This window comes from Capra hircus (assembly GCF_001704415.2).
Source record: "Capra hircus breed San Clemente chromosome X unlocalized genomic scaffold, ASM170441v1, whole genome shotgun sequence".
NCBI lineage: Eukaryota > Metazoa > Chordata > Mammalia > Artiodactyla > Bovidae > Capra > Capra hircus.
Window position 1 is genome coordinate 6,523,519 of NW_017189517.1, and position 72,089 is coordinate 6,595,607.

General features: G+C 40.3%; 1 protein-coding gene and 1 pseudogene across 1 annotated transcript; both read right to left on the reverse strand.

Annotated features, from left to right (window-relative positions):
• Window positions 1–21,569: 21,569 nt before the first annotated feature.
• LOC102184129 (melanoma-associated antigen B16-like) lies at window positions 21,570–26,541 on the reverse strand. The gene is made up of 3 exons (XM_018044064.1): window positions 26,522–26,541; window positions 23,602–23,670; window positions 21,570–22,491 (listed from the first exon to the last, which is right to left on the reverse strand). Exons 1-3 carry the CDS (start codon window positions 26,539–26,541, stop codon window positions 21,570–21,572), a joined length of 1,011 nt encoding a protein of 336 aa, XP_017899553.1.
• Window positions 26,542–50,593: 24,052 nt separating this feature from the next.
• Window positions 50,594–51,434, reverse strand: LOC102180577 (annotated as a pseudogene).
• Between the last annotated feature and the right edge of the window lie 20,655 nt (window positions 51,435–72,089).

Here is a 72,089-nt window from a genome sequence, read left to right on the forward strand (position 1 = left end):
CTTCATCAGTGAAAGCATGGAGTCCTAACCAGTGGACCACCAGGGCATTCCAGAAAGGGTATTCTTGCTTAGAGTAGATTCTATTTTTCTCTATTTCCATGAATTGACTTTTATAGAAACCAGCTTGATCTCTGCCACTTCATGATAAAAATACTATGTATGATTCTTAAATGATTCTGCTCCTTTCAGTTCAGTTCAATTTAGTTGCTCAATCGTGTCTGTTTCTTTGTGACCCCATGAAATATCCAAGTTCTTGTTTATCAATAGTTCATTCTTTTATATTACTTTGTAGTGTTCCATGGGACAGATATACGACAGTTTGTTTAACTAATCTGCTGCTGCTGCTAAGTCACTTCAGTCATGTCTGACTCTGTGCAACCCCATAGACAGCCCAACAGGCTCCCCAGTCCCTGGGATTCTCCAGGCAAGAACACTGGAGTGGGTTGCCATTTCCTTCTCCAATGCATGAAAGTGAAAAGTGAAAGTGAAGTCGCTCAGTCATGTCCGGCCCTCAGCGACCCCATGGACTGCAGCCTACCAGGCTCCTCTGTCCATGGGATTTTCCAGACAAGAATACTGGAGTGGGTTGCCATTGCCTTCTCCGTTAACTTCTAGAATATCTAAATTGTCTCCTGACTTTGAGTCTTTTTTATATCACCTATTTCTTTGCTAAAACTTTATATATCTTTTCTGCAGGTATTTTTTCATTTGTTTTAATCATGTCCATAATTGCTCACTGAAACATTTTTATGATGACTGCTTTGAAGTCTGTTAGATAATTCTAACATTTCTACTACCTAGTTGTTAGCCTCCGTGCATTGCATTTCTCATTCAATTTGAGATCTTTTTAGTTCTTGGTATGATGATTTTCAGTTGAAACTTGGACATTTTGTGTGTTATGAGACCCTGAATCTCGTTTAAAGTTTTGTTTTATCTGACTTTCTCTGACTCTGGCACAGAAAGGAAGAGTGACACCACCTTGTTACTGACAGGTGGAGGTAGAAGTTCAAATTCCCAATTTGGCTTCCATTGACATCTGAGGATTGGAGGTTCCCTCAGATTCTCTACCCTGGATGGGGTAAAATTCCAGGCCCGTAAGTGGTCTCTTGCTGTCCAGTGGTGATGACAGTCCCCAGTTTCCTTTTGCCCTTCTTTGACGTCACCCTGGCAATGGAGTTGGGGCTGCCTTGTTACAGACCTGGGAAGATAGAAGCCTATGGTCCCCATTCAGCCTTGGCTGTTGTGTGCAGCGATGACACCACAGTTACTTGTGCCATGTTTGACTGGAATAGAGCAGTTAATGTCTAAAAGGTTTCTGTCTTACTAAGCTGCCCCTTTCTTTGTCCTTAGGCTAGAGAAAGCAGGATTTTGCCGGAACTTTTCTTTTTGTCTGCATCTATTGGTATTTCCTGATTGCTGGTTTCTTCAGCTCCATGACTGGGACTTAGGAAGCAAGAAAAAAAGAAACTCAGGGAACTCACCTCTTTGTCATTCCTCAGACTCCTAGGCCCTTAGCCAGTCTGGCTGATTCTTTTCACCGTTCAGAGTCCTTTTATATTTGTTTTGAATATAATGTCTAGGATTTTTAGTTGTTCACAGCAGGAATAATAAGAAAATACATATATATTCCATGTTGTCAGAAGTAAAAGTCTTCAGACTAGATTTTGATGATTAGAAAAGGTCAGAGTATTTTCCCTCTACTTTTCAGATCAGTAATTTCTATTGTTCTCTTTTCAAGTTCACTGATTCTATCCTCTGTCATCTCCAGTCTACTGTTGAGCCCATCCAACAAGATTTTTATGTCAGCTACGGTATTTTTCAGTTTTATATTTTGTTTCTTTTTTTATAATTTCTATCTCATTTTTGACAATTTTTTCTTTTTCTTTTCTTTATAGAGAATTTGTAGTTATTTGTTGAACCTGTTTTCTAATGGCTGCTTTAAATTCTTTTTTTTAATTTTATTTTTACTTTATTTTACTTTAAAATACTGTATTGGTTTTGCCATTCATTGACATGAATCCACCATGGGTGTATACAAGCTCCCAATCCTGAATCCCCCTCCCACCTCCCACCCCATATCATCCCTCTGGATCATCCCCATGCACCAGCCCCAAGCATCCTGTATCCTGTATCGAACATAGACTAGCACTTTGTTTCTCACATGACAGTATACATGTTTCAATGCCATTCTCCCAAATCATCCCACCCTCTCCCTCTCCCTCAGTGTCCAAAAGTCCATTCTATACACCTGTGTCTCTTTTGCTGTCTCGCATACAAGGTCATCATTACCATCTTTCTAAATTCTGTATATATGTGTCAGTATACTGTATTGGTGTTTTTCTTTCTGGCTTTCTTCACTCTGTATAATTGGCTCCAGTTTCATCCACCTCATTAGAACTGATTCAAATGTATTCTTTTTAATGGCTGAGTAATACTCCATTGTGTATATGTACCACAGCTTTCTTATCCATTCATCTGCTGATGGACATCTAGGTTGTTTCCATGTCCTGGCTATTATAAACAGTGCTGCAATGAACACTGGGGTACATGTGCCTCTTTCAATTCTGGTTTCCTCGGTGTATATGCCCAGCAGTGGGATTGCTGGGTCATAAGGCAGTTCTATTTGCAATCTTTTAAGGAATCTCCACACTGTTTTCCATAGTGGCTGTACTAGTTTGCATTCCCACCAACAGTGTAAGAGGGTTCCCTTTTCTCCACATCCTCTCCAGCATTTATTGCTTGTAGACTTTTGGATCACAGCCATTCTGACTAGTGTGAAATGGTACCTCATTGTGGTCTTGATTTGCATTTCTCTGATAATGAGTGATGTTGAGCATCTTTTCATGTGTTTGTTAGCCATCTGGATGTCTTCTTTGGAGAAATGTCTATTTAGTTCTTTGGCCCATTCTTTGATTGGGTCGTTTATTTTTCTGGAGTTGAGCTGCATAAGTTGCTTGTACATTTTTGAGATTAGTTGTTTGTCAGTTGCTTCATTTGCTATTGTTTTCTCCCATTCTGAAGGCTGTCTTTTCACCTTGCTTATAGTTTTCTTTGTTGTGCAGAAGCTTTTCATTTTAATTAGATCCCATTTGTTTATTTTTGCTTTTATTTCCAGTATTCTGGGAGGTGGATCATAGAGGATCCTGCTGTGATTTATGTCAGAGAGTGTTTTGCCTATGTTCTCCTCTAGGAGTTTTACAGTTTCTGGTCTTAAGTTTAGATCTTTAGTCCATTTTGAGTTTATTTTTGTGTGTGGTGTTAGAAAGTGATCTAGTTTCATTCTTTTACAAGTGGTTGACCAGTTTTCCCAGCACCACTTGTTAAAGAGATTGTCTTTACTCCATTGTATATTCTTGCCTCCTTTGTCGAAGATAAGGTGTCCATAGGTGTGTGGATTTATCTCTGGGCTTTCTGTTTTGTTCCATTGATCTATATTTCTGTCTTTGTGCCAGTACCATACTGTCTTGATGACTGTGGCTTTGTAGTAGAGCCTGAAGTCAGGCAGGTTGATTCCTCCAGGTCCATTCTTCTTTCTCAAGATTGCTTTGGCTATTTGAGGTTTTTTTGTATTTCCATACAAATCTTGAAATTATTTGTTCTAGTTCTGTGAAAAATACTACTGGTAGCTTGATAGGGATTGCATTGAATCTGTAGATTGCTTTGGGTAGTATAATCATATTGATTCTTCCGATCCATGAACATGGTATATTTCTCCATCTATTAGTGTCCTCTTTGATTTCTTTCACCAGTGTTTTATAGTTTTTAATATATAGGTCTTTAGTTTCTTTAGGTAGGTATATTCCTATTCTTTTCGTTGCAATGGTGAATGGAATTGTTTCCTTAATTTCTTTTTCTACTTTCTCATTATTAGTGTATAGGAATGCAAGGGATTTCTGAGTGTTGATTTTATATCCTGCAACTTTACTATATTCATTGATTAGCTCTAATAATTTTCTGGTGGAGTCTTTAGGATTTTCTATGTAGAGGATCATGTCATCTGCAAACAGTGAGAGTTTTACTTCTTCTTTTCCAATTTGGATTCCTTTTATTTCTTTTTCTGCTCTGATTGCTGTGGCCAAAACTTCCAGAACTATCTTGAATAGTAGTGGTGAAAGTGGACACCCTTGTCTTGTTCCTGACTTTAGGGGAAATGCTTTCAATTTTTCACCATTGAGAATAATGTTTGCTGTGGGTTTGTCATATATAGATTTTATTATGTTGAGGTATGTTCCTTCTATTCCTGCTTTCTGGAGAGTTTTTATCATAAATGGATGTTGAATTTTGTCAAAGGACTTCTCTGCATCTATTGAGATAATCATATGGTTTTTATTTTTCAATTGTTAATGTGGTGAATTACATTGATTGATTTGCGGATATTGAAGAATCCTTGCATCCCTGGGATAAAGCCCACTTGGTCATGGTGTATGATCTTTTTAATGTGTTGTTGGATTCTGATTGCTAGAATTTTGTTGAGGATTTTTGCATCTATGTTCATCAGTGATATTGGCCTGTGGTTTTCTTTTTTTGTGGCATCTTTTTCAGGTTTTGGTATTAGGGTGATGGTGGCCTCATAGAATGAGTTTGGAAGTTTACCTTCCTCTGCAATTTTCTGGAAGAGTTTGAATAGGATAGGTGTTAGCTCTTCTCGAAATTTTTGGTAGAATTCAGCTGTGAAGCCGTCTGGACCTGGGCTTTTGTTTGCTGGAAGATTTCTGATTACAGTTTCAATTTCCGTGCTTGTGATGGGTCTGTTAAGATTTTCTATTTCTTCCTGGTTCAGTTTTGGAAAGTTGTACTTTTCTAAGAATTTGTCCATTTCTTCCACGTTGTCCATTTTATTAGCATATAATTGCTGATAGTAGTCTCTTATGATCCTTTGTATTTCTGTGTTGTCTGTTGTGATCTCTCCATTTTCATTTCTAATTTTATTGATTTGATTTTTCTCTCTTTGCTTCTTGATTCGTCTGGCTAATGGTTTGTCAATTTTATTTATCCTTTCAAAGAACCAGCTTTTTGCTTTGTTGATTTTTGCTATGGTCTCTTTTGTTTCTGTTGCATTTATTTCTTCCCTAATTTTTAAGATTTCTTTCCTTCTGCTAACTCTGGGGTTCTCCATTTCTTCCTTTTCTAGTTGCTTTAGGTGTAGAGTTAGGTTATTTATTTGACTTTTTTCTTGTTTCTTGAGGTATGCCTGTATTGCTATGAACTTTCCTCTTAGCACTGCTTTTATAGTGTCCCACAGGTTTGGGGTTGTTGTGTTTTCATTTTCATTCGTTTCTATGCATATTTTGATTTCATTTTTGATTTCTTCTGTGATTTGTTGGTTATTCAGAAGCATGTTGTTCAGCCTCCATATGTTGTAATTTTTAATAGTTTTTCTCCTGTAATTGAGATCTAATCTTAGTGCATTATGGTCAGAAAAGATGCTTGGAATGATTTCGATTTTTTTGAATTTATCAAGGTTAGAGTTATGGCCCAGGATGTGCTCTATCCTGGAAAAGGTTCCGTGAGCACTTGAGAAAAAGGTGAAATTCATTGTTTTGGGGTGAAATGTCCTATAGATATCAATTAGGTCTAACTGGTCTAATGTATCATTTAAAGTTTGTGTTTCTTTGTTAATTTTCTGTTTAGTTGATCTGTCCATAGGTGTGAGTGGGGTATTAAAGTCTCCCACTATTATTGTGTTATTGTTAATTTCCCCTTTCATACTTGTTAGTATTTGTCTTACATATTGCGGTGCTCTTATGTTGGGTGCATATATATTTATAATTGTTATATCTTCTTCTTGGATTGATCCTTTAATCATTATGTAGTGGCCTTCTTTGTCTCTTTTCACAACCTTTGTTTTAAAGTCTATTTTATCGGAGATGAGTATTGCTACTCCCGCTTTCTTTTGGTCTCTATTTGTGTGGAATATCTTTTTCCAGCCCTTCATTTTCAGTCTGTATGTGTCCCTTGTTTTAAGGTAGATCTCTTGTAGGCAGCATATATAGGGATCTTGTTTTTGTATCCATTCAGCCAGTCTTTGCCTTTTGGTTGGGGCATTCAACCCATTTACGTTTAAGGTACTTATTGATAAGTATGATCCCGTTGACATTTGCTTTATTGTTTTGGGTTCGGGTTTATATGCCCTTTTTGTGTTTCCTGTCTAAAGAATATCCTTTAGCATTTGTTGGAGAGCTGGTTTGGTGGTGCTAAATTCTCTCAGCTTTTGCTTGTCTGTAAAGCTTTTTATTTCTCCTTCATATTTGAATGAGATCCTTGCTGGGTACAGTAATCTGGGTTGTAGGTTATTTTCTTTCATCACTTTAAGTATGTCTTGCCATTCCCTCCTGGCCTAAAGAGTTTCTATTGAAAGATCTGCAGTTATCCTTATGGGAATCCCCTTGTGTGTTATTTGTTGTTCTTCCCTTGCTGCTTTTTTTAATTTGTTCTTTGTATTTGGTCTTTGTTAATTTGATTAATATATGTCTTGGGGTGTTTTGCCTTGGGTTTATCCTGTTTGGAACTCTCTGGGTTTCTTGGACTTGGGTGATTATTTCCTTCCCCATTTTAGGGAAGTTTTCAACTATTATCTCCTCAAGTATTTTCTCATGGTCTTTCTTTTTGTCTTCTTCTTCTGGGACTCCTATAATTCGAATGTTGGAGCGTTTCATATTGTCCTGGAGGTCTCTGAGGTTGTCCTCATTTCTTTTAATTTGTTTTTCTTTTTTCTCGCTGATTCATTTATTTCTACCATTCTATCTTCTACTTCACTAACCCTATCTTCTGCCTCCGTTATTCTACTATTTGTTGCCTCTAGAGTGTTTCTGATCTTATTTATTGCATTATTCATTATATATTGACTCTTTTTTATTTCTTCTAGGTCCTTGTTAAACCTTTCTTGCATCTTCTCAATCCTTGTCTCCAGGCCATTTATCTGTGATTCCATTTTGATTTCAAGATTTTGGATCATTTTCACTATCATTATTTGTAATTCTTTCTCAGGTAGATTCCCTATCTCTTCCTCTTTTGTTTGGTTTGGTGGGCATTTCTCCTGTTCCTTTACCTGCTGGGTATTCCTCTATCTCTTCATCTTGGTTATATTGCTGCATTTGGGGTGGCCTTTGTATATTCTGGGAATTGGTGGAGTTCTCTTTATTATGGAGTTTCCTCACTGTGGATGGGGTTGTATCAGTGGCTTGTCAAGGTTTCTTGATTAGGGAGGCTTGTGTTGGAGTTCTGGTGGGTGGAGCTGGATTTCTTCTCTCTGGGGTGCTATGAAGTGTCCAGTGATGGGTTATGAGACATCAGTGGTTTTGGAGTAGTTTTGAGCTGCCTGTATATTGAAGCTCAGGGGTGTGTTCCTGTGTTGCTGGAGAATTTATGTGGTATGTCTTGTTCTGGAACTTGTTGGCCCGTGGGTGGTGCTTGGTTTCAGCGTAGGTATGGAGGAGTTTGATGAGCTCCTATCAAATAATGTTCCCTGGATTCAAGATTTCTCTGATGTTCTCAGGTTTTGGACTTAAGCCTCCTGTTTCTGGTTTTCAGTTTTATTTTTATAATAGCCTCAGGACTTCTCCATCTATACAGCACTGATGATAAAACATCTAGGTTAAAGATGAAAGGTTTCTCCACATTGAGGGTCACCCATAGAGGTTCACTGAGTTACACAGAGAAGAGAAGAGGGAGGGGGTAGTTAGAGGTGACTGGAATGAGATGAGGTGGGATCAAAAGAGGAGAGAGCAAGCTAGCCAGTAATCACTTCCTTATGTGCCCTCCACAGTCTGGACCGCTCAGAGGGATTCACGGAGTTATACAGGGAAGAGGAGAGGGAGGAAGTAGACAGAGGTGGCCAGGAGGATAAAAGAGGAAAATGAAAAGGAGAGAGAGAGATCCGGCCAGTAACCAGTTCCCTGAGTGTTCTCCACCGTCTGGAACACACAGAGATTCACAGGGTTGGGTAGAGAAGAGAAGGGTTAGGGAGGAGATAGAGGCCACCTGGTGGAGAAAAAGGAGAGTCCAAAGGAGGAGAGAGTGGTCAAGCCAGTAATCTCACTCTCAGGTAAAATTGGGTACTGAAGATTGGGTTTTTAAATGTACAAAATTGACAACAAATACCAAAAGCAAAGATTAAAAATCTGGAGTAGAGATTGGATTTTCAAAAATACAATATTAAAGAAAAGAAGAAGAAGAAGAAAAAAAAGCCACAAGAATTAAAAAAAAACAGCAACCACAAAAAGACTATATACAGCGTTTGTTTTAAAAATAGGGTCTTTTTTTTTTTTGAAAAGTAATAATAGGTTATAAAAATAATAATTAGAGAAATAGAGTACTTAAAATTTAAGAAAGTTAAAAAAAGAAAAAACAATCACGCAACCACATCAACTCAAAAAAAAAAAAAAAGAATGATTGTAAAAGTAGTAAAGGTAGATCTGGCCCTTTCTCTGGTGTTGTGGGCTGTGTGGGGTCACTTCCAAGGCGGTTCCCTCTGTTTAACTTCCTCTGTTTGCTGGTCTCGTCAGTGTCTGATTTCCGTCTTGACACAGGGAGGGCGGTGTTGGACACTTTTTTTTTTTCTAGCTCACTGTTCAGTCGCACTGTGGGGAGGGAGGGATACTGCAGACAAATATTACTGGCGTGTGTTTGTAGTGTCTCATCCACGCTGGGCTTGCGCCTGCTTGCGGCGCACACCACTCAGGCTCTATGTAGCTCCACCAGGGAACTGTCTGAGGCCGGCCCTAGGCTTCATGCACCTCCCTGGTCTAAGCCGCTCAGCTTCGGTGCTCAGGAAGCCCTCAGAGGTGCAGATTTGGTTGGGCCTGCGTTTTGTGCCCTTCCCAGGTCCGAGTAGCTCAGGAGTTTGGCGAGCGCGGTCGCTGCGACTATGGCCTTTCCCTGCTGCTCAGTTTTCTGGGTGTACCGCTGGCGTTCCTTCTCAGGCGGATGATGACTGTCCAGAACCCCCAGAAGTCTTAGTTAACAGAGAAGCCTGCTTGCATTTTGGTAGGTGATGTCTCTCTTGGGCTGTGATTGCCCCCTTCCAGCCCTTAAGGCTCTGGCTCCCTGTCACCGGAGGGGGATGGTCTGCAGCCGGCTATTTCTGTTCTGTCCTTTGTTCTGTGCTCGGTCCTGGTGGTGTCTTATGTTCGAGCGTTTCGCCTGGTAGCTATCCCACAGTCTGGTTTGCTAGCCCAAGTTAGTTTGCTCTGGCCATGCACGGGGCGTTCAGGCCCGATTCTCAAAAAAGCACTGCCGCCTGCACCTCCCGCTCTTCCCTGCCCAGCCCCCACTTGCTAGTGGCAGATGCAGGCGTCTGCGCTGCTTTTCCGCTGGGGGAGTTACTGTTGGGCTCGTAATCTGTTGGTTTTAATTATTTATTTATTTTTCCTTCCTGTTATGTTGCCCTCTGTGCTTCCAAAGCTCGCCACAGACTCGGCTGCGAGAATGTTTCCTGGTGTTTGGAAACCTCTCTTTTTGAGTCTCTTCCCGGGAACGGATTCTCTTCCTGGGACGGAGCTCCCTCCCTACCTCCTTTGTCTCTTTTTTTGTCTTTTATATTTTTTCCTACCTGTTTTTGAAGCCAATGATCTGCTTTGCTGGGTGCCTGATGTCCTCTGCCAGCATTCAGAAGTTTTGTGGAATTTACTCAGCATTGAAATGTTCTTTTGATGAATTTGTGAGGGAGAAAGTGGTCTCCCCGTCCTATTCCTCCACCATCTTAGGACGGCCCCCCTAAATTCTTGTTAGATAATTCCAACATTTTATTCACCTTAGTTTTGACATCTGCTGATTGTCTTTGCTCTCTCACATTGTGCTTTACTTGGTTCTGGGTATGAAAGCTGTTTTTCAATTGTATCCTGCACATTTTGGACATTATATTATGAATTCTAGATCCTATTCCTTTTTTTTTTTTTCTTTTTAGCAGACAGTTCCCCTGTTGAGATACTTGACAGGTCCATGTTCAACTTTCCTCTGGTCCCCACCAACATCTTCTCAGCAAAGGCAAGGTGCTGACTCACATAGCATTATTATAGACAGAGTGGAAGCTCAGCTCCCTCTTTGACTGAACTGACACTGTCCTGGCAAACATAAAGAACTAACTCATACTTCCTGGGTACCTCCCAGCCACAATGTAAACTTGTCTTTCTGCCAAGTAACATGGTTACTCACCAGTATGTGTGGGAAAGAGGGATGACTCAGACTGCTTCTATTATCTTCTTGTTAGCCTCTGTGCATTGCCTTTCTCATCTGTTTGAGATCTTTTTAGTTCTTGGTACCTAACCTATAGGGCAGGGTAGATTGTTAGCTCACCACTGGCACGGTGTCACTGTGATACTAGGAAAGTGGAGAGGAGGTATGCCAAATAGCTCTGCTTCAGAACTATGTCATAGCTCTGTGTGGCCCAATGTTATGAGGGGAAAGAGGCTGTATCCTGATCACATTATCTTTGAGGGGTAGTCAGAGCACCTCCTACTGTGCCATCTGGAAGACTTGGAAGACCAGCTCTCTGCTCTGCCCCCAACACACACACACCACCTTGGAGGGGAATAAGGATGTTGTGTGTTTCTGCCAGGCAGGGAATATGAAGGCCAATACCTTGTTAAGCCTTGCCAGCATTACCCTGCTGGGGGAATTCTGGCACTACCACCTTCAGCCTTAGAAATGTAAGATCAGTTCCCTACTCCTTCCTAATAACCTTTTAGTGTGCCGATGGTGTGTGGATGTTGTAGTTTGTCTGTTAGTGTTTGGCTAGCATGAGGCAAGTATTGCTACAAGATTTTCTCTTGTTAGGCCAAACTTTTCCTGGTCTTTTGGCTAGGAAAGAACTTGCATTTTCTTTATTAAATGGCAAAGGTAAGTGGAAGGTTAATATATACATAATTACCAAGTATGTTAAAAGAAAAATGATATATATTTTAATACATGTATTTATGGAAAAGCCTAGAATAACCTTTAAAATAATACACAGCAGATTTTTAATTGTAGTTACCTCTGAGGATGATGCTGTTATAGTGCTGCACTCAATAGGTCAGCAAATTTAGAAAACCCAGCAGTGGCCACAGGACTGGAAAAGGTCAATCCTCATCCCAGTTCCCAAGAAGGGCAGTACTAAAGAATGTTCCAACCACCGGACAATTGCACTCATCTCCCATGCTAGTAAGGTTATGCTTAAAATCCTCCAGGCTAGGCTTCAGAATTACATGACCTTGCAGATGTTCAAGCTGGGCTTAGAAAAGGCAGAGGAACCAGAGACCAAATTGCAAAATTTCATTGGATCATAGAGAAAGCAAGAGAATTCCAGAAAAACATCTAACTCTGTTTCATTGACTATGCTCAAGCCTTGGACTGTGTGGATCATAACAAACTGTGGAAAACTCTTAAAGAGATGGGAATACCAGACCATCTTGCCTGTCTCCTGAGAAACCTCTATGCGGGTCAAGAAGCAACAGTTAGAACTCTGTCTGGAGCAACTGACTGGTTCAGGATTGAAAAAGGAGTGCAACAAGGTTGTTTATTGTCACCCTGTTTGTTTAACTTATACACAAAGCACATCATGCAAAATGCTGGGCTGGATGAGCTACAAGCTGGAATCAAGACTGCAGGGAGAAATAGCAGAAACCTTAGATATGCAGATGATACCATTCTAATGGCAGAAAGTGAAGAGGAACTAAAGAGCATCTTGATGAAGGTGAAGGAAGAAAGTGAAAAAAAATGGTTTAAATCTCAATATTAAAAAACTAAGATCATGGCATTCAATCCTATCACTTCATGGCAAATAGAAAGGGAAAATGTGGAAGCAGTGACAGATTTCCTCTTCTTGGGCTCTAAAAGCACTGCAGATGGTGACTGAAGCCATGAAATTAGAAGATGATTGCTTCTTGGCAGAAAAACTATGAAAAACCTAGACAGTGTGTTAAAAAAAAACAAAGATATCACTTAGCCAACAAAAGTTCATATAGTCAAAGCTATGGTTTTTCCAGTAGTCATGTATGGATGTGAGAGTTGGACCATAAAGAAGGCTGAGCACTAAAGAAATGATGCTTTTGAACTGTGGTTCTGGAGAAGACTCTTGAGAGTCCTTTGGACATCAAGGAGATCAAACCAGTCAGTCCTACAGGAAATCAGTCCTGATTATTCTTTGGAAGGACTGATGCTGAAGCTGAAGCTCCGATATTTTGGCCACCTGATGCAATCAGCTGATTCATTGGAAAAGACCCTGATGCTGGGAAAGATTGAAGGCACAAGGAGAAGAGGGCAACAGAGGATGAGATGGTTGGATGGCATCACCAATTCAATGGACATGAACTTGGGCAAACTCCAGGAGATGGTGAGGGACAGGGAAGCCTGGTGTGCTGCAGTCCATGGGGTCGCCAAGAGTCAGACACAACTTGGTGACTGAACAACAACTGAGAAGGGGTATGGATTTTGAAGGAACTTTGTAAAGGGGAAAATTGTGATGGATTTTTATTTTTCGAATTTTTTTACAAGATATATGAACTACTAGCTTCCTAAGTAAAATATTTAAGTAGGCCTAAAACCAGAAATAGGTGCTGTGTGTTAATCAGTAAATTAACTGCTTACTGATGCAGTAGACAAAACCTGACATATGAGTGACTTAACACAATTGTTATTGTTGTTCACATAAACTCTGATTTGGGTTGGCAGGAACTTTCTGCTTTCAGGTGACTCAAGGATATAGGCTGCTTCCATCTTGTAGCACCACTATTCCAACATGGGGGTCTCCTTGTTTGCTGCTAAATGGCAGAGGAAGCATGGAAAGGGCATACTGGCTCCTACCTAACTGCCAGTGGACAACCCAGAAGGTGAGGAAGACAAAATGTGGACGAGTTCTTGTAGTCTATTCCATAAGCCTTCACATACTCTCTCTCCCATGAGCTGTCACCTAGTAGGTGCTCAATAAAAAGCAGCGACTGTAATTGTTATGACAATTCTCTTCATTTATTGAAGGGAGTTTCTGAGAAAACCCAATTTACCTTGAGATTCACCAACTTTTCAGGAAACTACTATCTGTTAGGTGCTTTCTAATATAAGATAACACCTAGTTGTCAAAGGATTCTATAATCTCGGCAGGGAGAACTCACCCTTCTTCACCCAATAACACTTTATTTCACTACTCTTTACAATAATGTTTCTAATTTCAGCAGACTGAGAATTTTCTCCTTGCTTGTGATACATGGCCAGAATCTTTTATGAGCCTCTGCTATGTTCTACATGACTGAACATCCTGTACAGGTAGGTGTCTTTTGGCATGCTGCAAACCAGGACTTTCCTGTACAACAGGTACACAGACAAGGGGCAGTAGAAGGATGGTTGTTTTAGTCAGCTCAGGCTGTTTTAACAAGATACATCAGCTTTTATACATCAACTTTGTGGTTTAAACAACAGAAATTTATATGTCTTCTGGGGGTCCGTGAAGTCCAAGATCAGGCTGCTAATGGACTTGGTGTCTGGAGAGGACCTTCTTCTTGGCTTGAAGACAGTTATCTTCTCATTCTATTGTAACATGGCCAAGAGAAATCTCTAGCCTATTTTTCTCTTCTTATAAAGGCACTACTCTCATCATAGAGGTTCCACCATCATGACCTCATCAAAACCTAATTACCTGCCAAATGCTCCACTTCCTAATACTACCAAAATGGGGGGTATGTTTTCAACATATGAATTTGTGGGGGACATAAACATACAGTTCACAACAAAGTTTTTTTTTGTTGTTTTTAAACAGAGCTAGCCATGGATGGAGGAGCCTGGTAGGCTGCGGTCCATGGGGTCGCTAAGAGTCAGACACAACTGAGCAACTTCACTTTCACTTTTCACTTTCATGCATTGGAGAAGGAAATGGCAACCCACTCCAGTGTTCTTGCCTGGAGAGTCCCAGGGATGGGGGAGCCTGGTGGGCTGCCGTCTATGGGGTCGCAGAGTCAGATACGACTGAAGCGACTTAGCAGCAGCAGCAGCAACAGCAGCAGCATGTCTGCTAAAGAACCATTTTCATCTCCCAGAAAGACTACAGAGATTTTAAGAATTTAGCCTCTGTAGACATTTGATTACACAGAGATTTCTATGGTCTTTCCTTATCTATTATTTATGATGAAGGTTTTGGTTTTTAACCAGATAGATAAGCACATCCATCTATGTATGTGTTCAGTGGTCAATTTCAAAAAGACATCCCATTAAAGTCCTACTGCAAATATTATGGTGGTTTCAAAAATAGTGTATCTAACTTCAGAGTTACGTTCCAATAGCCAGTAGATTATATGCCAAATCACACTCTACTAACAAGCACATTTGGAAAACACTTTGATATTCTGTTAAATATACCTGGGGAAATGAACATGTATTAGCTTCCCAGGGCTATCTGTAAATCTTAATGAGAATTCCATCTCGTGGTCCTCTTCTGCCTTCTGGTTATCACCAGCAATCCTTGGTATTCCTTGCATTATAAATGCATCACTCCAATCTCTGCCTCCATCCTTCGTATCACCTTCTTCTCTGTGATTCTGTATGTCATATCTCCCTTTCTTTGTTCTTATTTGTACACCATTCATTGTATTTATGGCCTACCCTAAATCCAAGATAATCTCAAGATTCCTAACATAATTACATCTGCAAAGACTATTTCCAAATAAGGTCACATACACAGATACTGGAAATTAGGACTTGGATATATCTATATCTATATCTGTATATATCTTAAATACATATCTTTTGGGGGGTCACCATTTAACTCACTACAGATCAGTATAATCTACACTGTCTATTTGAACTTTCCAAACTGAACTTCAAAGTTGAAGGGGCTGTTGCTATCAGGGCTCCAGAGTGAAGATGAAACAGTAAGGGTACTTTTGCAGGGAGTAGGAATGTTCTCTGTTAGGGGGAAGGCAGTGGTGGTGCTGGGTCATCCACTGGGAACAGGGTACAGCTTTCAGATGAGGAGACAGTGAGGCGCTGTCCAGCAGACCAGGTTCCAGAACTGGACAAGAGGGCACACTGGGGAAGATAAGGGAAAGTGTGCTGTAATTCAGGATATTGCTAGAACTGGACACAAATGCCAGCATCTGGGTAGAGTTAAGTATGAAGGTATCCCAGGTCTCTAAGCAAGAGGATCCTAGAAAACAAAGTTCAGACAATCCCCAAATTATGTCTTATTCTCATTTTCTCTTCATTTTTGTTTAGTACCTTGTCACGTGGTCCTTCTTTTTGTCACCCGAGAGGTTACACAGTACTCATAAGAGAATGGACTAAAAGATAGACCTGCCGTAAGCTAGGAGGTTATGGGCCCTAGATGAATTCAGACCATAGTCTAGTCTCAGCCCTATCACTTACTAGAAATATAATCTTGGGGAAATTACCAACACTATAAGCCTTGGATGCATCCTCTATAAAATGGGTTTGATAAGCCCTCTTATAGGACTGCTGGAATGTATGGAAAATAAGAAAAGCATCTAGCACAGTGGCATTTATTAGGTCTTTAATGAATGGCAATTATTTCTAGTATTATTTTGTCCCCAGACCTTACTACCCTCTCTTCTGGGATTTTGTTTTTATCCAGGATGTCCCAAATAATATACAGATAATCAAATCAGGAAAAAATGCAGTTTCACAAAATTCACTGAATTTTTCCTCTTAGAGGATTATTAATTTGGGATATGAGTAAATTTCCCCAGCTAATATAACTCAAAGCTCCTAGAATTGAAGTCAAATTCTTTCTTTCTCTCCCAGCTACTCATCCATCCAAAATACTATTTTCATTCATTTGACTGCCACCAAAGTCTAGACCTTGCTAAGATTTGGCCTAATTACACTCAAGATGGGATGGACTTACCTCCTGGCTCAGACATTAAAGAATCTGCCTGCAATGTGGGAAACCTGGGTTTGATCCCTGGGTCTGGAAGATCCCCTGGAGAAGGAATGGTTACCCACTACAATATTCTTGTCTGGTGAATTTCATGGGCTGAGGAGCCTAACAGGCTATAGTCCATGGGGCCACAGAGAGTTGAACATGACTGAGGGACTAACACTTTCACACTCAAGCTTCCCAGGTGGGGCTAGTGGGAAAGAACCTACCTGCCAATGGAGGAGACGTAAGAGACGTGGGTGGAATCTGCTTGCAATGTGGGAGATCTGGGTTTGATCGCTGGGTCACAAAGATCTCCTAGAGGAGGGCATGGCAACCCACTCCAGTATTCTTGCCTGGAGAATCCCATGGACAGAGGGGCCTGGCGGGCTGCAGTCCATAGGGTCAGAAAGGGTCAGACACGATTGAAGTGACTTAGTACACATGCACACTCAAGATAATCTATCTTTAATGGGATCTTAACAGAGTTGGCTCTGACTCTCTTAGGCCAGGGACAGGAATGCCAGCTTAGTGGCTTCTGGGTATCACCTCAAGAGAGTATCACCCTATTCTCAAGAAATCACTGCAGAGCCTTCAAGCACTGTATTCACTGCACTGGAACAAGAGTTTGGGGTACCTCTCATACCTGCCCCAGGTAGGGATTTCCCTCTGGTTTATCTCTGATCCAAAAGAAACTACTAAGCAATTTTCCATTCCATGCTCTTCTCTCACCTCTAAAACACACAGTCTAAGAGTCTGGCCTCTGCCATCACCCATAGCTTACTAATAATTAGCTTTCATAGAAAAAATGCAGTTTCCCAAAGAACCAAACTGCCCTAGCTCAGGGCATTTCCACTTGACTGCTCCCATCTGGAGTCCTACCTCCTTACTCTTTTTTTCAACTGTTGTTTAGGTAATGGAGGATATCTTACTTTCTTCCTGATATTATTGCTTCTCCTAACCTCTTCCTTTCTCTGGGCAGGAGTAGGTCTTGCTTATCCTCAGATTTCCACTGTTATCACAGTGCTTTCTAAAGAAAATATATCCAGTTAATGTTTGATGAATAAATGAGTCAGTGAGTAGATTTTTATTTACTAAGATTAAGATCACTCTTTCTTTTCTGAATAAGCCAAGCAAATTCAAGTATATATCTTTTAATTTTACTGAACAAAATCAAATCAAATCCCTTATGATTATACAGTAGAAGTGAGAAATATATTTAAGGGACTAGATCTGATAGACAGAGTGCCTAATGAACTATGGACGGAGGTTCATGACATTGTACAAGAGACAAGGATCAAGACCATCCCCATGGAAAAGAAATAGAAAAAAGCAAAATGGCTGTCTGAGGAGGCCTTACAAATAGCTGTGAAAAGAAGAAAAGTGAAAAACAAAGGAGAAAAGGAGAGAAAAAAGGATCTGAATGCAGAGTTACAAAGAATAGCAAGGAGAGATAAGAAAGCCTTCCTCAGTAATCAATGCAAAGAAATAGAGAAAAACAACAGAGTGGGAAAGACTAGAGATCTCTTCAAGAAAATTAGTGATACCAAGGGAACATTTCATGCAAAGATGGGCTCAATAAAGGACAGAAATGTTATGGACCTAACAGAAGCAGAAGATATTAAGAAGAGGTGGCAAGAATACACAGAAGAACTGTACAAAAAAGAGCTTCACGATCCAAATAATCATGATGGTGTGATCACTCACCTAGAGCCAGACATCCTGGACTGTGAAATCAAGTGGGCCTTAGAAAGCATCACTATAAACAAAGATAGTGGAGGTGATGGTATTCCAGTTGAGCTATCTCAACTCCTGAAAGATGATGCTGTGAAAGTGCTGCACTCAATATGCCAGCAAAATTTGGAAAACTCAGCAGTGGCCACAGGACTGGAAAAGGTCAGTTTTCATTCCAATCCCAAAGAAAGACAATGCCAAAGAATGCTCAAACTACCGCACAATTGCACTCATCTCACATGCTAGTAAAGTAATGCTCAAAATTCTCCAAGCCAGGCTTCAGCAGTACGTGAACTGTGAACTTCCAGATGTTCAAGCTGGTTTTAGAAAAGGCAGAGGAACCAGAGATCAAATTGCCAACATCTGCTGGATCATCGAAAAAGCAAGAGAGTTCCAGAAACACATCTGTTTTGTTGACTATGCCAAAGCCTTTGACTGTGTGGACCACAATAAACTGTGGAAAATTCTGAAAGAGATGGGAATACCAGATCACCTGATCTGCCTCTTGAGAAACTTATATGCAGGTCAGGAAGCAACAGTTAAAACTGGCCATGGAACAACAGACTGGTTCCAAATAGGAAAAGGAGTACGTCAAGGCTGTATATTGTCACCCTGCTTGTTTAACTTATATGCAGAGTACATCATGAGAAATGCTGGGCTGGAAGAAGCACAAGCTGGAATCAAAATTGCAAGGAGAAATATCAATAACCTCAGATATTCAGATGACACCACCCTTATGGCAGAAAGTGAAGAGGAACTAAAAAGCCTCTTGATATATCTACCTAAAGAAACAAAAGACCCATATATAGAAAACTATAAACACTGGTGAAAGAAATCAAAGAGGACACAAATAGATGGAGAAATATACCATGTTTGTGGATCGGAAGAATCAATATAGTGAAAATGAGTATACTACCCAAAGCAATCTACAGATTCAATGCAATCCCTATCAAGCTACCAGTAGTATTTTTCACAGAACTAGAGCAAATAATTTCAAGATTTGTATGGAAATACAAAAAACCTCAAATAGCCAAAGCAATCTTGAGAAAGAAGAGTGGACCTGGAGGAATCAACCTGCCTGACTTCAGGCTCTACTACAAAGCCACAGTCATCAAGACAGTATGGTACTGGCACAAAGACAGAAATATAGATCAATGGAACAAAACAGAAAGCCCAGAGATAAATCCACACACCTATGGACACCTTATCTTCGACAAAGGAGGCAAGAATATACAATGGAGTAAAGACAATCTCTTTAACAAGTGGTGCTGGGAAAACTGGTCAACCACTTGTAAAAGAATGAAACTAGATCACTTTCTAACACCACACACAAAAATAAACTCAAAATGGATTAAAGATCTAAATATAAGACCAGAAACTTTTATAGTTATAAAACTCCTAGAGGAGAACATAGGCAAAACACTCTCTGACATAAATCACAGCAGGATCCTCTATGACCCACCTCCCAGAATACTGGAAATAAAAGCAAAAATAAACAAATGGGATCTAATTAAAATGAAAAGCTTCTGCACAACAAAGGAAACTATAAGCAAGGTGAAAAGACAGCCTTCAGAATGGGAGAAAATAATAGCAAATGAAGCAACTGACAAACAACTAATCTCAAAAATATACAAGCAACTCCTGCAGCTCAATTCCAGAAAAATAAAGGACCCAGTTAAAAAATGGGCCAAAGAACTAAATAGACATTGCTCCAAAGAAGACATCCAGATGGCTAACAAACACATGAAAAGATGCTCAACATCACTCATTATCAGAGAAATGCAAATCAAGACCACAATGAGGTACCATTTCACACCAGTCAGAACGGCTGTGATCCAAAAGTCTACAAGCAATAAATGCTGGAGAGGATGTGGAGAAAAGGGAACCCTCTTACACTGTTGGTGGGAATGCAAACTAGTACAGCCACTATGGAGAACAGTGTGGAGATTCATTAAAAAACTGGAAATAGAACTGCCTTATGACCCAGCAATCCCACTGCTGGGCATACACACCGAGGAAACCAGAATTGAAAGAGGCACGTGTACCCCAGTGTTCATTGCAGCACTGTTTATAATAGCCAGGACATGGAAACAACCTAGATGTCCATCAGCAGATGAATGGATAAGAAAGCTGTGGTACATATACACAGTGGAGTATTACTCAGCCATTAAAAAGAATACATTTGAATCAGTTCTAATGAGGTAGATGAAACTGGAGCCAATTATGCAGAGTGAATTAAGCCTGAAAGAAAAACACCTATACAGTATACTAACACATATATATGGAATTTAGAAAGATGATAACGATAACCTTGTATGTGAGACAGCAAAAGAGACACAGATGTATAGAACAGTCTTTTGGACTCTGTGGGAGAGGGTGAGGGTGGGATGATTTGGGAGAATGGCATTCAAACATGTATAATCTCATGTAAGAAACGAATTGCCACTCTAGGTTCAAAGCAGGATACAGGATGCTTGGGACTGGTGCACTGGGATTTCCCAGAGAGATGGTATGAGGAGGGAGGTGGGAGGGGGGTTCAGGATTGGGAACACATGTACACCCATGGTGGATTCATGTTGATGTATGACAAAACCAATACAGTATTGTAAAGTAAAATAAATTTTTGAAAAAAGAGAGAAAAATAAAAAGCCTCTTGATGAAAGTGAAAGAGGAGAGTGCAAAAGTTAGCTTAAAGCTCAACATTCAGAAAACGAAGATCATGGCAACTGGTCCCATAACTTCATGGCAGATAGATGGGGAAACAGTGGAAACAGGGTCAGACTTTTTATTGGTGGGGGGGAGGGGTCTCCAAAATCACTGCAGATGGTGATTGCAGCCAGGAAATTAAAAGATGCTTACTCCTTGGAAGGAAAGTTATGACCAACCTAGATAGCATATTGAAAAGCAGAGGTATTACTTTGCCAACAAAGGTCCGTCTAGTCAAGGCTATGATTTTTCCAGTGGTCATGTATGGATGTGAGGTTTGGATTGTGAAGAAGGCTGAGCACTGAAGAGTTGATGCCTTTGAACTGTGATGTTGGAGAAGACTCTTGAGAGTCCCTTGGACTGCAAGGAGATCCAACCAGTCCATCCTAAAGGAGATCAGACCTGGGTGTTCATTGGAAGGACTGACGTTAAAGCTGAAACTCCAGTACTTTGGCCACCTCATGCAAAGAGTTGACTCATTGGAAAAGACCTTGATGCTGGGAGGGATTAGGGGCAGGAGGAGAAGGGGACTACAGAGGATGAGAAGGCTAGATGGCATCACCAACTCAATGGACATGAGTTTGAGTGAACTCCGGTGCTGGTGATGGACAGGGAGGCCTGGCGTGCTGTGATTCATGGAGTCACAAAGAGTCGGACACGACTGAGCAACTGAACTAAACTGATTGAGACTAAAATAGCTAAAGGGAATCCAAAAATTAAGATTTGTTAAGATTATGCCTATTTTCTTGAATAAGCCATGCAAGTACAGGTATATATTTTAATATTACAGAATAATACACTAAAGTGGTTAAGATAATCCAAAAAGTAGGGTTTGTCTAGATTACTCTTTCTTTCTTGAATAAGCCATACAAGTCCAGGTATACATATCTTAAATTTTACAGAACAGTAGACTAAAGTGGTATGGGAATCCAAAAATGAGCCATGTTTTACATTTTTTCTCTATTGCCTGCTGAGTTTTTCCACATTTCCAAGAAAATCCCAGTATCACGTTATCTTGTTTCAGGTCACAAAATACAATGGAAGGTTCCCCAACTTGTTTTGCAAAATATCAAAACTCTTATTCTTGAATCTGATAAATGTTTAGCAATAAATGTGATCAACATCATTCATAAACAGATTCTAAAGTCAATAAGCCTATTCAAAGGAAGAGTATTTGAAAAAAAAGTATTAAAAGGGAAGAAAAAATGATAAACTTTTAAGTCAGCAATACAGAACAGGAAAACAAAGTTGTTGCACAGAGTGTTCTCCCCAGCCTGACCCCGACTCTCCTCTACTTAGAAACCTGACTGCCCTCTTCAAACACAGTTTCTTCAGTTGGGTCAGGAATTACTAGCAAATGCTGCACAATAAACATGGCAGTATTACTATCCATAGAGTTATTTCTGGCCCCAGCTCTCTCTTCCTCATCTCTTAAAGCCTCCTCGTAGCAGTCTGAGAAGGAAATGAGGTCAATCCATTTGATCTTGGCCAAAAATTCCAAAACTTTCAGCTTGCTGGTTTCAGCATAGGACCTTGGACCCCACCGGAATTCGTACCATGAAGGATCACTATTAGACACCATCCGGTACTCTAGAGAATTCTCCTGCACCCAGTTTCTGGTGATGAGCTTCCTAGGCTCCCCATAAATGAAATGCTTCCTCCCAGCTTTGATGCCTATCATATTCAAGAAATTCCAGATGTTTTCCTCAGGGACACAGTTCCCCTCTATGAATATCACACCCAGAATGATTATCAGAAGGCCACTTGTAGGCATGTTCTGATCATCACTAACTATCTTATCATGTGTGAGGCCTAATGAGTTGAAAAGGATGTAGCAGTGGGTTTTAGGGTCCACTTCCTTCACATCAATGCCAGAGATCACCTCTAGGCACTTAGAAGCTTTCTCAAAGGTCACAAGGAATTGTTTGTTATCCCTTTTGATGACAACCTTTAGCATTTCTGCCTTTGTTATGGGCTCCTTCTGTTGATATTTGAGAATCATTAAATGAACCAAATTAGCCACCTTCTCATTTAGCAGGTCTCTGGGCAAGGATTTGGTGTCTTCTGAGGCCTGGTGAAAGCCTGTGCCCTCCTCTTCTTGGCTGCTGGAGTCTTCATCTGATGTGCTGCATGATGTGGAAGAGAAGAAGCTCCCGGGACTCTCCGGAGGCTCCTGCTCCTCCTCCTCCTCCTGCTGCTTCTCCTCCTCGTGCACCTTCTCCTCCTCCTGCTCCATCTCCTCCTCCTCCTGCTGCTCCGTCTCCACCTCCTGCTGCTTCTCCTCCTGCTCCTCCTCCTCCTTCTCCTCCTGCTCCTCTTTCTCCTCCTTCTGCTCCTTCCCCTCCTGCTGCTTCTCCTCCTCCTGCTCCATCTCTTCCTCCTCCTCCTCCTTCTGCTCCTTCTCCTCCTCCTGCTCCTTCTCCTCCTGCTGATCCTCTTTCTCCTCCTCCTGCTCCTCCTCCTTCTCCCTCTGCTCCTTCTCTTCCTCCTGCTCTTTCTCCTCCTCCTGCTGCTGCTGCTCCTCCTCCTTTTCCTCCTGCTCCTCTCCTGCTTTTTCTCCTCCTCCTGCTTCTCCTCTGGTGTGCCCAATATCAGTGGAGAGGAAGGGATGGGGGCAAGGAGATGGGTAGGAGAAGGTGAAAGAGCAAGAAGAAATGGAGAAGGTCTCCTCCTCCTCAGGTATGGAATCCTGAACCATCAGCAGGCCTTGTATCTCACTTAGGGTATGAAAGCCTGGCTCAAAAGTGAGGCGTGGACGCTTTGGAGAATAAGGCATGATAACTCTTGTTGGAGGGAGCAGGTGGAAGTGTTAGCAGGATGGTGGGAGATGGGATCCCACGGGCCTGAAGGAGAAAGAGGGTCAGCAGCCTCATCAGAGAAATGTACTCTTGGCAGCTCTGACAAAGGCTGACTTACAGATCTCCTCTTTAGGGAGTTCTCTAGGGCCTCACAGGGCTCCTGTCTCCCTGGACAGTTTGTTCCCTGGGAACCTGTAAGAGGATGTTAGAAAGCTCCTCAGAGTGCAGCCAACCAGCACAGCCCAAGGCTTCCAGGGATGACTATGGCAGGTGGGGTCAGGCACTGTGACATCCCTTCGGTTCTGGAATAGGTGGGGTCCTTGGTAGACATTCAGAATATGCACCTCAACTTGACTTCTCAGCACTGCCTGGGCTTCCTCTGCTCTGCTGACCTGAGGACATGTGCCTCACACCAAGGCCCTTACCTCATAGTTCCTGGAGCCCCTGACAGGTGAGGAGGGGTTGAGTTCTGTGAGGTCATTGCTGTTCTGGAGTGGATGATCCCCTCCATGCTAAGGTTCTTACCTTTGCTCTAACAAGGCTTGTGCCCCCTCTTTCCCTGCCTCCGCTAGCTTAAGACAAAAGCTTACATTCCTGAGACAGATGAGAAGTGAAGGGGTAACACTTTCGGCCACACCTGCCCAGGGCCTTTCAGGGTGATAGCAGGTGCTGAATGAAGTTTGTGGGTTCCCCCTCTCTCCTAGCTGAGGGTTACCCTCATTCCTCACACTGCTGGTTGGTTCTGGGACTCCCTCTGCTGTCGTGAGTCTGGCCCCTTCAGAACAAGCCCTCACCTGCCTGAGAAGACCAAGAAGGAAGTAAGTGTACACCATCTGACCACTGTGCCCAGGGCTCCCCAGGGCTGACCACAGGGGCGGGGCAGAGCTGGGTATGCCTTGGGTCCTCAGGTGAGAGTGTGCCCTCAGTCCTCATTCAGAGTCCCTACCTTAAACTCTGGCAGAGTCCAGGACTCTTCCCTCTGCTGAGCTGATGTAGCTTCCCCACAGATGGCCACTTCCTCAGAATGAGAACTTCACCTCCCTGAAAAATCCATGGGCAAAAATGAAGCACTACATCTTACCACCCTTGCTAGGTCCTTCCAGTGCTAAAAGCAAGTGCTGGGCCCCATGTGTCCTCTGGTAGGGCTATCTTCAGTCTTCCCTCATCGTATCCATTTTTACCTTGACAGGGCGTAGACCACCCCCTGCTGACTGGACATTACTGCCTCAGACCATGACCTCACCTTTCTGAGACAACTTTCTCACCCTTGGATAAAGTGGAGGCATATCATATACAACCAACCCTGCCTGAATCCTTCCAGACCTAAGGACAAGAGATAGCTAGACTCCATGGGGTCTCTTCTTTCTGGGATTGAAAGTGCCTTTGGTCCTCACCAAGTGTCCTTACCTTGACTCTGGTAGAGTCTGGGACTTTTCCCTCTTCTGATCTGACGTGACTCCTTCAGCTGACCTGTCTTCTCACTCACACCAAGGCCTTCACCTCAAGACCTAAACACACTCAAGACAAAAGTAAAGAGACATTACATCCAACCACCCCTGGTTGGGGGTCTCCCATGGCTGGCAGCAGGGGCTGGGCTTCCTCTTCTAAGATAGGTAATTCCCTCTGTCTTCCCTCAATGTATTCTTTACTCCTGGAGGGCCTTGCCCACTTTAGGTGGTGACCTGAAATCATCCTTCTCAGACCAAGGTTTTATCTCCCAGGGACACTTCCACATACCCCTTGCAGGGAGTGAGGGTACACCACATCTGAGCATTACTGCCTAGATCCTTCCAGGGTGGATAGTGGGGACAGAGTGGAGTTTCTGTGAGACCCCTTCTGTCTGTGTTAGGGAGTAACCTTAGGCCCCTTCTTCAAGGCCTTTACCTTACCTTGACTCCTCAGATTCTGGAACTGCCCCCTTGGCTGATGTCATCAGCTCAGACCAAAGTGTTCATCTCCCTGGGACACCTCATACAAAGTAAAAAGACACAATGTCCAGCCACCCCTGCCTGGGGTCTGTCCTGGCATAGGGAATGTACTCAATCCTTGCTCAAAGTATTCATCTGTACCCCTGGCAAGGCTTGTCCTACCCTCCGCTGACCTAAAGTTTTCTGCTCCAACCCAGACCTCACCTCCCTGAGACACTCTATCCCCTGAACTCCTGGTAGACCTTTTGGCAGAAGTGAGAGTTCATCCCCTCTGTTCATCCCTACTTGGATCCTCGCAGGGCTGAGATTCTGTGGCATCCTTCTTTTCAGGGAAGGGGGGGTCTTCAGGCCTCTCAGTGGCCCTTACCTTGATTCCTGACAGAGCCTGAAACTCCTCCCTGTTCTCAACTGATGTGTCCCCCCTTCAAAGGGATGCCCTCACCTCTCTGAGATGCCCATTCCCCAGGAAAAGTTAGGAAATGCCACATCTGTCCAACCCTGCCTGTGGTCTCCTGGGGCTGACAAGAGGAGCAGAGCTGGGCTGGGGCCCCTTCTCTTTAAGACAGATATTTTCAGGGCAGGCAAGGCCAAATCTACTTGGGGAGGGAGGTTCTCTCAATCCTCCCTCATAGTCCTCTCTCTTATCCAGAGGTCTACCCCTCAGAAAAAGTCTCACCTCCCTGAGACTCCCAGAGTGGAAGTCAATAAAGCCACATTTGGCATCCCTGCTACATGGCCTCGCAGGGCTGACAGCAGGGGCAGGTTTCTGGGAGACCCCTCTTCATAGGGTGGGAGGTCCTGTAGATCTTCCCTCAGAGTACTTACTTTGATGCCTGACAGCATGTGGCTCTCCTCCCTCTACTGATCTTAGGCACACCCACCAGACCCAGGTCTTCCATCCTGGGAAGCCCCCAGGAAAAAAAGTAGTCAGGGTCCAAATCCAGTAAGCATCCTTGGCTCTCCTGTGTTGGTGGCAAGGGCAGAGAACTGTTGGGTCCCATGTGTTCTTGTGTAGGGGGTGCCCCCAGTCCTTTATCTGACCTTGGGGAAGGCCTGCAATTTCTCCCTCTACCAAACTGTCCCTGCTCCTTCAGACTTGGTCCTCACTCCCCTGAGAACAACCAGAGAAACGTAAAGAGAGGCCACACCCTCCCTCCCCGACCTCCCACCATTTCCCATTCCACTCCCCTCCCCACCCCTCTGCCCAGCACCTCTGAAGGCTGAGAGTAGGGGCTGACCAGCATGTCTTCTGCAGCAGGGAGCTCTGGCCTGCTTAGGGTATTCCCACCACCCCACAGGCAAAGGCCTCTCTCCCCCGAGACCAGCCCCACCACGTCCTGAGGGAGCGAGGGCCACTGCTTCCAAGCCCCACGGCCGAATCCTCCAGGTGACTGGAGTGGCAGAGCAGGATTGGTGGGGCTCCTCGGCTGCAGAAGGTCCCCCCAACCCTGAGTTTCACATTCACACCCCACGGGCCCGCCTCCCCTCCTTCTCTTGACCTGAGGCCGTTCCCTCACCCTGCAACAACCATCGCCATGAGGCGCCAGACGGAAGTCAGAAGACAAAGAGGGGCGCAGCGCCCCCTAGGTCGCCTCAGGGCTGAGAGCAGGCGGGGAGGGCATCATGGGCCCCTGGGTCCCCAGGGGGACCCCTAAGTCTCACAGAGTGGAGAGGGAGCCTTCCTTTGCATCCTCACCTCCACGTCTCCCACCGAGTCCTCCACCGACGCCTCAGTGTCCCAGGCCTCTGGGCGCAAGTCAGGACACAACACACTCGGGACCCCTGCCTGAGACCTCCTGGGAAAGATGGCCGAGGCACAGCATGCCAGAGGGTCCCGTCCACGGGGGCCAAGGAGGCTGCTCTCCCCTGCTCTGGGTCCTCGCCTCAAAGGCCGGCAGGGCCTGGGCTCATTCCTTGGTGCCCCAAGTTCATCCTCCTCTAACAAGCCTCACCGCATGTCCAGGAAACCTACTGTGGGTTCTCAAAGCTGAAAGCAAGCACACGGTGGGGCTCCCTCCACCTGACCAGCAGTGGGCTTCTCCCACTTCTGGGTCCTCACCTGATAGACAACAGCTGGACTCCTTCTTCCCCAGCCTCTCAGAGCAGTCTCGTGTCCCTCAGACTCCAGGAGAAATGGGCCCGACACACCACCTCTGGAAGTCCTACGTACGGTCTCCCAGGGATGACTGCAGGGCTAAGGCGGGGCCAGGTTTCCCTGCCCCATCCACAAGGCGGATTTTCGGCTCTACCTATCAGACACAGCCAGCGTTCCCACTCATTCTGTGGGGCAGGGCTGGATTTCCAGCTCTACCTTACTAGACGCAACCAGGGTTCATTTCATGGCTGTCTGTGCGGCAGGGCAGGGTTTCCAGCTCTACTATGAAAAGTGGCCAGGTTTCTCCACCCCATCTGTAAGGCGAAGCCAGGGTTCCCACTCCTTCTGAGAGGCAGGGCCGAATTTGAAGCTCTACCTTAGGAGACACAGCCAGGTTTCTCTGTCGCATCTGTGAGGCAAAACCAGGGTTCCCACTCTTTCAGAGAGGCAGGGTTTCCAGCTCCACCTATGAGACACAGCCAGGGTTCCCGCTCTTTCTGCAGGGCAGAGTCCAGTTTCATGGCTCTGCCTGTGCAGCAGGGCAGGGTTTCCAGCTCTACTATGAGACATAGCCAGGTTTCCTTGCCCCATCTATGAGGCAGAGCCAGAGTTCCTGCTCTTTCTGCAGGGCACTGACAGGATTCCAGCTCTGGTGTGGAAAAGCCATGCAGTCCTAGCTCAGAGTCCTCATCTTGACTCTGGGCTCAGCCTGGGCTGCTTCCCTCCTGATCTCCAGAACAAGCCCCTACTCCTAGAGAATATCAAGGCATATGTGCCAGGGCTATGAAAGGTTGACAGCAGAGGCAGGGCAAGCTACTGGCCCGCCCTGAGATTGCAGGCATACCCTCAGATTTGTCCAAAATAGTATTTATATTTACTCCTGACAAGGCTTGTATGCCCTCCTTTTTGCTGACCTGATGATGCATCCTTTGGTCCAAAGTCACCATTTCTCTAAGCACCTCTCCAAAGAGGGCATGGGGGAGGGGCACTCTATCTGACTGGACTACCCAGGACATCCCATGCTGACTGTATGAGCAGCTTTTTGTGGGTCCCCCACTGTTTGGGAAGGGGCTCACCACAGTCCTTCCTCAAGATCCTCCTCTGGATGCCTGGCAAGGCCTGAGTCCCCTTCCCTCTCCTGACATGAAACAGGGCTCCTCAGAGCAAGGTCCTCAACTCTTTCTGATACCTTAGTGTATCAGAACCCCACACCCAGCCATCATGCTTTAGGACCTCCTAGAGTTGAAAGCAAATAAAGGGCTGGATTCTATAGTACCTTCTCTGTCTGGGGCAGGCTTCTAATTGCTCGTCCCTCAGGGTCTTCATCTTGATGTCTGTTGGTAATTGGATGATGACAGTGTTACTTGTCCCTACCTTCTGACCGCATCCAGTGACCACACCCTGAGGTTTCACAGGGCTGACCACAGAAAGAGGGCAGGAGTAGGGCCCAGTTCTTCAGACCCTCCAATCCTCTTTTAAGTCCTCACCTTGACAACTAGCAAGATCTAGACTCCTCCCCACTGCTAGCCTATGTCTGCCACCTTCAGACCAAGGCCTCTACCCTCCTGAGACCCCCCAAGCTGGAAATGAAGGGGGCTGCTCAGCCTGAGATCTATGCTTGAAGTCTCCCAGGACTGATATCAGCAGTGAAGCAGGGTTCTGTGGGGTACTCTCTGTTCTGGTATGGGTGCACCCCTCAGTCCTCTCTGAGAGTCCTCATCTTGTACCCTGGGTTCAACTAAATACAAAATGGGAAATTATCCCTTCCTGCCATCTCTGGCCATTTGCTCAAGTGCATCTCCTATAGAGAATGGTTTTAGATTCCAGGCTAGATGCTGTGTAAGAGAGTAGCAGCATCCATGAGAGAGATGAAGCCCAACTTCCTAATGGGTCTCTTCACTAGCCAGACTTAGATTTTAGAAACTTTTGTTCTAAAAAATGTATTTTCTACAAGGAAGAAGCTGAACAGTTGTGATTATGGAATATCCTGCCTCTTTTGAGCTTATCTAACTCTGCATTGTCCAATGATGTAATTTTCTTTTTTATAACCCTCATTCTTAGAAATATATTGTACATTGCACATCTCTACCAAATATATATGTAGAATATATGTGTGTGTGTTTGTGTGTATTTCATGAATATCTACCCTTACTGTGGGTGATTCATTGTGATACTCACTATTCCACTTTTAGTACATTTTTTATAGTCTGCTAAAATAGTACATTAAAAAAAAATCAGTCTTTACCCACTAAATGTCATACTGGATAAATCAATCCATTTTTCCTGCTGTCCTGTTGTCCTCAAGGATACTGGCATCTGGGGTCTGAGGTGCAGCCTCAGGTTACTATATTGAAGTAGGAGCAGAAGCTTTTAAACTTTACTCCTCCCTATACTGTCATCTTCCTTCTATTATAATCTATAAATTCTCTCCAACCTCTCTTAGGCCCAGGACTTCCTCATCCCAACACAAGTTCAACACAGTCCTCAGTCTTCCCCAGAGGTTTCTCATGTTTTGTTGCTTAGATTTTATTATGTACAGTTGTGAGATTTCTTTTTATTCTACCTTCTATGGTTTTCCAGGCTTGATTTTCGGAGAAGACAACGGGCCAAGTTTGATTGTCATCTTTGCAGCTACAAGTAAGGCATGAAATCTGTAAATGAGAATTGACATCTTTACAATGATGTATATCCCATCAGTAAGTATGAAATACTGCCCCATTTATCTGAGACTTACTTTACCTGAATTTATCAGTAAACTTTTATAGTTGCCTCCATAAAGATCTAAAATGTTTTTGTGATGATTCTTTTAAGGTACTTTTTGGATTTTATTGCTGTTGTGAATGGGATATTTTCGATTACATGTTCTAATCAGTTACTGCTTTTATGTGACAAGCCTCTGTCTTTTGCTATAGTGAATTTATACTTTCTGAGGTTTCTTGTTCATTTGAATATTCCACATGCTTATTCTTTAGAATTTTCTACACAGGTAATATCACCAAATAGTATAACTTTCTTTTCAATATTCATACCTCTTATTTATTTTGATATCCACAGTTCTGACTTTGTATTCCAGTATCATTTTAAATGATAAAGATGATAGCATGTATCTATTTATTTTCCCTGACTTTAATGGAAATGCTTCTACTATTTCACATTAAAGCATATTTGTTGTAGATCTAGGGGGATGGAAGGTCCCTTGTAACCTTAGTTTGCTAAAAGAATTCCCATGAACTTGCATTGAAATTTTCTATTATTTTTTAAAAATATACCCATTGAAGTAATGAAATGGTTTTCTTTTGTTATGGGCTGAATTGTGTACCCCCAGAATTCATATGTTGAAGTCCTAAACCTCAGCAATTCAGAATGTGACTGAATTTGGAGATAGGGCCTTTAAAGGGAAAACTGAGGTAAAATGAGGTCATAAGGATGGGGCCTAATCCAATATGACTGGAGTTCTTATAAGAAGAAGGGATGAGGAAACAGATGCACATAAAGAGAGACAGAAAGAGAAGACAGTCATCTACAAGCTGAAGAAAGTGATCTCAGGAGAAACCAATCCTGCCAACATATGGATAGTAGACTTGTAGCCTGCAGAATTATAAGGAAATAAATTTCTATTGTTTAAGCCACCTGGTCTCTGGTATTTTTGTATTGCAGTCCTAGCAAAGTAACACACTCCTTTAATTAGTTAATGTAGGGAATTATAACTGAAAGTATTTCCTAATGTTAAATCATGTTTTTATTTCTCAGACACTATCTCTTTGTTCATTTCATTCACTGCTGTGCTGAATATGCTATTAATCTATTTAAGGTATTTTCTGCCGTGTGAGTGAGTTTGGCTCAAATGTTATTTTCGTGGGGAGTCCTCATCTCGTTTTTGAATTAAGGAGAGCTAGCCTGGGGAAAATAGTTGAAAAACTGCCCACCATTTTATATGCTTTAGAAGAGGTTAATGACATGGTGATTTGGCTCTCTCTGACCATTTGATAAAATCGGCCTTCAAACTGCTTGTTTTGGAGCATATAAGGATGGTTTAAACTTTGAAAATAGTTTCAGTTTTTATTGTTCAGTTGGAAGTTTCTATTTCTTTATGAGGCGATTTGATCTTTATTTTCCTAAAAAGTCATTGCTTTCACTTAGGATTTCATATTTAATGACTTGATATTTATAATAAAAATTTTTATTACAGAAATCCTAAAACATACACAACAGTAAAGAGAATAGTATAATGAACCCAATATACCTGATACTCAGCATCAACAATCATTAATGCATGGCCAACATGGTTTTAATTATATATACCTCCATCTACTACCACCACCAATCTTTGCTTCTTGAATAATGTAAAACAAATTTAAGATATTATGCTGTTTCATCTCTAAATATTTCAGTATGCATTTTAAAGGATAAAATATGAACTCAACACAATTATAAACCCTAAAAATTTTTATTTATATATATATTTCTTAATTGCTTTCCTTCAAATTGGTGCCCAAATATGATCTATACATTGGTATTGCTTATTATGTCCCCAAGTTATTTTTAATCTACAGGTTTCCCCACACACATAACATTTTTCCATTACAATTAATTTTTGTTATTTAATGAAACACATACATATATCTTGTGTTCTGTCCTATTTCCCATAATCTGGATTTTGTGGATTGCAACACTTTAGTGTCTTTTAACATGTTCTTCAGCCTTCTGTACTTCTTTTCATTCCCAGTTAGAGGAGAGACTTGATCAGACTTTTTTGTGTGTGTGTATTTTCTTTTGTTTTCCAAGACTACTCCATAGGTGATGCTGTGTACTTCCAATGGTGGTTTAGTCACCAAGTCATGTCTGACTCTTTGTGACCCCATGGACTGTAGCCTGCCAGGCTCCTCTGTCCATGGGATTTTCCAGACAAGAATACTAGAGTGGGTTGCCATTTCCTTCCCAGGGGATCTTCCCCACCCAGGGATCAAACCTGGGTCTCCTGCATTGCAGGTGAATTCTTTGCCAACTTAGCTACCAGGAAAGCCCAAGTACTTCCAGTAGGAGGGTACATAATGTCTGGTTATCTCTCTTTGTGCTGATGCTGGCAGTCACTGATGACAATTATCCATTAATCCCTTAGGTCTTGAAGAATGATAATTTCTTATTCGCTCATTTCATTTTAATTTATTTGCTGAAATACCCCTATACTTATGTAGAAATTATTCTTTGTCCATCATCTGTTTATCCTGAGGGAAAGGTGTAATATTTGCTGTGTTCTCTTACTACATTTAAATCTCTTCTGCATCAATATTTTGTATAATTTTATCTAAGTTATATTGTTTATTTCTGATTTTATATTCAGTTCAGTTCAGTCACTCAGTCATGTCTGACTCTGCGACGCCATAAACCAACCACAGCACGCCAGGCCTCCCTGTCCATCACCAACTCCTGGAGTCCACCCAAACCCATGTCCACTGTGTCGGTGATGCCATCCAACCATCTCATCCTTCTCCTCCTGCCCTCAATCTTTCCCAGCATCAGGGTCTTTTCCAATGAGTCAGCTCTCCACATTAGGTGGCCAAAATGTTGGAATTTCAGCCTCAACATCAGTCCTACCAATGAACACCCAGGACTGATCTCCTTTAGGATGGACTGGTTGGATCTCCTTGCAGTCCAAGGGACTCTCAAGAGTCTTCTCCAACACCACAGTTCAAAAGCATCAATTCTTCTGTGCTCAGCTATATTCAGTAATCATATTTTAAAATTTTGTCTGTTTTATAAGATTTTCAAAGAATGGGCTTTTGTTATTTGACTCTACTGTTTTCCATTTCCTTATTTCTGCATTTACTTTCTTTATTTCCTACTTTATACTTCCTTAGGTTTAACATGCTATTTATTCCTTAGCTTCTTGAATGGCTTGGATGTTTCATACATTTCTTATTTTTTAAATACATCTATTTAAGGCTATATATTCCCCTCCGAATAGCACCTGGGTTACATCATACAGTTAAAGTTAAATATATCATCTGATTACTTACATTAATAGAATTTTTCAAAATATGTATAAAAACTAGAAGTGCAAAAAATATATTTGATTAAAAGATGGAGAATATGAGAGATATATAGTGTTATACAGAGAAGGCTTCAGGATCCAGGGGTATTTATGTTTTTTCTTTTCTTAATTATAAAAGTGGGTAGCCTTTCCCTTATCCAGGGGATCTTCCCAACACAGGGATCAAACCCAGGTCCCCACATTGTGGGCAGATTCTTTACCAGCTGAGCCGCAAGGGAAGCCCAAGAATACTAAAGTGGGTAGCTTATCCCTTCTCCAGGGGATCTTCCCAACCCAGGAATTGAACTGGGATCTCCTGCATTGCAGGCACATTCTTTACCAACTGAGCTATCAGGGAAGCCCTTATTAACTACAGAAGAAACTTAAACCTGTTTAATTGCTGGTGACAGAATTGGGTTTATCCCAGGAATGTGATGAAGTTTAATACTAGAAAATCTGTCACTATTATTGGCCGCACATGTAATCGTCAGAGATTGTCCAAGAAAACAGAAGCCATGATAAATATTTAAAGCAGAAAATTGGTGGCAAAAATGACAGAGAAGCTAAACATGGGACAGTTGGGGAATCCAATAATTAGCGACATAAAGAAGTGTTAGTTTCAATAGGATCTGAAGCCATGTGGATCAATCTGATAGGGCTGGAACCATGGGAAATATGTAGCTATTAAAGGGAAACGACTTGATGCAGAGTAAGGAGAAAAACTGGCTGTTTCTTTCTCCTGGGTTTAATATCCTGCTGGTTTGCCTGTTGGCAGAACTCAGATGGAAGCAAAATGTTAGCCAGCCTAAGAATTGCAGACTGTAGGATTCAGCCCATATATATTACAAGGCAGAGAGGAGGACAAATGAGGGGTGAATCTGAGGGCAGTTAAGCCCAGGAAAAGCATACAGTGTTGACAGATTAAATGAGAAAGATAATATCTAAATTGATACAGAATCAATAATGTATTTTGTCCTCATTCCACACCTTTCCAAGTCCAGGCTAGATTAAATGTTCTTCTCTGTGTTCCCATACCCCTTTTATGCTCCTCGTCTCATCATGAAATTAATTTCCAAGATGTGATTAACAGTTTGTCTATCTCCATAGACTATGCCATATCCCCCACTGAATCCACAGTGTCTGTATATTGCTTCAGTCAGAGTGTGCACTATAAATATTTGTTCTTGAATCATTTGATTTGCCATTGCATTTGAATTTTTAAATAAAATACATAATTATTTTAACTTTATAATTTTTCCTAGGTTGAATATCACACAAAAGACATGATTGCACAAATGTAAACACAGAAATTAAGGTAACAGCTTCCATCTAGTCAGATTACACTCTTACCTGAAGTAATTAGCATCAACCATTATCTAACCTAGGAACTGCATCGTTCTCAACGTTTACCTGTCAATATTTTAAAGATATAATCTTAGAAACCTATAAAAGCTGGAAAATGAAGGAATTATGAAACTTATATGTTGAGAACCTCAAGAAAAAGGTCTTGAAAAGTTAGTTTTCTTTTTTCCACAAATTACTTTAGTAACAGACTTTTCTCAAAAATATTGAGTAGAAAATAGAAAAATTAATCTCAGAGATTGACAGAATATGCTTCACCCAGGATTTAATCAAAAAATAGACAAGGCCACCTCGCCTGGGTGTCTTAAATGACCTTTGTATTACATGGCTATTTAGCTGGAAAGAAATTCTCTCTATAGTATACCACTACCAACATTTAAATCATACAATCACAGATTCACAGTACAGAAAAAGGACCTTGAAGGACATTTAGTCTAGTCACCCACTGAAGTTTTAGACATACTACTTGTTACAAAGTTCCTTACGTAAAGTCCGTAATTGGTCCCTGTGTAACTGGTTATTCATTAGTTCTGATTCTGCTTTGTGGAATCACAATAAACATTTCTAAACAACCACATGGCAATCCTTCAGATGTTTGAAATTAGCCAACGTGTTCTGTTCAAGTCTTATACATGCTAAGTCACTTCAGTTATGTCTGACTCTGTGTGACCCTATGAACTGTAGCCCATCAGGCTCCTCTGTCCATGGGGTTCTCCAGGCAAAAATACTGGAGTGGTTTGCCATGCCCTCCTCCAGGGAATCTTCCCAACTTAGGGATCAAACCCAGTCTCTATGTCTCCTGCATTGGCAGGCAGGTTCTTTACCATTAGTGCCACCTGGGAAGTTGAAGTCTTATTAGTCCAAAATAACATACTTATTTCTTTCAGGTGATTCCCATATATCACAGTGTCTACTAAACACTAAACTTCACTGTCTACTAAACAGTTGTAGTTAGAGGTAAATTAACTAAAATTAAATATTTGCATCTTTAGTCATAATAGCCATGCTTCAGATGTTCAGGGTGGCAGAGGATGAGATGGTTGGATGGCATCACCAGCTCAAAGACATGAGTTTGAGCAAACCCCAGGAGATGGTGAAGGACAGAGAAGACTAGTGTGCTATGGTCCATGCTATCGCAAAGAGTTGGACATGATTTAACAACTGAACAACAACATGTAGCTGGTAGCTATTGAATTGGAAAGCACTGATAGAGAGCATTTCCATCATCCTTATCACAAAAGTACTGTTATTGTTCAGTGCTGGTGTATACCTCTCTTTTTTGTAGATTAAAAAAGATTTATAAATGGTGAATTATAAGTTAGGCTTTTTTTTAATCTTTCATTATCTGGTATCTTCCTTCTAGAAGCACTACACTTCTCATAGAACATAATATTACTCACATTCAATTAGAAAAGCAAAAACACTAAGATCCAAGACTTCATCTGAAAATAATCTTCTTTTCTGTGAAATGTAGTGATCTATAACTTTGACTTTTCTTTCTAAGCCTATGGATATTTGCTTTGCAATGCTGCAGCAGTTTTCAAAATCAGAAATTCTAAACTCCTTGAAGAATTCTAATAACTCCCTGAAACGGTTAGTGCAATGTCCAAGAATATGTTTTTATTTTTATAATAATTTACTAATCAATTTACTGCTTGAGCATAGGCTGCACTTGTCCTGGCATTCAGGCCAAAGAGTTAATGTTTGTACAAACACTACAGGGACAGGTTCTAGGGACAGATGAGAAAGACAAGGTCCCACCTTGGGTCCCAGCACTTACTCCATGTGAAGTATGACCTCTCCCCCTGATCCACAGATGATGCCATCACTATTACTGCTTTAGCTGTCACCATCACTGCCCCCAATTTGGGCCAAGATTCCAGCATCACCTTCCTGTTAGGGACCTGTGGTACCTGGGACCTGCAATAAAATGAAATATAATTAAATATTCACTTCCTCCATGAGCAAAGGGAGGCTTGCCAGGAAGCTATTTTAACAGTTGATGTAAGAGGTCATAAGAATATTAACTAGAGTAGTTGTGGTAGGAATGGAAAAGAGTGAACAGATAAAGAGTGTTTTCTTTGAGAACAACTCTATTACTTCCCTTAAGTAATAGAAACAACTCTAATCTTATATAAAAACTGAATGTTAATGTTTCACATAACCAAACCAAAGGGTCAGTCTGTCCTCAAAACAGTTGGAACTGAGACCTCAACTACCACCTGGCTGCCCACTTTGCTGTTTCCATTCTCTACAGTATGCCTATCTTTGTAACCAAGGACACCTAGATACTCTACTAGAACAACTTCGTTTGATTGAGAGGAAAAAGCAATTTCCTTCCAAGAAGATAGAGATGCTCCCAAGGGAAGAGACACTAAGACAATAAACCAGATAATGTAAACCTCAGAGACATAGTCTCCAAAAAAAAAAAAATGACAGATTTTCCTAACATTTTATAAATGTAAATGGAGGCTACAGAGGGCAGTACCTTATTTCTCCTAAGTGGAAGAAGGCGAATTTTTATCTTGGCTTTTCCTATCCTTGGGTCATTCTTCTGATATGAGGAAGGGTTGTGTCAAGAAAGATACTTGAACTCAGAATAACAGAGGTATGTAATTATCTGTCTCTTTGGGTTGTCCGACCTTTGTTCACCTCCATTAGATCTAATAATAAAGAGCTAATTACAGATGCCAAAAAAATATCCAAATACAAGCAAAAAAGCTGTAGAAACTCCATACTCAGAAAACCCACATATCATATTACACTTTCAATAATTCTTTATACCTTCTTAATATATTTATACATAAGGAAGGTAAAGGCTGGAACAAGAAACTTTGATATTCCTAATTGTTTTTTAACATGACATGGTTGTATTTTTCTTCTTGTATCCATAGGAAGATGCAGATAACTGAAAATCTGAAGAATGTCCTAATGTAAGCCTCTTATCAAAGATTGGATGCTAAATAGAAAAGAGTTAAGTGTTATAACGTTCCCACTCCTTTGGAGAGTAAGCCAATGGAGGTATATTAGGATGCAGGGAGTGATAGGGTTGGAGGGTTAACAGGAAAAGGTGATTTCTCCAGTTGAAACCTTTCCCCAGTGCACCCTACTGTTAAGAGCAGAGCACTCTTTTTAAAGTGCTTCTTATCAGTTCTAGTCTTAATTCAAAAATCAATCTTCTTAGTCTGATGTGATAAGCCTCAGGAAGACATAGGTTCAGTTAAGTCACCCAGTTGTGTCCGACTCTTTGTGACCCCATGAACCCCAACACGCCAGGCCTCCTTGTCCATCACCAACTCCCGGAGTCCACCAAAACCCATGTCCATTGAGTTGGTGATGCCATCGAACCATCTTATCCTCTGTCATCCCTTTCTCCTCCTGCCCTCAATCTTTCCCAGCATCAAGGTCTTTTCAAATGAGTCAGCTCTTCGCATCAGGTGGCCAAAGTATTAGAGTTTCAGCTTCAACATCTGTCCTTCCAATGAACACCCAGGTCTGATCTCCTTTAGGATGGACTGGTTGGATCTCCTGGCAGTCCAAGGGAATCTCAAGAGTCTTCTCCAACACCACAGTTCAAAAACATCAATTCTTTGACACTCAGCTTTCTTTACAGCCCAAATCTCACATCCATACATGACCACCCTAAAAGCCATAGCCTTGACTAGATGGACCTTTGTTGAAAAAGTAATGTCTCTGTTTTTTAATATGCTCTCTAGGTTGGTCATAACTTTCCTTCCAAGGAGCAAGCGTCTTTTAATTTCATGGCTGCAATCACCATCAGCAGTAATTTTAGAGCCCCCCAAAATAAAGTCAGCCACCGTTTCCACTGTTTCCCCTGTTTCCCCATCTATTTGCCATGAAGTGATGGGACCGGATGCCATCACCTCAGTTTTCTGAATGTTGAGCTTTAAGCCAACTTTTTCACTCTCCTCTTTCACTTTCATCAAGAGGCTCTTTAGTTCTTCTTCACTTTTTGCCATAAGGGTGGTGTCATCTGCATATCTGAGGTTATTGATATTTCTCCCGGCAATCTTGATTCCAGCTTGTGCTTCTTCCAGTCCAGCGTTTCTCATGATGTACTCTGCATAGAAGTTAAATAAGCAGGGTGACAATATACAGCCTTGACATACTCCTTTTCCTATTAGGAACCAGTCTGTTGTTCCATGTCCAGTTCTAACTGTTGCCTCCTGACCTGCATATAGGTTTCTCAAGAGGCAGGTCAGGTGGTCTGGTATTCTCATCTTGTTCAGAATTTCCACAGTTTATTGTGATCCACACAGTCAAAGGCTTTGGCATAGTCAATAAAGCAGAAAAAGATGGTTTTTTGGAACTCTCTTGCTTTTTTGATGATCCAGCAGATGTTGGTAATTTGATCTCTGGTTCCTCTGCCTTTTCTAAAACCAGCTTGAACATTAGGAAGTTCACGGTTCACGTATTGCTGAAGCCTGGCTTGCAGAATTTTGAGCATTACTTTACTAGTGTGTGAGATGAGTGCAATTGTGTGGTAGTTTGAGCATTCTTTGGCATTGCCTTTCTTTGGGATTGGAATGAAAACTGACCTTTTCCAGTCCTGTGGCCACTGCTGAGTTTTCCAAATTTGTTGGCATATTGAGTGCAGCACTTTCACAGCATCATCTTTCAGGATTTGAAATAGCTCAACTGGAACTCCATCACTTCCACTAGCTTTGTTCGTAGTGATGCTTTCTAAGGCCCACTTGACTTCACATTCCAGGATGTCTGGCTCTAGGTGAGTGATCATACCATCGTGATTATCTGGGTCATGAAGATTTTTTTTTTTTGTACAGCTCTTCTGTGTATTCTTGCCACCTCTTCTTAATATCTTCTGCTTCTGTGAGGTCCATAACATTTCTGTCCTTTATTGAGCCCATCTTTGCATGAACTGTTCCCTTGGTATCTCTAATTTTCTTGAAGAGATCTCTAATCTTTCCCAATCTGTTGTTTTCCTGTTTCTTTGCGCTGATTGCTGAAGAAGGCTTTCTTATCGCTCCTCGCTATTCTTTGGAACTCTGCATTCAGATGAGTATATCTTTCCTTTTCTCCTTTGCTTTTCGCTTCCCTTCTTTTCACAGCTATTTGTAAGGCCTCCCCATACAGCCATTTTGCTTTTTTGCATTTCTTTTCCATGAGGATGGTCTTGATCCCTGTCTCCTGTACAATGTCACGAACCTCATTCCATAGTTCATCAGGCACTCAGTCTATCTGATCTAATCACTTGAATCTATTTCTCACTTCCACTGTATAGTCATAAGGGATTTGATTTAGGTCATACCTGAATGGTCTAGTGGTTTTCTCCACTTTCTTCAATTTCAGTCTGAATTTGGCAATTAGGACATCATGATCTGAGCCACAGTTTGCTCCTGGTCTCATTTTTGCTGTCTTTATAGAGCTTCTCCATCTTTGGCTGCAAAGAATGTAGGTGAGGTGAAGATGAGGTGAAGTCGCTCAGTCGTGTCCAACCTTTTGCGACCCCATGGACTGTAACCTACTAGGCTTCTCCGTCCATGAGATTCTCCAGGCAAGAATACTGGAGTGGATTGCCAAGCAAAGAATGTAATCATTCTGATTTTGGTGTCGACCATCTGGTGATCTCCATGTGTAGAGTCTTCTCCTGTGGTGTTGGAAGAGGGTGTTCGTTATGACCAGTATGTTCTCCTGGCAGAACTTTATTAGGCTTTGCCCTGCTTCATTCTGTACTCCAAGGCCAAAGTTGCCTGTTACTCCAGGTGTTTCTTGACTTCCTACTTTTGCATTCTGAATGCCAAATCGAGCTTCCCACTAGACCCTGAGTGCACATAGTCCTGCAAGTATCAGCTGAGAAGCCACTACCTTCCTCTCCATTCGCCAAACTGTTTTCCCTCTTTACCCACACATACTGGCAGTACTTTGCCTTTCTACTGACAACTACCATTTGCCTGGGCTTGACAAGTTTTATGCAGAAGAGTCTTCCCTTCTAGACTGTACATTCCAGAATTAAGTGCACATATTGACACATGGTAAGTACTCAGGAGTAGAAATAAACTGATACGGGGGCACCAAAGATTGCCTTCAGCATAAGAATACCCAGCCCCTCCTACCCATTGTAATCATAATACTAGAAGCCTGGACCACACAATGGTAGCCAAAGGTGACTGACTACAGCAGGCCAACTGAGAACAAGACAACTTGAGGATGACCATATACTGGCTCTGTCACTGACTGGTATTTTATTAGAAACAAGTTGGTTCTTGAAAGTTGTATCCACTGGTTGTTTCAGCTTTTGAACACTTCATTCTTAAATTTCTCTCTCTACTAAAGTATGGCATTTTCTTTTCCCCTTGGAGCATCTTGTGAAAAACTATGCTCTTTTCTCTCTCAAGTTCAGTTTCTGTAGTACATATACACAATTATATTCAATATATTTCACTTGAGTGTACTCCTCTCTCCTCTAATTTATTTCTGATATTTTGTGGAAAATTACTTAAGTGATGAGACACTTTATTTCCAAGTATATCTTCAGGCAAAAGAGGAAGGAGTGAATTTACAGACAGTGCATAAACCCAACATTATGAATATCTCCCAACAAACTGATATTTACAACAAACAGGCAATTTTTGCCATACTTCCAAGAAGACATAAAATTTTCTAGAATCCATAACACATCATGTGGGCAACAGAAAGGAACTTCAGGCACTTAACTGTTCATGGCAAAAGGACAAAGCAACCAACAAAAAACATGCTGCAATATCAAAGTAGTCACACCAGGATAGGATATTAATTTCAAATATAGTTTTTAAATGTCACAACTGTCAGAATACTAGAAGGGTTCTTGAGGTAAATACTAAAGAATTACCCTGCAGTCCAGGCTATTTTTACTCTTCCACATTATCTTTGATATTTTAAAGATAACCTTTAAATTGTAAACATTTATTATAAAAGAATATGAAAAATGAAAAAAAAATGTAAAGAAAAATTTTAAAAATCCATCTGTGATATACCACCCAGGGATGAGGGATTTTAAAATATTGACATACAGTTGATATTATACATGTTTCAATGCCATTCTCCCAAATCATCCCACCCTCTCCCTCTCCCACAGAGTCCAAAACACTGTTCTATACATCTGTGTCTCTTTTGCTGTCTCATACACCAGTGGTTAAAGCTCAACATTCAGAAAACGAAGATCATGGCATCTGATCCCATTGCTTCATGGGAAATAGATGGGGAAACAGTGGAAACAGTGTCAGACTTTATTTTGGGGGGCTCCAAAATCACTGCCGATGGTGATTGCAGCCATGAAATTAAAAGACACTTACTCCTTGGAAGAAAAGTTATGACCAACCTAGATAGCATATTCAAAAGCAGAGACATTACTTTGCTGACTAAGGTCCGTCTAGTCAAGGCTATGGTTTTTCCTGTGGTCATGTATGGATGTGAGAGTTGGACTGTGAAGAAGGCTGAGCACTGAAGAATTGATGCTTTTGAACTGTGGTGTTGGAGAAGACTCTTGAGAGTCCCTTGGACTGCAAGGAGATCCAACCAGTCCATTGTGAAGGAGATCAGCCCTGGGATTTCTTTGGAAGGAATGATGCTAAAGTTGAAACTCCAGTACTTTGGCCACCTCATGCGAAGAGTTGACTCATTGGAAAAGACTCTGATGCTGGGAGGGATTGGGGGCAGGAGGAGAAGGGGACGACAGAGGATGAGATGGCTAGATGGCATCACTGACTCGATGGACGTGAGTCTGAGTGAACTCCGGGAGTTGGTGATGGACAGGGAGGCCTGGCGTGCTGCGATTCATGGGGTCACAAAGAGTCGGACATAACTGAGCGACTAAACTGAACTCACATGGTGTATTCATGTTGAAGTATGGCAAAACCAATACAATATTGTAAAGTAAAAAATAAATATATAAATAAATAATTTTAAAAAATAAAATAAAATATTGACATATAATTGAAACCTTGAAAATGAGTTGAACTTCATGGGTAATTTATATGTGGATTTTTTTTTCAACAAATGTATATAGAACAAATAATCCACAGTTGGTTGAATCTGCAGATGTGCATATATGTGTATGGAGCGTGAACTATACAGTTAAAAGCAGAATTTCAACTGTGTGTGGGGTCAGTCCCACTAATACCCATGTTGTTCAAGGGGCATCTGTATTTATTCTCTCTTTTGTAATGCAAATATAGAAGACCTCTTATTTATTGCAAGCAGTCTAAAAAGTCAGTTGAAATAAGAATAAAAATTATGCTAAATATTTTTAATAGATTACTTTTTAGAGCATACAGAGTTTTTTCAGATTGGCTTCTCTCACTTAGTAATATGTACTTCCAGTAAGATTCCACCATGCCTTTTCATGGCTGGACAGGTCATTTCTTTTTAGCTCTGAATAATATTCTACCATCTGAAAGTACCACAGTTTGTTTATTCAGTCACTTACTGAAGGACATCATTTGACTGCAGGTTTAGACAATTATGAATTGAACCACTATACATACCCAGGTACAGGTATTTGCATGGACATCATTTTACAATTCTTTTGGAAAATACTAAGGAGTATGATTCCTGGATAATATTAAAGAATGTTTAGTTTCGTAAGGAACTGCCAGTCTTATAAAGTAGCTGTACCATGTAGATTTCCCACCAGCAATGAATGACAGTTCCTATTACTCCTCATCCTCATCAGCATTTGGCATTCTCAGGGCTCTGAATTTTGGCTATTCTAATACTTGTGTTCCCTTCATGGATCACAGCCTTGTCATGGCAAAGGGGCTTGCATAACTCAATGAAGCCATGAGCTATTCCATGCAGGGCCACCTAAGATGGACAGGACATAGTGAACAGTTCTGACAAAATGTGGTCCACTGGAGGAGGAAATGGCAAACCACTCCATGGTTTGCCTCAAGAATCCCAGGAACAGTACAAAAAGGCAAAAAGATATGACACTGGAAGATGAGCCCCCCAGGTCAGTAGGTGTTCAATATGTTACTGCAGAAGAGCAGAGAGCAGTTACAAATAGCTCCAGAGAGAATGAAGCAGCTGGGACAAAGCAGAAATGATGCTCACTTGTGGATGTGTCTGGTGGTGAAGATAAATTCCGACACTGTAAAGAACCATACTGCATAGGATCCTGAAATATTAGGTCCATGAATCAAGGTAAATTGGATGTGGTCAAGAAGGATATAGCATGATTTAACATCAACATCTTAGGAATATATAGGAATCGGTGAATTTAATTCAGATGACTACTATATCTACTACTGTGGGCAAGAATTCCTTAGAAGAAATGGAATAGTCCTCAGAGTCAGCAAAAGAGTCTGAAATGCAGTACTTTGGTGCAATCTCAAAAATGACAGAATGATCTCAACTTGTTTTCAAGGAAAATCATTCAACATCATAGTAATCCAAGTCTATGCCCCAACCATTGATGCCAAAAAGCTGAAGTTGACCAGTTCCATGAAGACCTACAACACCTTCTAGAAGTAACACCCAAAAAGGTGTCCTCATCATTATAGGAAAAAGTGAAAGTGACAGTTGCTCAGTCATGTCCGACTCTTTGTGACCCCAAGGACTATACAGTCCATGGAATTCTCCAGGCCATAGTATTGGAGTGGGTAGCCGTTCCCTTCTCCAGGGGATCTTCACAACCCAGGGATCGATCCCAGGTCTCCCACATTGATAAGTGGTGCTGGAAAAACTGGATAGCTACATGTAAAAGAATGAAATTAAAACACTTCCTAACACCATAAACAAAGATAAACTCAAAATGGATTAAAGACCTAGATGAGGTGAGGTGAAGTCGCTTAGTCGTGTCCGACTCTTTGTGACCCCATGGACTGTAACCTACTAGGCTTCTCCGTCCATGGGATTCTCCAGGCAAGAATACTGGAGTGGATTGCCATTTCCTTCTCCAGGGGATCTTCCCGACCCAGGGATCGAACCCGGGTCTCCTGCATTGGAAGCAGATGCTTTAACCTCTGAGCCACCAGGGAAGATCGTCCCAAAGACCTAGATGTAAGACCAGAAACTATAAAACTCTTCAAGGAAAACATAGACAGAACACTTGATACCATAAATCAAAGCAAGATCCTCTATGAACCACCTCCTAGAGTAATGGAAATAAAAACAAAGGTTGTAATCCAGAGGAACAGAGAGATAAAAATTTTTTTATCTTTGTCTTTTGGCCATAAAGTGGGGAAGTTTTTTATATATTGCATAGCATTACACATTTATGCCTATTTTAACATTAACTTCTGAAGAAGTTTTTTCTAAGAAAATTTGTTTTAAATTGATTTTTTTTGATGCTGCCGAAGACAAATGACAGGATTATGTGTATACAGTGTATATCTTTTCCTTCATGCAGAGTTTTGCAAAGGTGATTTTCAGTTTGTATATGGTGTGTATTTACACGATTATGGTTCCTTATTTTATGAGTTAGCCTTCTCACTGCTTGATGATTTTTAAAAGCTGTCAGGTCTAACTCAGTAAAATAACCATACCTTAAAGCGTTTCTCATTATTTGAATCCTGCAGCTGTAGCAAATAATTTGTTAAATTGCTATATTCAGAACAAACATGGATATAAATCTAAGTACTACATCTGTACATCTTATAATTTACTATAGCTTAATGCTTAACTAATTTAAAATAAGGAATCAAATATATTTGACACAGTAGACGATACAGGTTGCATGTGGACACTCAGCCACATTAACAACTTGGAGAAAAAAAATTAAAAAATGGCAATGTTATAATGAATTCTCAGGTGAACTTTTTTTCAGTTATGAAACATCTATTTTGAATTTGTAAATATTTTAACTGTTTTATTAAAGCGTGTAATAAACTATTCTTTGAAACCTGTTGGGCAGAATGAAAATTTAAAGCCATAATGGCAAAAGATGGCGTACCGATTGTAAAATAAACAAATAATAACAGCTATTGATTTTTTTGTATCTTTCATAATATAATTTTCTAACAATGCAATAAAACCACTAAATTTATATATCCAAAAAAAAAAAAAAGTAAAAAAGTGGGACCTAATTAAACTTAAAATCTTGTGCACAGCAAAGAAAACTATAAGCGAGGTGAAAAGACAACCTTCAGAATAGGAGAAAATAATAGCAAATGAAACAACTGAGAAAATATTAATCTACAAAATATATAAGCAGCTCATACAACTCAATACCAGAAAAACAAACAACCCAATCAAAGAGTGGGGAAAAGACCTAAACAAACATTTCTTCAAAGAATACATACAGGTGGCTAACAAACACATGAGAAGATTCTCAATATCGCTCATTATTCAGTTCAGTTCAGTCGCTCAGTCATGTCTGACTCTGCGACCCCATGAATCACAGCACACCAGGCCTCCCTGTCCATCATCAACTCCCGGAGTCTACTCAAACTCACGTCCATTGAGTCGGTGATGCCATCTAGCCATCTCATCCTCTGTAGTCCCCTTCTCCTCCTGTCCCCAATCCCTCCCAGCATCAGGGTCTTTTCCAATGAGTCAACTCTTCGCATGAGGTGGCCAAAGTACTGGAGTTTCAGCTTTAGCATCAGTCCTTCCAAGGAACACCCAGGTCTGATCTCCTTTAGGTTGGACTGGTTGGATCTCCTTGCAGTCCAAGGGACTCTCAAGAGTCTTCTCCAACACCACAGTTCAAAAGCATCAATTCTTCGGCACTCAGCTTTCTTCACAGTCCAACTCTCACATCCATACATGACCACTGGAAAAACCATAGCCTTGACTAGATGGATCTTTGTTAGCAAAGTAATGTCTCTGCTTTTTATTTTTTATTTTTTTTAGTGGGCAGCCTTTCCCTTCTCCAGGGGATCTTCCCAACCCAGGGATCGAACCCAGGTCCCCACATTGCAGGCAGATTCTTTACCAGCTGAGCCACAAGGGAAGCCCTGTCTCTGCTTTTTAATATGCTATCTAAGTTGGTCATAACTTTCCTTCCAAGGAGTAAGCGTCTTTTAATTTCATGGCTGCAGTCGCTCATTATTAGGGAAATGCAAATCAAAACTACAGTGAGATATCACCTCACACCAGTCAGAATGGCCATCATGAAAAATTCTACAAACAATAAATGCTGAAAAGGGTGTGGGGTAAAGGGAACCCTCTTGTACTGTTGGTGGGAATGTAAACTGATACAGCCACTATGCAAGAAGGTCTGGAGATTCTTTAAAATCTAAGAATAAAATCACCATATGACCCAGCAATCCCACTCCTAGGCATATACCCAGAAGAAACCAAAATGAAAAAAGACACATGTACCCTGGTGTTCATTGCAGCAGTATTTACAGTAGCTAGAACATGGAAGCAACCTAGATGTCCATCAACAGATGCATGGATAAAGAAGCTGTGGTACATATACACAATGGGATATTACTAAGCCATAAAAGGGAATACATTTGGGTCAGTTCTAATGAGGTGGATGAAGCTAGAGCCTATTACAGAGTGAAGTAAATCCAAAAGAGAAAGATAAATATCATATACTAATGCATATATCTGGAATCAAGAAATATGGTACCAAAGAATTTATTTGCAGGGCAACAGTGGAGAAATAGACACAGAGAACAGACTTATGGACATGGGGAGAGGGGAGAAGAGGGTGAGATGTATGGAAAGAGTAACATGGAAACTTACATTATCATAAGTAAAATAGATAGCAAATGGGAATTTGCTGTATGGCTCAGGAAACTCAAACAGGGGCTCTGTATCAACCTAGAGGGGTGGGATGGAGAGGAAGATGGGAGGGAGGTTCAAGAGGGAGGGGATATATACATACCTATGGCTGATTCATATTGAGATTTTGACAGAACACAACAAAATTCTGTAAAGCAATTATGCTTCAATTAAAAAATAAATAATTTTTTTAAAAAGATACCATAAGAAATAGGCAAATTTGACCTTGAAATACAAAATGAAGTGGGGCAAAGGCTAACAGAGTTTTGTCAAAATAACATGCTGGCTATAGCAAACACCATTTTCCAACAACACAAAAGATGACTCTACACATGGACATCACCAGATGGTCAACACCAAAACATAATCAGATTGATTATGTTCTTTGCAGCCAAAGAAGGAGAAGCTCTAAACAGTCAGCAAAAACAAGACCTGAGCTGACTGTGGCTCAGATCATCAGCTCCTTAATGCAAAATTCAGACTAAAATTGAAGAAAGTAGGGAAACCACTAGACCACTCAAGTATGACCTAAATCAAATCCTTTGTAATTATACAGTGAAGGTGACAAATAGACTCAAGGGATTCGACCTGGTAGACAGAGTGCCTGGAGAACTATGGATGGAGGTTCATAACACTGTATAGGAGGCAGTGACCAAAACCATCCCAAAGAAAGAAATGCAAGAAGGCAAAGGGGTTGTCTGGGGAGGCTTTACAAATAGCTGAGGAAAGAAGAGAAGCAAAAGGCAAGGGAGAAAGGGAAAGATATGCCCAACTGAACACAGAGTTCCAGAGACTAGCAAGGAGATAAGAGATCCTTCTTAAGGGAACAGAGCAAAGGAATTGAGGAAAACAATAGAATGGGAAAGACTATAGATCTCTTCAAGAAAATTAGAGATATCAAAGGAACATTTCATGTAAGGTTGGGCACAATAAAGGACAGAAATGGTAAGGACCTAACAGAAGCAGAAGAGATTAAGAAGAGGTGGCAAGAAAACACAGGAGAACTATACAAAAAAGGTCTTAATGACCCAGATAACCATGATGGTGTGGTCACTCACCTAGAGCCAGACATCCTGGAGTGTGAAATCAAGTGGGCCTTAGGAAGCATAACTATGAACAAAGCTAGTGGAGGTGATGGAACTCCAGCTGAGTTATATAAAATCCTAAAAGATGATGCTGTTAAAGTGTTGTACTCAATGTGCCAGCCAACTTGGAAAACTCAGCAGTGGCCATAGGACTGGAAAAGGTCACTTTTCATTTAAATCCCAAAGAAGGGCAATACCAAAGAATGTTCAAACTACCAGACAATTGTACTCATTTCACACGCCAACAAGGTAATGCTCAAAATCCTTCAAGCTAGGCTTCAAGAGTACGTGAACCTAGAACTTCCAGATGTACAAGCTGGGTTTAGAAAAAGCAGAGGAGCCAGAGATCAAATTGCCAATACCTGTTGGATCATGGAGAAAGCAAGGGAATTCCATAAAAACATCTACTTTTGCTTGATTTAATACATTTAAACCTGGATTGTGTGAATAACAACAAACTGGAAAATTCTTAAAGAGATGGGAATTCCAGACCACCCTACCTGTCTGTCCCCTAAGACCTGTATGCAAGTCAAGAAGCAAGTTAGAACTGGAAATGGAACAACAGACTGGTTCAAAATTGGGAAAAGAGTATAACAAGGCTGTATACTGTCACCTTGCTCATTTAACTTATATGCAGAGTGTATCATGCAAAATGCCAGGCTGGATGAAGCACAAGCTAGAATCAAGATTGCCAGGAGAAATACCAACAACCTCAGATACGCAGATGACACCACTCTAATGGCAGAAAGTGAAGCAGATCTAGAGCTTCCTGATGAGGGTGAAAGAGAAGAGTGAAAAGCTGGCTTGAAACTCAACATTCAAAAAACCAAGATCATGGCATTTGTCTCTATCACTTTATGGCAAATAGAAAGAGGAAATGTGGAAGCAGTGACAGATTTTATTTTCTTGAGATCCAAAATCACTGCAGATGGTGCCTGCAGCCATGAAATTAAAAGACACTTGCTCCTTGGAAGAAAAGGTATGACCAACCTATACAGCATATTGAAAAGCAGATACATTACTTTGCCAACAAAGGTCCATATAGCCAAAGCTATGGTTTTTCCAGTAGTCATGTATGGATGTGAAAGTTGGACAATAAAATAGGCTGAGCACTGAAGAACTGTTACCTTCAAACTCAGGAGCTGGAGAAGACTCTTAAGAGTCCCTTGGACTGCAAGGAGATGAAACCAGTCAATTTGAAAGGAAATCAACCCTGAATATTCGTTAGAAGGACTGATGCTGAAGCTGAAGCTCCAATACTTTGGCCACCTGATGCAAACAGCTGACTCATTGGAAAAGACCCTGATACTTGGAACAATTGAAGGCAAAAGGAGAAGGGGGCAGCAGAGGATGAGATGGTTAAACAGCATCACTGACTCAACAGACATGAATTTGAGCAAACTCTGGGAGATAGTAGAGGACAGAGAGCCTGGTGTGCTGCAGTCCACAGGGTGGCAAAAATTTGGACATGACTTAGCAACTGAACAACAACAATACTTGTGTAGCAATATCTCATTGTGGTTTTAATTTGCAATTCCCTAATGATATATGTTGTTGAGCATCTTTTCATATGTTCATTCATCATGTATATATCTTCTTTCATGAGGTGTCTCTTCGGTTCTCTTGTCCATTTTTTAATTGGGTTGTTTTCTTACTGTTAAGTTTTAAGAGCTCTTTATATATTTTGAGCTACAGTCCTTTGTCAGATGTCTTTTGCAAATATCTTCTGCCAGTCTGTGCTTTGTCTTCTCATTCTCTTGACAGTATCTTTTGCAGAACAGAAGTTTATAATTTTAATGAAGTTTAAGTTATCAATTATTTCTGTCATGGATCATGCCTTTGGAATAGTATCTAAAAAGTCACTGTTATACCTAAGGTCATCTACATTTTCTATGTTATATTCTATTAATTATGTAATCCTGCATGTTATGCTTAGGTAGGTGATCTATTTTGAGTTAATTTTTGAGAACAATCTATGTCTAGATTCTTTTTTTTTGGGGGGGGGGATGTCAATGTCCAGTCATTTTATCACTTTTCATTGAAAGGACTATTTTCTCTCCATTGTATTGTCTTTGTTCCTTTGTTAAGTGAGTCTATTTCTGGGCTCTCTATTCTATTCCATTGATAATTTTTCTATTCTTTCATTAAAACCACACTGTCTTAATTACCGTGGCTTTATTGTAAGTCTTGAAGTTGGGTAGTGTCAACCCAACTTTGTCTTCTCCTTCAGTATTGTGTTATTTTAGCTATCTATGGTTATTGCTTTTACTTAGAAGCTGTAGAATCTGTTTGTCAATGTCCACAAAATAATTTCCTGGGATTTTTTTTTTTTTTACCACAAATAAGATCTTTTATTTGTCACCATTAAAAGTCTGCATTTTAAACAGATTCTTGGACTGGTGGCTCATATTCATCAGCTCATTCAACTTTAGCACCTGTCTCATCCCCAATAGCTTTTCCAGAACTACTGGCTTCACCATGTAGTTCCATGAGTTTTCCCAATTCAAATTTGGGCTTCTTCAGCATTTTTACTTTTCTAACGAAGACATCATGGAGCAGATAAATAGACTGGCAAGCCTTTTCTATGTCTTTTCCAATGCTATCTGGAATCAATTTATTGACTACCTCTTTCAAGTCATTTGTCTGCACCTCTTGGGTCATGATTTCCATCATCTTCTTGTGGATCTGGTACACCTGCTGGTGCTGGGCATAAGAGGTCTTCTGAATCTGATTGTTGCATTTTTTTAATTAAAACTCACAGAGTAACCATTGGTAGTCTTGATATCAACGTGAGTTTCAATCATGATCTGCCATTTTTTGACCATGGAGCACATTTTGTCACGGCTAAGATCCATACCATGAAAATTAGTCAGACAGTTTTTGCCCTGAACATCCTCAGTAATTAGCTTGAATTTTCTAAATGCTACTTCATCATTCTGTAGATCATCAAGACTCACTTCAAAAACACGACCTTTGAGGCCATCAGATGTGATTTTGGTTTCTTGAGTTCTCATGACCAATGTTTTCCCAATATTCCTTATATTGAACATAACTGATGCTTTCACATCATACCGATCTCTTTTAGGAAATGGGACAACCACTTTCTTCTTGGCTCCCTTTTTGCCTCCTCTCATAAGGTGCTTGTTCTTGCCGACCGCCATGGTGCTGCTCAGAGCCAAAAGGGCTTTCCTGAGATTTTAATTGGGACTAAATTGAATATATAAAATAAATTGGAAAGAAGTAACATCTTGACAATACTGATTCTTCCTATCCATGCATATGGAACATCTCCATTTACTTAGAGTTTTTATTTCTTTCATTAGAGTTTTGTAGTTCTTTTCCATATTTTTAACATAAAACATGAAAGTGTATATTCCTTAACTAGTCCTGTAAGGTGAAGCCAAGGTCTTCTCTTAAAATGTATCCAGAGTTCTGTTCCTCATCCTTATGAGGAACAGTGAATACTAGTTACATTTTATTTCTAGTTACATTTCTATGTTATTGTTATTTCCAGTTACATTTTATTTGCATTGGAGCAATAACTTAAAAAGCAACAAACAATCTGAGAGAGGTCTTCTAATTTTTATAATATTTTTGCAAATTTTTAATTTTCTTGCTCACTCCAGATTAATAAGGATTTATTTTAGAGCTCACCTTTATTGAGTTTTCCCAAGGCTTTTATCTGAGCATTCTTGCACAAAAAAAAAAAAGCTTTATTTTTATAGTTATATCACATTGGTTTCTTTGACATTTAATTGAACTGTTATTATATCAAGCTTAATTAGCATATAAAAACATTTGCAAATATACAAATAATTCTTGATAAGCATACTCCTCAATCAGTAGAGAAAGGACCACATAAGCACACAAGGAGATGCCTACCAGCCATGAGCTTCACACGTGCTACAACTATTACATGTATCATAGAGGACCCAGAAACCATTCAGAGGTCAGCTAACATAACTTCTATTGTTTATTGTTTATTTATTTTGCTTTATTTTTATGTAACAAAATCACAAAGGGAAAAGGAACAAAAAGCAACTTTAATCACCATTCTATATTTAGAAACTGTCAATAGAATAAGTTTAAAGAATAGAATTTTAAAGGTTTTTGAGAGGGTGGGTATTGTGTGTGATGTTTGTTTCTGGTGTGCTTTGACAGAAATTTTGCAGTTTGTTCTTTAATTATGAAATATTTTATATAGACTTCTTGATGATGGCTATTTTGACAAGAATGAGGTAATAACCTCATTGTAGTTTTGATATTTATTTTTCTAATAATTAGCAATGTTGGGCATCTTTTCATGTGCCTGTTGGCCATCTGCATGTCTTCTTTGGATAAATGTCTATTTAGATCCTCTGCCCAGTTTTTGATTGGGTTGTCTGCTTATTTTTTATATTGAGCTGTTTGCATAATTTTGAAATTAATTCCTTGTCGCTTGCACCATTTGCAAATATTTTCTTCCATTCTGTAGGTTATCTTTTCATTTTGTTTATAGTTTCCTTTGCTGTGCAAAAGCTTTTGAGTTTAATTAGGCCCCATTTGTTTATTTTTGTTTTTATTTCCATTACTCTAGGAGACAGTTCCAAAAAATATTGCCGCAATTTATGTCAAAGGGAATTCTATGTTTTTCTCTAGGAGTTTTATAGTATTCAGTCTTACATTTAGGTCTTTAACCCAAAAGCATGGAGATTATTATAATGAACACCTATGTGCCAACAACTCAGCATATCAAATAAACATAAGAGATATAAATAAAACCTCTTGTTCATGTATCCATCTGGGTCCCAACAAGAAACATAGTGACACACTCAATATGAGATCATTCCAAGAGATTTTGATAGAAAAATTGACTGTTTACCAAGGTGTGGTTATGAGAGAGCTACAAAAAACAGTGCAGAAATTTGGGATTAGTAGCAACAAAGCTGTTACCATCTTTAGGCCCAAAGGGATACGAAAAGTAGATATGCCTGGAATCCAAAGAATATCATGTAGAATTGGCCTCTTTAAGTATAGCAGAGACCTGTGGTCAAACATAGGCAGTCTGAGGTGACCTCACAGAGAAGGAGCGAGAAGAATACTCTCCACCCTCTTTCTGAATTTCTACTGGCTTCCCCATTGTCCAAATCCTTCCTGAAGCCACAGAACATGAAGAACCCGTTTATGCAGTTGATACAGGTCAGCCTCCCCTGGCAGAGAGCAGAGTGGAGAAGAGAGTTAACTGAAGAGGCAGATATCAGTTATTCAGCTTTCTCATCCCATCCCACTCTCTTCTTCCTCTCATCCACAGTAGTATCACTAATCTGAATTTAGTGTTCAGTATTTCCATTCAGAACTGTGTGCTTTTACCATACTTGCATATGTCCATCTGCACTAGAGTACTGTTTAGTATGGTAGTTACTAGGGTTATCCACCAAACACAATCCTACGGGAAATCAACACTGAATATTCTCTGGAAGAACTGATGCTGAAGCTGAAACTCCAATACTTTGGCCACCTGATACAAACAGCCGACTCATTAGAAAAGACCCTGATACCGGGAAAGATTGAGGGCAGGAAGAGAAGGGGCGACAGAGGATGAGATGGATGGAGGGCATCACCAACTCAATGGACATGAATTTAGCAAACTCTGGGAGATAGTGAAGGACAGGGAAGCCTGGTGTGCTGCAGTTCATGGGGTTGTAAACAGACATGACTTAATGACTAAACAACAACAACCAAATACTTGAGGTGATTTTACACTCACATAGTAAGATTATACTTCCTAGTCCTTCAAAGTTCCGTGTGACTATGTAACTTTCTTTGGAAAATGAAATATAAGTGAAAAGGAAATGTGCCTCTTCCAAGGAGAAGCTTTAAGAACTACCATGCAAGTCACTTTATCTGCTTCCTACTGGTAAAGTGATCAGTGAAGCATGTGATAAAATGAAGTTTATATCAGCCTGGGACTCTGAATTACTCATGAACAGAGGCCCCAGATAATCAGTGCTGGACGTATCATGGATCTAAGTCACTGAGATTTCAGAGTGTTTGTTAAAGTAGTATAACTTAGCTTGTCTAAACAGAAATGTTTTACATAGTTTTAAACTTTGTATAAATTATATTCTGCCATATTTATCATACAGCAGTTTTTTCCTTGACAATTTTTTTAATTTTATTTTTTAACACCAAAAACATTTTACACTGGGGTATTTTGAAATTCACTCATGCTAATGTAGGTAGCATATAAAAATCTATAATATTTAACTGTTCTCCCATTGACAGAACAGTTAAGATATAATTTTTGCTATGACTCATAACAAGTATTCTGGTACATGTCTTCTGTGCAGATGTGCAAGAATTTCGCTAGGGGATATACTCAGGGGAGGAACAACATGCTTTTAAGCTTTTCAAAGAAAGTAACAAGTTGGGAGGAGACTTTGATCATTATAAACCATAGTTTCCATCAAAAAGGTTTTCAGAAATCTTTGTCCCCCTGGAGTGTGAAAACTGCCTCTCTCAGAACACTAAAATATAATATTCAGGAAAATCCTATTTTAAAATTGGCCTGACCTTCAGAAGACCAAAATCATCCTTTTAAAAATTAAAGGGATCCACCTCAGAGAACAAATAGTTACATAAAATAACACCAAATTACTCTTCTAAAAATCTCTCAGGATAAAAGGCAAATTGAGATAAAGGAAAAAAATAGTATAATTTGGAGTTGGTTCTTGAAATTTTTTCTTTTTACAAATATAGTGAGAAATAAAACTACACAATCAGCCAGTAAATGATTAAAAGTATTATCAGCAAAGACAATTGGTGACTAAACAATGTGCTACCAGTCATGAGTCAGGGAATGATAGTACAGAATTACCCATATAATCTTTCCCATTCTCAGTCTAGGTTACTAATATCAAATAATCACCTTTATTTTTTTGTTAAAAAAGCAATCTGAATAACAGGATTGGTTCCCCCACCCCACCCGACTCCTGCCCAAAGGTGAAGAGAAATAGAGAAACATTCTGGAAATATTTGAATGAGAAAGGAAAATGCCTCAAAACATGTCATGTACATTTCTTTGGAATCCACCATACAAAAATATCCTGTAGTAAAAGATAGTTCTGTAGGTAACAAGTATTGCAGACTGTAATATTAAGAACATAAGGTATAGTAATAGTATGTATTTTTATGGTACTCAAGGCCCTAGAAAACAGTTATGAAGATGATTATAAAAGTATGGAAACTTTTGGATGGAGTGGAACACATATGGAAAGCAGATTATGAAACACTCTGGTAATAGCCTACTTGTTTTTTTTTAAATCTGGAGTCTGTCACAATATAGATGAAAATATCAAGAGCTGTTCTCTAAGCAGTGGGATTGTGGATATTTTTAAATTTCATTTTTTAAGTATGAAAGTGAAAGTGAAATCGCTCAGTCGTGTCCAACTCTTTGCGACCCCTTGGACTATAGCCTACCAGGCTCCTCCTGCCATGGGATTCTTCAGGCAAGAGTACTGAAGTGGGTTGCCATTTCCTTCTCCAGGGGATCTTCCCGACCCAAGGATCAAACCCAGGTCTCCCACATTCCAGGCAGATACTTTAACCTCTGAGTCACCAGGGAAGCCACATACTTTTTTATGTATACATATATCTAATTTTCTACAAAATTAAATATTAAAAACATTGTATATTACATTTAAATTACTTATATTAAGAATTTGTTAATGGCTGGAAAAAAAGAGACAAAAAAATTTTTTTTGCCTCCACATCAGCGTTTTTCAACTGCCACTTTCTTGACTTTCAGTGTAGGGCTTTCACTTTGTTTCCATGTGTTCAGACTCAGACCATTGGGATGTGCTCACCTCCAGAGACCAGTGTGATAATAAGAGGAAACACCAAACGAGAACCTTCTTTCCTCATGTCCAGTTACTCTTCTCCCTCCCTCTAGGCCTGTCTGAAGCCCAGAATAACAATGGCTGTTGATAAAAGTACAAACTAGTCTGCAGCTGAGTGGGGGCTCATATCACAGAGCGAGAGTGCCCATCCAAGCTCTCAGTTCCTGTTTCACCTGCATATCTTTTTCATACCAGTTCCTGCCCCCTACTCCTCCACAACACTTCACCCTATCCAAAGGTCATGTACCAATTCATTCTTAAAAGACTAGAGATAGGAAAACCCACAGTTAAGTTCCCTCATTTTACAGATGGAGATATTTCCAGAGAGGGAAGGTACCTTCTCTAAGGTCACACAACAGTACAGTAAATGTTAGATCTGGCACAAGACCCATGTCATAGATAAAGGATTAGAAAACTGGGCTCCACACTGTGACAGACACAGGTTCAAATCCCAGCTTTTCACTCCCTAAGCCTTTGCTTGCTCAGAAGTAAATGGAGCAATATAAGGTTGAGTGAGGACAAATCAGGTCACATGGGTCCATGCTTTAGTGTGCAGGGCCCGGCACATAGTACACATCAAACAAATGGCAGCTGTATTATTATTATTATGAACACTTACACTAATACTAATACAACAGTACTGTTATGATAGAAATTTGTTGCTTAAAAGCTACATCTGCTTCCTCTAGATCTTTGCCATAAGTCGCCCTTTTCTAAGATGAGCTCACATCTTGGAAGTTTTCTGGTAACTCTGGCCAAATTAAACATCTCTCATTAACCTTAAGTGCCTTGTGCAAGACCTGTCACTTTGCAGCTGACATATTGACACTTGCTCTAATTTCAGTTGTGATGCAGCCACTGCAGTTCTTCTTTTTCAAAGCATTTCATTTGAAGTCACTTGAGTGCATTCTGACATCCTGTGATTTTTAAAGTCAAATAAATAATTGCTCCATTTCCTCCTGAGCTTTGACGAAATGTCAAAAATATTATAGAAATTGATGAGAATTTTGTGAAGGTCTTGTCAGTAGCCCACTGCATCACCATTATCATCATACCTAGTCAAACTCTAGGGTCATTTAAAGAGCACATTTTGAGTTAAATTCATGTTTTAATTATAATAATCAGGATACAATGTTTTTTCATTGACTGTTTACATTTGTTTGGGATTAATTTGGATGACACAGTCAGTACTAAATTAGGACCAATCAATACTAAATTAGGACCAGGAGGGGGAAGATACCCAGATAATTTTTAAATGAGTGCTTATCCAATAACTTCAACCTCTTCTCTAAAATATTTTGTGCAGAGTGGTGACAAAGGATCACATTTTAGGACTGAAATTGGTCACCTTCACTTCTCCTTGCTTGCTAACCTTCTGATCAGAATTCTAGCTCACAGTGACATGTACAAAAAGTGGGCCTTAGCAGATAGGGAAAAGACCAGCTCAACAGAGACCCTGGAAAATTCACCATCTCAAAAATTAAGAACTGGCTTCATTGAAATGGAGACATCCCAAACCAGGCATCACTCTGGGTACATGCCATACTCTAACTACACTCGCTGGTATACTGAGAGAGAAAATAAAGCAGTCAAAGGCACAGGTGCAGTCAGCTGTAGAGAATCAATACTGTCACTCCCAGAAGACTTCTATGGTTTACAAAGTCAAATCTCTTCTATAACCAGAACTTCATGGACTGATAGACCAAAGTACCTTTTTTATAGTGCCCAGACTGCAAAAGATCTAATCACACAGTGAAAAGAGTCACAGACTGCAAGCATGCAGACTTGTGTAATACACTAACTGGTGGCCTTGGAAAAGTCACTGTGTCTCCCAGAGTCTCAGTCTGCTGGCATAGAAAAATGAATATAATGTATGTGAAAATGCTTTAGCCACAATGAAACACTATGTAAATGTAAATGATATTTACAAAAACAATAACTGCTTTAAATATTTATTATATATGCAACACTCTAAGGAAATTAAAAAACTTCAAATTTGATCTGTATTCTCAAGGTGCTTATGACCATCTGAGGAAGACAAAACTGCTGATGTCAATGAAACAACTAAACTTCAATACGAGCATGTAAAACTCTGAGTTTCAAAAAAAAAACATTTGTAAGAATCATCTTATTTGGGCTTCCCATGTGGCTCAGTAGTAAAGAATCTGCCTGCCAATGCAAGAGACATGGGTTCAATCCCTGGGTCGGGAAGATCCCCTGGAGAAGAAAATGGCAACCCACTCCTGTATTCTTGCCTGGGAAATCCTGTGGACGGAGGAGCCTGGCAGGCTACAGTCCTGTGGGGATCACAAAGAGTCAGAAACAACTTAGCGACTGAACAAGAATCATCTTATTTGACCCTCATAACAGCCCTATGAGGAAAGTAGAATTATTACTACTATACCCCTTTAATAAACAGGAATCAAAATTGAGGAAAGTAGAATTATTACTACTATACCCCTTTAATAAACAGGAATCAAAATAAGTGAGTTACTTGCCCAGTGGGGCACATAGGCACAAACCAAAATCTACGTCTTTGAACTCCTGATGAAGTACACTTATCTGAGTCATACCTTTTGGTCTACTTATTAAGCTAGGTTAAGTAGTACAGGCCCTATAACTTCTGTAGAAGTTCAGAGAAGGGATGAATGGTTGATGAGTAAGAAGTAAGAAAGGTCTGAGATGTCTTATGGAAGCACTCCCAAAAGCTCAGGAGGATTTCAGTAGGCTGAGAAGCTATGAGAAAGCACTCATATTAAAGTTCCCAGATGTTCAAGCTATACACAAGGCCCTTCAGAATTTGATATGGCTCCATTCCCACACTGACTCTGAGAATTACTGCACTGTGAACTGTCATTACTAAGAGGAATCTTCTACCTCAGATCTATTAAGGCTGGAAAAGGCAAATCACCTAATCAGAGTCCAACTCCCTCATCTGTCTCTCTCACACATTTATCCTTCCCCACAAAATAGGTTCAATGCCCTTTTCTTGTAAACTTTTTACAAGAGTACATTTACATAAGCATAAAAAACATTCAATTTCATTGAAAAAAATATTGATATAAAGACAAATAAGCATTGGTGACAGATATTTCTGAGAAATTATTTAATCAGTTATTAAGTTAATGAAACCAAATGACCTACTTTAATCAAATAGCCTTCAACTCGACATTCCAGAATCTCTCCTTGCAGATTGATGATAGGCTAACTAGAAAGGCAAAGAATATTAACAACACTATAAAAATTCAAATATTCCCTCAGTTCTCCAACTAAATTTTGATGAACAGAGCAATACATTTAAACTGGAAAGCAAAAGACTATTGCTTTTTTCCCAGGGGCTGTGCATGAGATGGTTGGCAAAATGTACATCCATGTCTGGAACACTGGAGGAAAATTCACACAATACTTCATTGCCAGGGCTGGCCAGGCCATAGATGCCTACGCCACCACAAAGTCATCCCACCTACATTGGAGGTAGCTTAGGGTGAAGCATAGTGCTAGAGGGCCTGGTTTAGTTTTATAGAACCCTTGGACTACTTTGAAGTGCTTCAAGGGTACAAATATTTTGGATTAAATTTAATTTTAGAAAACCACCCTAAATTCTTTGTTAACCTATGCTAAGTCTGCCTCTTCTGCAACCCCATGGACTGTAGCCCACCAGGCTCCTCTGTCCATGGAATTTCCTATAGTAAACATAATAAGCTAACTCAAATATACCATGTTTGAGCACTGAAAGCCATAGATATATTTCCTTATGTAGTATAGAATAGGTTTGAGGACAGATCTCAGAATATAACTCTTCCTAGCACCTCTATTATGGGTTTGAGCTTTATAGACATATATCACTGATTAGAGAAGTTATAGGTCTCACTCATCATTTTATTTCAAGCCTGTGTGGGTCCACTCACACAAAATTGTACAAATAAGAGGAGGATCATAGAACACATGTATTGGACCCAATGAAATGCAAGACAAGACAGTCATATCATCAGTGCTTGTTCTTACTTTCTGCATAATAGTCAGTTGTACAATGACAAACGTACACATAACATGTTGCATTATGAAAGTATCATCATAGTATAAAGAATTGCAGCAGGCTAAAGGCTTCTTGTCAGATTTTTGTATTAACAACATGGCATGGAAGTTAACAGATGTTGTTAGTGATTCAAATTTAAAATAAAGACATCCTTTCCTAATCCTCTTTCATGTTTCAGAATCAGTTGAGTTTAAGCATCCTAAGATTGCTGGCACACTATTTAACACCTGTTACTATTTTTAGCTACTACACTTCTTAGGATTCATCTGGATTTTCTCAATACTGGGCATTCAAAACAGAATTCCTTAATAAATTGGATGACAAGCCTGTCATATGACAGCCACTATCATCTAGACACCTGATGCCTAATTTCTATGTCCATCAAAACAACTGTCATCATTGTCAGTGACTGATATAGTAAATGCTATAACATTGAATTTATAAAATATTTATAATATATTTATAACTGAAGTTTTTGTTTCTATGTGTGTGCTAAGTTGCTTTAGTCATGTTTGACTCTTTGTGACCCCATGGACTGTAGCCTGCCAGGCTCCTCTGTTCATGGGATTCTCCAGGCAAGAATACTGGAATGGGTTGCCATGCCCTCCTCCAGGGGATCTTCCCAACCCAGGGATTGAATCCACATCTCTTATGTCTCCTACACTGCCAGGTGGGTTCTTCACCACAAGCGCCACCTGGGAAGCCATCTGTTTCCATATCCAAGTGAAAAAAATTGTTTGAAAGCAAAGCATTCTGCTACTTGAAGGAAGGAAAGAAAAAAGGAAGGAGAAAATAGGGGAAAGGGGGATGGAGAGAAAGAGATAGGGAGAGCAATTTGAATGTCATTGGTCAAGTTATAATGGCCCAGGAGACTAGAGCCATGAATTCTAGGTCATTCTATCCTGGATATGCTATGTTCCCTTGATCATTTAAGTCCTGGCCCCTCAAAGCCTTGAGTTTCCAATCTGTTAAACTTACGCATTTAACAAGGATTTACTGAGCACTTCTCTGAACTCAAAGCTGTGCCTAGTGCAATGATAGGAGAACAGGTCTGGCTCTGCCTTCATAGGGCTTATCGTGTGAGAACAGAGAGAAAACAACCAGGTTAAATAAGCATAATAACAATAAGAGTACCTGCCTCACAGGACTATTATGAGGACAAAATAAGATGATTTTTACAAATATGATTTGAAAACTCAGAACATTGGCCAACTACGTGCTGTCTGGTATTGAAGTTCATTGTTTCATTGACATTAGCATGTTTGTTTCCCTGACATGGTTATAAGTACCTTGAGGACAGAGATCAATTTTAATGCTTTTTCCCTACCTCATATTTAGAGCGTTTATCATTTTAGTATCAATTGACCCATTTCTCCACGAATATATTCCACATTTTGGCCTCCTTGCATTTCCTGGAAGACACCAGGCTCTTTCCTGCCTTTGAATTTCCTGTCATGGTGTTTCCAAAGCCTGGAATTCCACTTCTCCCTCTCCCCTCCCCTCCAGCTTTCATTGGCTTCCTCCTCCTTATCCTGTAGATTTCAGCATAAATGTTAACTCTTCAGCAAGAAATTCCCTCTCATCCATAAGTAGGTGTTCCTCTTGATCATCCATTAAGTCTGTCTCTTGGGCTATTGGTCAAGTCTCATTTAATTTCTTCTCTGCTTCTTTTGACATTTAGCTCAGCTGCTTGGAGTCTGCCCTGCACACAAGTGATTCAAGTCTTCAGCCAGAGCTACTGAGGCCATGGTTGCCTAGCCTTTGTACTCTAATTCTTAAAGCTGGAAAGACTACAGGTTCTCAGTCAGTGTTTTAGCCACTTTATGGTGCTGCATTCAGCCTGCTCTGGGGCTGAAACCTGAAAAGGGGACTCTCAACCCCATTCATTTCTTCTTCTAAGTGCCAACCTCTCCATGTACCCTCCGGCCCCCAATTTTGTTCACTTTCCTGTGCATTCAGTTTTCTTCCAAAGTTTATGGTTGCTATGGAAAGGCAGGTCCAATAGGAACTACTTAGACATACTAGAAGTCGAACTCCCAGAGTGATTCTTTTAGATATAAATCAAGCCATGTAGTGTGTGTATGTGTGCATGTGTGCTCAATCATGTCCGACTCCATGTGACCCCATGGACTGTAGCCCACCAGTTTCCTCTGTCCATGGGGATTCTCCAGGACACAGACTCCAAGAATACTGGAGTGGGTTGCCATTTCCTTCCCCAGGGGATATTCTCTGTAATACCTCTGCTCAAAACCTTGTAATAGCTCCCCAAATTATCTAGAATAAAAGCCGAGAGACCTACATCAGTCTACATGATCTGTCCTCAATTACTACTCTGCCTTCATCTCCATGTTTTGTTTCGCTGTTTTGTTGCTCAGCGGTGTCTGACTTTTTTGCAACCCCCACCAGGCTCCTCTGTCCATGGGATTTCCCAGCAAGAATACTGGAGTGGGTTGCCATTTCCTTCTTCTAGGGATCTTCTCGGATCAGGGATCAAACCTGAGTCTCCTATATTGGCAGGTAGATTCTTTACCAGTGAGCCACTAGGGAAGCCCCCTCTTCTCCTTTTACTCTCCCTTTATTCAATCCATTTCATCCTTACTGATTTTGTTGTTCTTTCATATCAAATGTGTTCTTTACTTCTTTTCCCCTCCCTATAGAAGTTACCCCAAATATCCAGAAGACAGACTCTCACTACTTCAAACCTCAGCTCAAATTGTCACCTTTTCTTTAAAACTTTCTACCCCCAAACTTCATGGCTCCCATTCCCCTTTCCATCTTCATCTTTTGTTTTGTTTGTAGCACTTATTATCTTCTGACCTACTATATATTATTTATTATGTTTATTGTCTATTGTTCATCTCACCTTATTTTTCTATAAGCTACTTCAAGGCAGACACCTTTGTCTTTGTTCGTTTGTTTAGTCCTGCATCTCCAGCCTCTAAAGGAAATCTACCAGGAGAATAGGTATCAGTATACATTTGTCAAATAACTAGGTGGGTGAATAAATGAATAAATAATATGGGAAAATTAAACACATTTCAGAGAAGCAACTATTGCACAAAGTATTTGGGAGGATCTTCAAACACGAGGGGCACAGTTTGAATTCCTTTTGTTCTTAAAGATGAATTTACATTTTGGAAACTACCAGAAGTCTTTCAGAGCCAAGGAGGTGTCAAAACAGAAGGTGAATAAACCAGACATTATCTTTTTAGATTAAAAAATAAATTATGATATTATGAGACAACGTTTAATTCTTTCCTTCAAAGGCATGCTATGAAGACATTTTCAGGAAAAAATTCCAAAAATATTTTATTTGCCTGCTGCATATTTTGAGTTAGTATGTGGTTTTCTAATGGGACAGTTTTGAAGTTAAGGTTTCTGATTTTTTTTTTAAGTACCATATTTGTCCTTTGCAATATTGCTGAAATAAACATTTTCGCTGAATTTGTTAATAGATAGTCTAGCAAAGTCCAGCTCTTGATTTCTATCAGATATGAGCAGCAGAGAGAGCTTTCTCCTTATTGTGTTTTCAGAAATTGTGGGGCTTGTCCATCTAGTCAAGGCTACGGTTTTTTCAGTAGTCATGTATGGATGTGAGAGTTGGACTGTGAAGAAAGCTGAGCGCCAAAGAATTGATGCTTTGAACTGTGGTGTTGGAGAAGACTCTTGAGAGTACCTTGGACTGCAAGGAGATCCAACCAGTCCATTCTAAAGGAGACCAGTCTTGGGTGTTCTTTGGAAGGACTGATGCTAAAGCTGAAATTCCAGTACTTTGGCCACCTCATGTGAAGAGTTGACTCATCAGAAAAGACTCTGATGCTGGGAGGGATTGGGGGCAGGAGGAGAAGGGGATGACAGAGGATGAGATGGTTGGATGGCATCACCGACTCTATGCACATGAGTTTGGGTGAACTCTGGGAGTTGGTGATGGACAGGGGGGCCTGGCATGCTGTGATTCATGGGGTCGCAAAGAGTCAGACATGACTGAGCGACTGAACTGAACTGAACTGAACTGGGGCTGGTGGAGTTGGAAAAGGCAGCTGGATCTGAAAAATCTTGAGCCCATTGATATTGATGGTTAGTGACATAGCTGTTGTAGATCAATAATGGTAAAGTTTGTTTAGGGTTAACATAAAGGAAACTCTTTTTTCTGAATTCTTGTATTCTTTTTTTTTTTTTTTTTGGCTGTGTGACTTGTGGGATCTTAGTTCTCTAACCAGGGATCAAATCTGGGCCCACAGCAGTGAAAGCACAGAGTCCTAAACCCCTGGACCTCCAGGGAATTCCTGGCTTCTGGTATTCTTAATAGTATTTTTTATTATTAATTATTTGTATGACAAACCAATAGTGTAATTGAAGCACTTTCTATGCATGCTGTAGTGTTTTACTATATGCCTCTAATCACCCTTCCCTTCCTCTAGGTGATGAGTGGTCATATAATTGTACTTTCTTAATTGGTCACTTTTTATCAAATGGGATAATAACCTATTGATTAATACTATAGATGCTTATTCAGCGGTCTTTCCTAATACTGGGTGAATTAGAAAAGCACTGCCCTCACTTAGTTAGTAGCTTATTTTGCTCTCTGCTCTACTGCCCTCACTCTACATCTATTTTTTTGTTCGTTTCCTGGCATTAGAATATATAGACACAACTGTCTACCCTTATGTTTTTGCTGTCAGCCTACTAAGAAATGAGTGAGCAAGTGATCAGGCTTTCCTATAGTTGTTTCTCATTCTTTTTCCTGATACTAGGAAAATGCAAGACACTAAATAGATTTCATCTCACTTCCAACCCAAACAATTTGCAGCTGTGTAACCAGTCTAGCTCAATGGGAAATCATGCCTTAATTGTTTAGTGATGTCTACCATCAGCATGTAATAGGAGAGATTCAGGATACAGGCTAAGCTCACTACAGGCCATGGGAACAAGAAAAAAGACCTCAGGAGATGAATAGAAGGTGGTGTTTAAAGGCTGAGAATAACTGTGTTTCCTTAACCTGAGCATTCTGTGTTTGTGGACTTTCAGTTGACTCTGTCCTTTCCCTAACACCACATGGTTCTGAATGCAGTGACAAGAGTTGGGAGCAAGAGTGGAGGCAGGGAAGAAACAGGAGTTTATCTCCTCTTTGGCTGGAGGTCTCTCCCTACTTGGAATCCAAATTTATAAGATTTTCCTTTTGTAAAGGGCTTTGATACCTCATGGGTAACACAGTGAAATGTAGTCCACCACCAACCAAGGCAAGCTAGTTTGGGATATCACTATTTAAACATGTTATGCTCAATGTTATTTGTATCAAATATGCATAAAATATATAATTCATAAGACTTTATAAACACCACTTCTCTGGCACCTATCAATTCTCCTGGTAGGAAGCTGTTTGTTATTTAGGATGCTTACCTGAGTGGTATGATCCAGTTTTCATTCCTGAGGGATCTGAGCTCTCAGTTGCCCTACTTGTATGGTTCTAGCAGTGGACCATTATGCTTTACCTGTGGGCATACTCGTAGAACAACAGAATAACCCAGGAGATTCCCCAAAATTCCTTTCATGCACTTCTCTGCCCCACCATGTTGCAGCACCCTTGTTCTTCTACATAATATCAATCACCCAGCAAAAACTGTAGCATTATTTTTTGCCTGGTTGTCTAGTGGGCCCCAGATGGTCAATCACCACACTTAACTTTCAGCCATCAAAGGCAAAAATAAGTTGCATGGGCAGAGTGTTAACTATCTTGATCTGCCTCTTATCATACTACTATGTTTTATTTAGCCTATACCTATGATCTCTTGAGGATTTTCCTATGACCAGGTGAGTAAAGGGAAAATTTAAACCTAGGTTGTAGATGCGGGTCCCAGTCAAGAATCCAGCTTCCAATGCAGAGTACACATGGGTTTGATCCCTGGTGGGAGAACATGTCATGGGACAACTAAACCCACACGCTGCAACTAGAGAGCCTGTGTGCCACAGTTAGAGAAGCCCACACACTGCCCCTGCTGAGCCTGGACACTCTAGAGCCTGTGATTCCACAACTAGAGAGAGCCCACGCACTGCAATGAAGACACAGTGCAGTCCAAAACAGTGGTCTCAACAGTATTACAGCCTCACTTGGACCTGCTCCCCTCTTCCTGAGATGTCTCTGGTATTATCTGCATTTCACATGTTACCTTTCCCTCTGGATTTTAGTCTCTTGACTACTGTTCTCAAGGCATGCTTGTTTCATTTTTTTTCTGTCTCTGCTTCTGACTCCCACCCATTTCTGGCTTGATTCCTTGTGTATCTTTGAAATTTGATTGTAATCATCTTACGCCTGATCCTGCTTTAGCCAACAAAGTACTTTAAAAACTAACCACAAGGTTGGAAAGGTTCTTTACTGTACAATTCTGGTTCCTAAAAACTATCTCATGACTAATTTAACTGTTTAATGGCATCATAGTTCTTTTATTTTCTATTAACCACTCACCATTTGGGAAAAAAGATTTCAGGTTAAGAGTAACTGTTACTTAAGAATAACTCTAAATACTTAAGAGTTATTCATCATCTATTACCAGTAAGCAATTTACTCTCAAGATGATTTATTAAGGCCCAGACTAGCTATGGAACCAGGCCTGCGAAGAATTTACGTGTTAAGAAATCTAAAAGTGTTCTTGTCCTCTTTCCAAATATAAACACTCTTGATAATATGGGCATACATTCTAATTAATTAGTCAAAACTTGCATTGTGTAGAAATAGCAATGCTTTGTACCCCAGAGAAAGTACTAGGGGTAGTTAATAAATAATAATTATATTCTAATTTTCAGTAATCAGAAAAATAGCTTGAATAGAACAGATGAATGGCTTTCTGCAGCTGAATAAAAATCAAAATAATTAGCATATGTTATAAAAGTTTACTTTAAAAGCAAGCTGTTTTTAGGACTCTATCTTTGTAATTATCCCAAGATATCCTACATAAAATAAATAAATGAAAGAATGAATGAAAACTGCCATCAAGACCTCTAACTACTTATTCTGAATAAGAGTGGAAAATGCATGGGTTTGGAAAAACAAAGTGAGAAAGAGACCAAAATATTATTTAAGCCACTGTCCACATAAAGCATACCAGTAAAGTGTACAAACCATAGAGTTATGTCTTGAAGAGCAGGGATTCCCTAAATTAAAAACACCATGAGGAAGTACTGGCTAATTGAAACAGGTACAAGAATTCTTTGCAACACCTAAAAAGAACTGAGTAAAATCTGTTGTCACAGAAAGGATAGAGCTCATTAATTTCCCATCTCCTGAAGGTAGAAGTCAATTTACTGTAAACAGGCCATCCAAGCTCAAAGATTTATTATTTACCTACTTCTTCTAAATAGCTTAGCATCATTAAACAGAGTAACAAGGCACAAAATTCAAGTCTAAATTAAGTCATATAGACAAGTGTTTTTCTGGATATTGGTTTAAATAAATACACATCATTCAAATAAATACCAAAAATAGGGATATGACCCTGAATCTATCAATGAAGTGACAGTTTTAAAATACTATCACCAACCAACAAGAGAGTAGAATATTCCAGCTCAGAACAGTTGCTCTAATACTAAAATTGATTTTGAATACTTTGCACATTACAAGTTTCTTTGGAGAAACATGGCCAGGCAGAAAGCTTTTGAAAACACCAACTGTAATTATGTGGAAAATTCTGGATTCAGTTGTCATAGATGGAAACCAAAAGATGAGCTAGAAATGCATTTCCAGATGTTTGCTGACCATCTCCACTCATGTGGCCCATATGTATCTTTAAGATATACCCAGACTGGACTCATTGTTTCTCCACTCTCTTGCCAAAAGAGAGCAAAACAAATGAAGAAAAACTTAAAAACAAATGGCTTGTCTCCTCCTTACTTGTTTCTTGTCTGGGTGAATAATGTCAATATTCATCCAGTGACTCACACCAGACACATGGGAATCATGCTTGATACCACCCTCTCTCATACTGCCTGTATTCAGTCTATCACCATGTGCTTTGATTCTGCCTCAAATTTGTCCTGTTTCTCTATCAGCATCAACCAAGTTTATCATAATCTCTGAGTTCCTCTACTGCAAAAGCCTCAGAGTCTCCATCACCCACTTCAAATCCCTCCTGTTTATTCTCTGTGCAGCAACCAGTGTGACTTTTTTTTCCCAAAAACAAAAATCTGGTCATGTCACACTGTTGCTTAAACTCCTCTCTGGTTCCCCGTTGCTTTTAATAAGGTGGGGTGGAGGGGGAAGCTACATTATTCCAATGACCTCTAAGGTCTTGCATGGTCAGATTTGGGTCAGCTGCTGGCTGAATTCCATCACTTCAAAGCATACAATTCCATCAACTCAAATGATACAAACAGTTAAAACCAGTTACAATAAAAATTAGATAATGGTGAAACCTAGAAGATACCCAAAAGAATCCATGATGTCCATGGCTACAAAACTATATCCCAGTTAAAATGCATGGACTTGGGGTCACCACTGACATAGTGGGTCACATTCAAGTAATTTGAAATATTTCAACATGTTAAACTGTGACTAGGATAGAATCATCCATGAAGTAGAACCCAGGTCTCTATAATTTCTGATTAGTATCTCCAATCTGTAACCGTATTATAGTCACAAATCTTTGACCCTGTAACAATATTATGACCATAAATCTCTGACCAAATAAGTGCAGTCTAACTCTGCTCTCCCAGTAGGGTACGTGATTTTGCAAACCCAGTAGGGCTGCCAGATAAAATATAGGACACCCATTTTAATTAAATTTCAGTTATTGAAGCTATTCGTTGTTCACCTGAAATTCAAACTTAACTAGGTATCTTATTGTTATTAGCTAAATCTGGCAACCCTAATAGCCAGTAAGATACAGAAATAAGTATATAAATATTGAAGCAAACCAAACCCTTAGTAAATAACTCTTCTCATTTGGGGAATATGCTTTGTTATTATCGTGATTAGTCTGCAAGTTTGCAATTTAAGGTATTTAAGACATTTCGTAAAAATTGACCTATTGGAGGTTCTAAAATTATATTTTTAATTTGAAATGTTTAATTTTCATTAAACTACTAAAATGAGTAAGAGAATTCTGTTATCTGTGTATACAAAGTTTGAATGCTCATCAGAATGTGATTTAGACCATTATCCAGTGAACCAGTGAAGTTGCTCAGTCGTGTCTGACTCCAATCCCACGGACTGTAGCCTACCAGGCTCCTCCATCCAGATAAAATATAGGACACCCATTTTAATTAAATTTTCCAGGCAAGAGTACTGGAGTGGGTTGCCATTTCCTTCTCCAGGGGATCTTCCCAACCCAGGGATCGAACCCAGGTCTCCCACACTGTAGACAGATGCTTTACCATCTGAACTACATTTTGGTTAATTAAATTTATCAGCATTACTATAGGACTTAGAAACATTTTGTTTATTAGGTATGTAAGATTACCCTGGGGGCTTCCCAGGTGGCTCAGTGGTTTAAAAAAAAAAAATCCGCCTTCCAATGCAGGAGATCCAAGTTCAATCCCTAGGTTGGGAAGATCCCCTGGAGAAGAAAATGGCAATCCACTCCAGTATTCTTGGGCTTCCCTGGTGGCTCACACAGTAAAGAATCCACCTGTAATGCAGGAGACCTGGGTTGGATCCCTGAGTTGAGATCTCCTGTAGAAGGGAATGGCAATCCACTCCAGTATTCTTACCTGGAGAATCCCAGGGACAGAGGAGCCTAGTGGGCTACAGCCCATGGGTTCTCAAAGAGTCAGACATGACTGAGCCCCTAAACATGCACACAAGACGACCCTGTCAAGTATTTGAAATGTCTATGGGAATCAAATTTATTCAATTTCCAAATGCATTTAAAGTAAAAAAAAAATTTAAGGGAAGTATATTAAGAGTTACTGAAAGAACAAGTGAAAGTGTCTTTTTAAAAAATTTTCGTACAAACATACCAGATTTATGAATAGAATAACAAAGCTTTACATTGAACTTAAAGGCTTAAGGAAAAATTTGATTTTAAACTTAGAGCTTTAATTAGTTAATATTAATGTAATCACAGCTATGTGTAGTTTCACTCTTCACTCCAGTCACACTGGCCTTATTTCAGGCCTCTTTAGAGAGATCCCACCGCAAGTATTTGCCACAAGTTGTTTCTTTTTCCTTGAGGCTATCTATGCTCCCACCCTGCCGTACCCTAATTAATTCCTTTTCACCTTCCAGATCTCAGCTAAAGCTTCCATACTTTCTAAATAGGTCAAATCTATCAGTACACACTCCTCCAGGATAGAAAGAAGAGGCTATTAGCTGTTATGGTTATTATTGCTTTTGTTATTGTTTTTATTTTTACCTCTTACTTTTCCTTCTTAGCACTTATCTTAGTCATAACTTTGCACTAATTTTTGCCATTAATTGGGGTCTTTTATAAGCTCCCTCGTAGCTCAGTCAGTAAAGAATCTGCCTGCAATGCAGGAGACCCAGGTTCAATTCCTGGGTCAGGAAGATCCCTTGGAGAAGGAAATGGCAACCCACTCCAGTATTTCTTACCTGGAGAATCCCCATGGACAGAGGAGCCTGGCAGGCTACAGTCCATGGGATCACAAGAGTTGGACATGACTTAACGACTAAACCACAACTACATAAGCTCCAGGAGGGCAAAGACTAAATTTGTCTTCATTCACCATTTTATTCTAGGTAGATGCTAGCATCTGCCACATAGTAACCACGCAATAAATACTTGCAGAAAGAAAAGATAGACAAACGTAGGCAAAGACAGATCCTGTTCTGTTTTCTCAAGAGGTGAACTGTGGGATTGAAAACCTGCATAAGAAGCACATCTACTCACCTTTCTCCTTGCCCTCCTTACAAACACAGGCCATCTCTCCCCTATACTAATAGAAGGGAAATTTATCTTTATATTCTGGAGAAATTAAACAATTTAGGGATACCAGGCTGAAAACAAAGGACTTTAGTATGTCTAAATACTGCAAGGTATTTCCCTGGTGGTTAAGACTCCTGTTTCCACTGTTTCCAAGACTACTGTTTCCACTGTAAGGGGCCCAGGTTCAATTCCTGGCCGGGGAACTAAGATCCCACACACCACATGTGTTAGGGGTGGGGATGTTAAGGTCATTAAACACAAAGAAAAGCTTAGAAACTATTCAAGATTAAAGAAGACTAAACAAAAGTAATGAATTATCCTGAGCCAGAACAATAAGAAAGAAATGAATGGCCAAGGGCCCCAACAATCATCTTTCTCTGCTTGGCTCCCAGAATGCTGCAACCCAAGTTTACATTTCTGATCCAGGAAGAACGGGACATTTCCCTCTGGAGTGGCAGGTACTGATAGCTGGTCCCCTCATAACTGACCTACAGTGCAGACTACCAGTCAAAAGTACCACTGATCAACAAGGAACTTATCAGCTTTTCGTGCATAGCCATTAAATACAATTGAGAGCAAAAGTAAAGGAAGTCTCCAACATAAAGATCAAGATAAACAAACAATTCAGTGGAACTAGACAACCCAAAAAGTAGGAAAAAACCTTCAAAAATTTATAATCAGTAGCCTGAGAGATTAGAAAGAATTGCCAGATCTATGAGAATATTGAATTTGGGATTTTTTAAAAAAGAAAAACAATGATGATTAGAGATTAAGAGCTCTTGGAAACTTAAATTATACTTCCCATATGTTAAAATCCATTAGAGGTGGTTAAAGCTAAAGTTGAGAATATTTCCCCAAAATAGAACTAACGACATACATAGAATAAAGTGAGTAAATTAAAGAATCAACTGAGAGGAACCCACACCCAAATAATACAAGTTTCAGAAATAGAAGACAAGGAAAACAAAGGGGTAGGAAATTGAAGAAATAATGCAAGAAAAATCCCTAGAACAGAAAGATTTGTTT

Excerpts from the sequence above, each read along its gene's own strand:
- LOC102184129 (XM_018044064.1), bottom strand. The coding sequence starts at position 26,541 with ATGGCGATGGTTGTTGCAGG. Across the intron at positions 23,671-26,521 it reads ATGGCGATGGTTGTTGCAGG|GAATGTAAGCTTTTGTCTTA; the intron begins GTGAGGGAACGG and ends CATCTGTCTCAG. Across the intron at positions 22,492-23,601 it reads CAAGCCTTGTTAGAGCAAAG|GCACGAGGAGGAGAAGCAGC; the intron begins GTAAGAACCTTA and ends GGAGGAGAAGGT.